General features: G+C 52.0%; 4 protein-coding genes across 16 annotated transcripts; 2 read left to right on the top strand and 2 right to left on the bottom strand.

Moving 5' to 3' along the window:
- The first annotated feature begins 6,205 nt into the window (after positions 1-6,205).
- On the top strand, positions 6,206-9,987 carry HIGD1B (HIG1 hypoxia inducible domain family member 1B). Of its 5 annotated transcripts, none has more exons than XM_044999455.1 (4): positions 6,206-6,319; positions 7,934-8,037; positions 8,572-8,706; positions 9,764-9,986. In XM_044999455.1, the coding sequence occupies exons 2-4, from the start codon at positions 7,941-7,943 to the stop codon at positions 9,826-9,828; spliced, it is 297 nt and encodes a 98-aa protein (XP_044855390.1). In that variant the 5' UTR covers positions 6,206-6,319; positions 7,934-7,940; the 3' UTR covers positions 9,829-9,986. The 5 variants fall into 5 exon arrangements, with proteins under 5 accessions (XP_044855390.1, XP_044855394.1, XP_044855392.1 ...); XM_044999459.1 differs by lacking the exon at positions 6,206-6,319 and adding an exon at positions 6,745-6,863 and having other exon boundaries at positions 9,764-9,987; XM_044999457.1 differs by lacking the exon at positions 6,206-6,319 and adding an exon at positions 7,392-7,419 and having other exon boundaries at positions 9,764-9,987.
- Positions 9,988-11,715: 1,728 nt separating this feature from the next.
- Positions 11,716-48,804, bottom strand: EFTUD2 (elongation factor Tu GTP binding domain containing 2). 2 transcript variants are annotated; one of them, XM_044999447.1, is made up of 28 exons: positions 48,652-48,804; positions 47,616-47,724; positions 45,707-45,872; positions 44,734-44,812; positions 39,489-39,564; positions 33,982-34,047; positions 33,665-33,700; positions 32,303-32,393; positions 30,591-30,673; positions 29,927-30,093; positions 28,806-28,930; positions 27,576-27,639; positions 26,847-26,937; positions 26,180-26,315; positions 25,308-25,435; positions 23,981-24,174; positions 22,903-23,014; positions 22,385-22,525; positions 21,567-21,668; positions 19,829-19,911; positions 19,012-19,098; positions 17,848-17,974; positions 17,317-17,404; positions 15,759-15,877; positions 15,039-15,133; positions 14,496-14,649; positions 12,674-12,781; positions 11,716-12,382 (listed from the first exon to the last, which is right to left on the bottom strand). In XM_044999447.1, the coding sequence occupies exons 2-28, from the start codon at positions 47,718-47,720 to the stop codon at positions 12,287-12,289; spliced, it is 2,919 nt and encodes a 972-aa protein (XP_044855382.1). In that variant the 5' UTR covers positions 47,721-47,724; positions 48,652-48,804; the 3' UTR covers positions 11,716-12,286. The 2 variants fall into 2 exon arrangements, with proteins under 2 accessions (XP_044855382.1, XP_044855380.1); XM_044999445.1 differs by having other exon boundaries at positions 48,610-48,803.
- CCDC103 (coiled-coil domain containing 103) lies at positions 48,766-59,808 on the top strand. Of its 8 annotated transcripts, none has more exons than XM_044999453.1 (5): positions 51,062-51,200; positions 51,987-52,241; positions 52,959-53,561; positions 56,844-56,976; positions 58,728-59,808. In XM_044999453.1, exons 3-5 carry the CDS (start codon positions 53,554-53,556, stop codon positions 59,226-59,228), a joined length of 642 nt encoding a protein of 213 aa, XP_044855388.1. In that variant the 5' UTR covers positions 51,062-51,200; positions 51,987-52,241; positions 52,959-53,553; the 3' UTR covers positions 59,229-59,808. The 8 variants fall into 8 exon arrangements, 7 of the variants coding, with proteins under 7 accessions (XP_044855385.1, XP_044855383.1, XP_044855384.1 ...); XM_044999452.1 differs by having other exon boundaries at positions 51,066-51,200; positions 51,762-52,241; XM_044999451.1 differs by having other exon boundaries at positions 51,077-51,200; positions 51,706-52,241.
- A 3,972-nt stretch (positions 59,809-63,780) lies between these two features.
- On the bottom strand, positions 63,781-65,448 carry FAM187A (family with sequence similarity 187 member A). Its single transcript, XM_044999799.1, has one exon. The coding sequence runs from the start codon at positions 65,138-65,140 to the stop codon at positions 63,881-63,883; it is 1,260 nt and encodes a 419-aa protein (XP_044855734.1). The 5' UTR covers positions 65,141-65,448; the 3' UTR covers positions 63,781-63,880.
- Between the last annotated feature and the right edge of the window lie 3,344 nt (positions 65,449-68,792).

The raw sequence follows: 68,792 nt of genomic DNA on the forward strand, positions 1-68,792 counted from the left end.
CTCTTGTCTCCCCAGGAGACTGCGAGGTTTATTTCATCCTAATATGTGAAATGCTTTGAGATCCGCAAGCCCACGCCAAGTTGTATTGCTGTTCTTATATCTCCCCAGTGCACCATCCTCCCCGACTCGTCTTTGAGGGATACAGCCAACCCCAGCTGTCACCGGAACCCAGCACCCGGGCACTTGTTCTGAGAGAGCAGGCCATGGCCCCCCTGACCCCCCGGCGCTGGCACCCCTGCACGGAGCATCTTGGCAGACGCTGTCCAGGCCCAGCAGATGAGACGCTCCAGTGCCTCGTCCTGACCGGCTTTTGCCCTTCTCCAGCCCATTGATGGGAGGTCTCCCAAGCGCTGTGGGAGGCGTCCGCACCGCCAGAGGCGTTTCCCCGTCTCGGGGCTCACGTAGCGTCTCAGTGCACACAGGAGCCAAGGCGGCTAATCATTCCGGGTGCCCAAACGGAGACACTTCCAAAGGGGCCAGTCGGCTTCTGAGGCCCAGGTAAGTGGCCACACTGGAGGCAGGTGCTGCAGTGGGGGGAATGGGAGGAGGAAACTCCCCTCCCATCCGTATATGGCGCCCCCTTCAGTCTGCTTCCAGACATTGCACCTTAGCCCAGCGAGCATTTCCCGGCCCAGGCCGGCACCTTGTCCAGCTGGGCTGGGGAGTGGTATAGAGGTGAGGAGGGAGCAAACTCCACCTTGTGGGCAGCAGGCAGGGATGGCGTTTGCAGCTGCTCTGGGAGCAGGGAGGGCGACGGCGTCCCAGGATAAGGGTTAATGGGACGCACCTGGCTAGCTCCCCCAGAGACACAGGCGGGGCAGAGACCGGACAGGCGCTCCGCTCGGGAAGAGGGATGAAGGGGGCTGTACAAAGCAAAGGTTACAACTGGAGGGAGGCTGGCCCAGTGGTCGGGGCTCTCGCTTGGGACTTGGGATAGCTGGGCTCAGTTCCCTGCTCTGCCACAGCCTGTGTGACCGCAGGCAAGTCAGTTAGAGCCTCGGTTTCCCATCTGAGGAGAAAGATGCCCCCGTTCTCCCAGCCTGTGGGGCTCTGCGGGGCTGGGACTATTTCTCGCTCCGTGTCCCTGCTGCGCCCAGCTCAGACGGGCCCTGAACTGGGGCAGGGCCTCTCGCTGCTCCAGGTGAACAAGGACAGGACTTCTCAATCGATCCCATTAAATGTCCCACTGCGGCCGGCGTCTCAGTGGAGGCCTGGGAAGCACCGCCGTGCCCTGCACTGGCACCCCGAAGGAATGCACCCGTTAACCCAGCTGCAAGCCGCCCCCTGATTGCACTTGCGAGGCCTGCGCAGCGCGCAAGCAAAAGCCACTCAGCGTCTGTCAGAACCATCCCGAGCCCCAGCTGAGCCTGCAAACAAAAGCTCCAGTTCCTGCTGCATTCCCAGAGCCCGGCCAGCTGTTAGACAAAGGACACGCGGGCACTCGCCAGACGGGTTTGCCATGCTCCACAGGAAACGACAGGACCCCCCAGCAAAACAATGTGTGGTCCTGGCTGCACGAAAAGCCAATTAGCTTAATGAAGTGAACCATCACAAGCACCCGCGCTGCCTCTCCCCACGCTGGCCCAGATAGTCTCCTGCCCAAGCCTCAACAGAGACGCTGCCTGGGCCACACGGTAGCGCAGCCTCCCTTGCTGGGAAGGAGCAGGGGCTCAGCTGGGAGGGGAGCAGCTCGCTTTGGAGTGACAGGCGGGTGCGGGGATTAGCTCCGAACCATCCCAGGCCGGGGTCCTGCTTAGAGAGCCCCACGCTGCCCTGGTCACGCAGCCCCCATGTCACGCTGCCAGAGCGGTGCAGCTCCAGCCGCTCTCCTGCGGCACCGGCGCCCACCGCAGCAGGGTGAGCTCAGTTCCCATTGTACACGGCCCCTTCCCTGCGAGGGGGGTCTCCAGAGCTCACCCCTCTGGCTGCGGGTCCCAGAGTGTGGACAGCTAGCGTGGCCGATCAGCCGGCCTGGGAGCGCACGTGGGCCGACCCGCCGCCTGGGCTTCCAGCCATGCATGGCCAGGGGGCACGTGGGCAGGGGCCGGCCCCCCGCCCAGGAGCTCTCCGCACGAGGGAAGCAGCTGGGTGTTGATGCCAGGAAAAGCGTGTGACGGCAGCCGCGTGTGCATGGGGGGGGGGCACAGGGGCTTTGCCAGGTGCAGGCCGCAGGGGTTGTCCTGACGGGTTCCTGCCCCCGGCCCTGCTCAGAGAGTCTGACAGAGCCAAAGCGGCTCTGGGCTCCAGCGAGAGGAAGCAGCAGGGCCGTGCCGCCCTCGCTCCTGACCCCGTGGAGCTCCCACAGCCGGCTTGGGAAAGGGCTGTTTATCTCTCTCCCTTTCGCCCCTGGAATTCACAGGGGCTGGGGCCCGGCTCCAGCCCTTTGATCTGAGGAGGGGTCAGTGTTTTCCACTCGAGCTCCCCGCAGCGAGGGAGGGAACAGGACGTTGGTGGCTGCAACCGGGACGCCAGGCTCTGACCCAGGTCCCTCTGTAAACATCCCTCATGAGAAACAACCCCGGCCCCGGCCTGGTGGGAACGGCAGCAATGGGAACGGGTGGGACTCGTCTGTCGGAACCTCCCTCCCAGCCGGCCCCACCCCAGCTCATGGAGCCGCACTTCGCACTCCCTGTGAGGCCAGAGTAACTCAACTGACTCTGCTGGCTGAAATCAGTGGGCCAGATACCACGATGACAGGTCTCGAGAAGCAGTATAGCCCAGTGGGTGGAGCACAGACCTGGGACTCAGGAGACCTGGGGTTTATTCCTGGCTCTAGCCTGCTGGGTGACCTTGAACAAGTAATTTCCCCGCTCCGTGCCTCTGTTTCCCCCAGTTAGAATGGAGCCAGGACACTGGCACTGACCAGGGCTCTCTGAGCTCTTCAGGGCAGCGCTAGGGGGAACGGCCTGATCTCGCCCACACCGGGGAATTCCTAAGGGACTGCGGAAAAGTTAGAGCAGCGCAGAACAGAGCCTCTGCCCAGTCACTCCCCGTCACTCGGGCAAGATGGCCACATGCTCCAGAAGCCAGGAGCGCGTTGCAACCCTAATGGGGCACTGGGCTCGGCACCCTGGGGAACGTGCTCACACGTTCCCCACCTTTGGCTGCAAGCAGAACTGGGTCCTTGGTGCTGCACGGAGGGGTCAGGGGCTGCCCTCCCCCACCTGCCAGCTGGTTTATCACTGGCGGGGGGTAAATCGCTGCAGTGGGACGCAGCAGCCAGAGTGCCAGTGTCCCAGGCGGGCGCTCTGCTGCCAAGCCAGTGCAGGGGCTCGCCCCAGCGCATCCCAGTTTATCCCCGTCTCACGTTTCTTGCACCCTCTCCCTCAACCGTGGGCAAGGAGATGCTGCCTGCCTCTTGCAGGGGCCTCTTGGAGCGGCACGTGGGGCGATGTATCCGGGCTAGCGGGGGCTCCACCGGGGCGGGGGGTAGGGGATTAACTCAGCACTTCCTGGGGGCAGGCAGAACTAGATTAAGAGAGAGGAAAATGGGGCAGAAGAGCAGGGAAAGCTGCCCGGCTCCAAGATCCACGGGGCCAGAATCCCCTCCCCTGGGACGCTGGACACTTGCCAGGTGTTGGGCGTGGCCCGGCAGGACGGGGACTGGCTGCTCAGCAGAGCGTCTTGGGCGGCTTAGCCCATGCTCAGGGTGTGTCACCGATGAGTGACGCCCCGGCCTGGCCTCGGGAGCGCCAGCTGGAGAACTCAGGGGTTGAGCCCGGGACGGGCCCAGCGCAATCCCTTGTGTTTCGGCCAAGACGGCGATCGTCACGTTGTGCCTGATGGATTGGGCACTGAGTGGCCAAGCTCCGGCCTTGGGCCACCTCCGAGACCCCTAAGAGCTTGTCTGCGGCTTCAGCACAGGGCTCAAAGAGCTGCTCCTAACCCACAAAGCCCCATTAGCTGGCTACAGCCTTTGCTTTGCCCAGTTTCTGAAGTGATCCAGGGACCTGGCTTCCTCCCCACTCGCCCCTCCCCCAAGCTGGGTGTCGTCTGCAGAGTTTCCTGGTGATAATTTCTGGTTTGGGTCTGTGAAATAGCGAAGGGCCAAGAGCCACTCCCTGCAGACTCCGCTGGAAACACACCTGCTCCATGATGATTCCCTGTTCACAGTTACATTTAATCAGCTTTTAATCCATGCAATGTGGGCCAGGGCCATTTTATAGTCTAGTTTTTAAATCAAAATATTGTGCAGTATCGACTCAAATGCCTTGCAGAAGTCTAATGATATTTTACCTTTGTCAACCAAACCAATGAATCAGCCGTTCCATTATTTTGCCTGGGATTGATTTCAGGCTGATAGGCTGGTAACTACCCACATTGTCCCATTTCCCTTTTTAAATATTGGCACACCATGAGCTTTCTTCCAGTTGTCTGGAACTTCCTTAGTACTTCAAAAGTGCTGGAAAAATCAACGTTAACATTCCGGAGAGCTCCTCAGCCAGCTCTTTTTAAACTCTTGGTTGCAAGTTCTCTGAACCTACTGATTTAAAAATCTCTGACTTTAGTAGCTGCTGTTTAACATCCTCCTGAGTTACTGTTGGAATGGAAAGTATTTCTTCATCATCTTATGATATACCTACAGCTGGCTTTTTCCCAAATACAGAAGAGGAATATTTATTGAACACTTCTGCTTTGTCTGCAGTTCTACCATTTCCATTTAGTAATGGACAATACCATTGCTAGGATTCCTTTTGTTCCTAATATACTTAAAGAAACCTCTTCCTATTGTCCTTAACTGTGCTGGCCATAGATGCCGCCTTGTGTCCTTTTGCTTCCCTTATCAATTTTCTATAATTCCTAGCTTCTAATTTATATTCATTGCAATCAACTGCCCCCTTTTTCCATTTGTTTTTTACATATATATCTGTTTTCATTTTGAATGAACAGCTTGAGACTTGGTTTATCAGAGATTGCATTACACTTCATGATCGTCCAAGACAACTATTCTCCACATTAATGATGCAGTTGGACAGACCAGGCATGGACCACTCTCTGCAGCAGCCTTCCATTTACCAGCGCCATAGGGTGATGAAAGGTCTGTGCCAAATCCATAAAGCCCTTGGAAAGAGAAGATGCTCTTGTGGCTAACCTGGAAGAGAAGCCCTGGAAAGCCTCTGCCATGGATTTTGCACAGAGCCCATACACCATTTGCTGCAGAATGGCTGTGTGGGAGCAGCATGCAGGCAATGCTCCATGGTGATGTTCTCTAGAGGTCTAAATCCAGCAGAAAACATGAAGACTCAGGGGCCCTGCTTCCCAGCCAGACGTCACTGACTGTCACAAAGCACCGGTGCTGAGGCCTCGTCTCCAGGCCCACTGGGACACGGCCAGTGGGCGACATCAAACAACGCCATAGGCATGTCGGTGGCACCGCCCACGAGAGGCTCTCCAAGCAATGCCTGTTCCCTTGGCCGCCCAGCCCCCGATGTCGGCAGATATCAGTGTCCTCGGTTTACACATGCGCACGCTGAGGCCCAGGAGGGGAAATGACTTGCCCAATGAGTCAGTGCCAGACCTGGGTGCAGAACCCAGGAGTCCTGACTCCCAGCCCCTGCTGTCTCTCCTGAGCAGCCAACCCGTCCTTCCTTGTGGGGAGGGGCGGAGGGAGAGGCTGGGCTCCTTCCGTACTAACTTTAGCAAAGGGGGCTGGGTAATTCCTGCCACCAGCCTGCCACTGCCCAGCACCAGCTGCCACCAGAGCATCTTCTAGTCCCATCACTCGGGCACGAGGGGCCGGGCCCGGCCGGGTGTCACTGCCTGCCCATGGGGGCGGGTGGCAGAGGCTGGGGGCCGTGTAAGGGAGGGCCCAGGGGACGGGAGCCCCATGGTTAAAGGGGGCTGGCAGCAAAGGCAGGGCAGGGAGCTCAAAGGCTTGGGAGTGGGAGGAAGGCCGAGCATGCCCTGGGGCCGGGGGGAGTCTGCTATGAGCTCGGAGTGTGGGGGTGGCTGGGAGACAGGGAAGGACGGGAGGTCGGTGGACACCCTGAGGTGCTGGTGGAGCTGGGACGTTTCCTGCCTGTGGCTCGTGGCTCGTGGAATCCTGGGCAGAGCCGGGGGCCTGGGTGCTCAGCCAGTGGGTGGGATCTTGGTTTCACAGGAGACCTTTCCCTCCGGGAGGGGAGCTGGAGTCTGGCAGACAAAGGGTTAAGGTCCCTGGAACTGATGCCAAATTACCAGCCCCCTCTCCCTCCCTGGCCGGTGACTTTGCTGTAACCCTAAAGCGAAGGGCTGGGAAATGTCCCTGGTGCGGCGGGGAGAGGAGGTCCAGCCCGGGCAGCCTGCGGACCGTCACCGAGCGCAGCAGCACCGAGCGCAGGTAAGTGCCAGCAGGCCACACCCCGGTCCCCTGGCACATGGCTCTGGGCTGGACAGCGCCCCCCGAGCCAGCAGCCGCGTCAGACGCTCGGGGCGCCCTGGCTGCCTGCGCAAGGATGGAGGTTCAGTGTCTCAGGTCACGGCGGGTGGGGCCTGCAGCTGTCTCGGCAGCTTGGCAGAGCTGTTGGCACTGGGGAAGCAGCCCAGGGATCCTCGAGGGGTTTGGAGGTACCTGTCATTGGGCCTGCCGAGCGTTAGCAGCATGAAATCTGCTCCAGCCCCGTCCCCTGCACGCCCAGGCACGGACCAGGGGATGGCGGCTCCTGCGCAGAGGGATGCAGGACCCCACCCCCCAGAGGATGTACCAGCCCTGGGTATTTTACTGCACCCCTGGGGACCCTGACGCTCGCTCCCCACCGTCAGCTCAGCCTGCCCTGCTTTAGGATCCCGAGGACAAACGTGGGCGTTCACGGTGTCACGCTCACAGTCCCGTCACTGACTAGCTACAGCTTAACCCTGGCCTGCAGCTCATGACCAGCATCCAGGTAATCTGGGAATTGTTCTGCTGGGTCAGGGTCGGATAGTGGCCTCAGGTTGATGCTGGCATGAAACAGGCCCCAGGGACAGCCTGGCCTTGGGCTGGGTGGTGCGAATGCCGCGGCCCCTGCACTGCAGACCCAGTCTCACCCGTCGGCGACGCTGGGAGCTCAGCCTGAACGCACGGCCCAGCGATGCAGCCGCAGGACGAGCCCATTGCTGGGGGCAGCAGGACACAGCACAGACCGAGTGGGTTCTATTCTGGGAACCTTCCCTCCCCCCAGCCCCCGGCAACAGGAACAAGTGGCCAGCGGTAGCCCAGCCATACACATGCCTTAGCGGGGCAGCCCCTGAATGGGCCCCAGGGAGCAGGATTCCTGGGTTCTGCCCCAGCCCTGCCACCAACTCGCTCTTTGACCATGGGTGATAGACCCCCACCCCTCTCCGGGCCCCAGTGGAGAGAGGGACGGGGGGCGTGGGGTGTTCCTGTGATAAGACACTTGCAGCTCTGGGGGGAGGCAGCGCGAGGCAGAGCCCTGGCCGGGGGCACCAGGCAGACCCCAGGTACAGCTCTGGGGGGAGGCAGCGTGAGGCAGAGCCCTGGCCGGGGACACCAGGCAGACCCCAGGTACAGCTCTGGGGGGAGGAAGCGTGAGGCAGAGCCCTGGCCGGGGGCACCAGGCAGACCCCAGGTACAGCTCTGGGGGGAGGAAGCGCGAGGCAGAGCCCTGGCCGGGGGCACCAGGCAGACCCCAGGTACAGCTCTGGGGGGAGGCAGCGCGAGGCAGAGCCCAGGCACAGCTCTGGGGGGAGGCAGCGCGAGGCAGAGCCCTGGCCGGGGGCACCAGGCAGACCCCAGGTACAGCTCTGGGGGGAGGAAGCGCGAGGCAGAGCCCTGGCCGGGGGCACCAGGCAGACCCCAGGTACAGCTCTGGGGGGAGGCAGCGCGAGGCAGAGCCCTGGCCGGGGGCACCAGGCAGACCCCAGGTACAGCTCGGTGGGGAAGGGGACGCTGGAGGAGGGGAGTCACTGACTGCTGGGGTTGGAAAGGTGGCTCATGGGGCCTGTTTGGCTGCAGGGGCAGGATGGTTCTGGACGAAAGCCAGTGGGTCCCTGAGCGCGAAGGCACCGTCTCCTCCAAGCTCCTGCAGAAGGCGGGCGCGGCCCCGTTCGTGCCTGTTGGTGAGTGGGTGTGAAGGGGTGCGGCTGGGAGGGCAGCGTTCCCCGGGACCCAGCGAGGGGATGGCCTCAGGAGCTGCTCCCTGGAGGCAGGACCGGAATCGCAGAGCTCTGGCAGGTCACATCTGAGCCGCAGGAGCTTACATAGCACCTGCCCTGCCTGGCCCTGCATCTGCCCCACGAGCTGCGTGGCCATGAGAGAGACGTGAAAAACCCTTCCCCAGCCGGGCCAGGGCAGCTCCCGGCTTCCCGCAGACGCTGGGTGCAGAGCGCTGGCTGCTGTGTGAAACGGACCCGTCCTCAGAGCCCCAGGTTAACGACCGGCCCCTGCAGGTGGAAGCGCAGCACTAACGGTGCTACGGGTGGGGGCTGCTGACGGGAGCCGGGTAGCCCGGAAGCCAGGAAGAGTAAAACAAACCAAAGCTAGCAGGGAGGGGCTTGGCCAGCAGCTCACGCCGCAGCATCAGTCTCCTCCAGGCCTGCGGCGCCCAGGAGAGCTCCCAGTGACCCAGCTGCCACCCGCTCTCCCTCCCACAGGCATCGGGGGCTTTGCCATGGTGGCCGCTTATGGCCTCTACAGACTGAAGGCCAGAGGAAAGATGAAGATGTCTGTGCACCTGATCCACACCCGCATGGCTGCCCAAGCCTGCGTGGTTGGAGCCATCATGCTGGGTAAGTGAGGGCTGGGGAATGCTGGGGCCGGGCTGCCCATGGGCAGTAGCCTAGGGAAGCTGGGAGCACAGCCGGGGGCTGCACTCTGCCAGGCGACAGAAACCCTGCCAGGGGGGTGGGTTCTGCAGCTGCTGGACGGTGCGTTGGCATTGGCCACCTCCTCCCGGGGCCGCGGCATGAGTCACGCAGAGGAAGGGGGGGGCTGGGGACACGCAATCAGAGGGGTTTATTTGAAATTGGTGCTGGATCGAAGGGACTCTTGTCACACACAGACGTGGGCCATGCTCTCAAGTACAAGGGGAGACGCTCTGTCCCCACCCAGGGCTGCTGCTGAGTATCACCTACTGCACCTGACTCACCCAGGCTGTAATGGGGCTGGGGCTGAGCGGCCTCCCCTTTCCTCCACCCTGCTGGAGAAACCTGCCTTCCTCCCCTTCCCCGCCCAGCGACAACGCAGCCCCTCTACCAGCAGGCAGGGGCCAGGCCGCTGGCCGGGGACAGCGTGTGGAAGGCTGCTGGGCCCCGGCGAGCAGCGCCTACGCTCTCTGGAGTGCGCAGTTAGCAACTTCCAGCAGGCCCAGTGCGGCAGCCGACAGGGCCGAGGCCACGGCCGCTGGGAAAAGCTCTCCTGAGGCGTAGGTCCTGCCCCCCGGCGACTCAGCTCGGCAGTTTGCCGGCCCCGAGACTTGGGCAATTTGATTTGAGGGCCAGAAGGGACCGTTCTGCCCATCCAGTCTGCCCTCGGGCACGGCCCCAGCCGGAGCGTTTCAGCAGCGAGGGCAACAGCAGGCAGCTGAACTCAAGCAGCTTTTAGAAAGGCACCTGAGCGAAGGCCAATCGCCCGCAGCCTGGGGGTAGCTGTGTCGGTGGCCAAGCGCCCTTGCCGCTCGCACTTCACAAGCTGCTGTTCCCAGTCGCCCGCTCCTCAGGAGTGGGTGAAGTGATCCCGAGATCTCCAGGACAACCGATGCTCTCGAAATACAAGTTATTTATCTGGCACATTCCTGGTGCCACTGTCCCTGTCGGGCCTGTGCTGATGTCACTGTCTCTCTTGCAGGTGCAACCTACACGATGTACCAAGACTACCTGCTGAAACCGGCTGCAGGCAGAGCCCAGAAATAGACACGAGGAAGCTGCAGCGCTGGAGATGGAGCATCGACCACAGTAACTTCCCTTTGCAGAACCTGGCCCTGCAGTCCGGCACTCCTGGGGCTGCTGTTGTGCATGTAACAAGTCCTGCTTTTCTGGTTTATAAAGTTACAGTTAAAGGGAGGCTCGGCCCAGTTCTTGGAACGTACTTGGATCTGGCGCAGGGAGCTGCAGGCAGCACTTTCTGGTCAGTAAGGCAGGGAGTGCAGCGCAGCGCAGGGCTCTGGGGGGCAGGACGCCTGGGTTCTAGTCCCAGCTCAGGGAGGGAGGGCTCAGACCCCTGCACGAGGGATGAATGGTGCTAAGGCGAAGAGAGGAAGGGTGTCCACGTGGCAAAGGCCTGGGCTCCACGCCCTGCTCTGCACCTGGGGCGCCTGGCACTAGTGTCTGAGCCATGGTTCCCCCAGCTCTGAAAGGGGGTAACCCCCACCCCTCCTCCTCTCCCTTGCCCGGCTTGTAGCCTGGGGTGGTGCAGTGACAACGAAGCCTGTTGCAGGGCTGGGAGAAGCGAGCGGCAGGGTCCTAGGCCAGAGCCACACCGAGGGCCGAGATCTCCACGGAGAGAGAACAGGGCTCAGGCCCCCGCAGGCTTGTTCCCAACGTGCACTGAAGCCAGGCCGAGCTGGTCTCCCTGGAGCCGAGCCCTCTCGTCCAGCCCTGGGTAGCTATGACAGAGACCTGCTCTGTTACGCAGCCCTGCTCCCCGCCCCTAGCACAGGGCCAAGGGCCGTGCTCACCGCCTGGCACAGCGCACAGGTGCCTGCCCATAGGCCAGGCGCTCGTTCCTGCTGCCGGAGGCCTGACGTCCCGAGAACTTTCCACCTCGCCTCAGCTCAGGCCAGCAGGACCCACATGAGCGAGTAAGGCAGGTGCTCAGCTCCTGCTGGCTCCAGAAAGACCTGGGAGCTGCAGCCAGGGATGAGGATGGGCCCTGGAAGGGCCGTGGCTGGTCATGGGTCCACCAGGGACTGACCCAGGGGAAGCGCAGTCCCATGGAGCTGGAAAGGGCCCAGGGACCAGCGCAGTGACCGCTCCACGAGACCAAACCCAGCAAGCTGGAGGGTGAACAGAGACGGCCGCAGGGTCTGCGGAGAAGAGGTACAGCCCAAGCAGGGGCAGTGCCCACTTCCCAACACTGACCTAGAGGGGGCAGCACTAAGGGGAGGGCAAAAGGTCAGTGTCCACCTGGGGCCATTCAGTGACTGGCCTCTTCAGAGACTGACAGGAGAGGGGACAATTCCTGTGCCACCGCCAGCTGGCCGGGTCCCCTCCTGCGAGCAGTGCAGGCTGGCTGGCAGCAGGAGCCGCGCCTGAGATCTGTGACCGAAGGGGACAGTACGATTTGCAGAGCTGCGCTCGAAGGCAGAGAGGAGAGCACAGGCACTGCACGGTACGCAGGAGCCAACAGCCACAGGGCTGCTGAGAGAGGCGCCGGCAGCACCAACCCAGCGTGCCAGCGCCCCCAGCCTGTGAGCCAGCGTGCCAGTGCCCCCAGCCCGTGAGCCACAGGGCTGGTGAGAGAGGCGCAGGCAGCACCGTGCCAGCGGCCCCAGCCCATGAGCCACAGGCTGCAGCGATGGGAGCGGTGACCCTGCCACGCAGTAAGCTGGGGTGATTCACTCTACTGCATCCTGCTTGTTGGAGAGAATCCACATGGGAGCTGCACTGGAAACTGCTGCACCCAGCACCCGCCTCCCCCCTGAGACAGATGGGCCAGAGGATGGGAGCAGCTCACAGCACAGAAGCAACCGTCAGAGGGTCTTTGTTTGTGTGCTGGCTACCTGGTTCCAGGGTCACCATGTGGGCTCTGAGCCAAGCCTCTCCCCCCTCTGGGCAATGAGACCCCCCAGAAGAGACGCGCCAGGGAGAGGGGTTTTATTCAGTCATTACAAAGCTCAAAAATAAACTCCTACAAAATAGAAATAAAAATCCAGACTGGCAGCAGGTCCAGACTCCCGCCACCCGTTCCCTGCAAGGTCACTGACAACCCCCCAGACACAGGTCACCCCCCTTCCTCGGCACCCCAGGAGAGGCTCTGCCCCGCCCGGGAAGCCTGCGCACGTCACTGGCTGCAGTTTGTCCCCAGTAACCCTGGGGGAACACGGGTGGGAATTAACCCCTTTGGGCCTGGAACTGCCTCGTGCGGCTGTAAAATTCACTTGTACACAGAACCGAAGTGACAGGCTGCAGGGGACCAAGAGTGATATCAGCCATGTCCATATTCTGTCGCTCTTGAGTGCAGACTCCTGACCAAACACCCAGAGCCTGTAAGCTCGCGGGTAAGGGTCCTTCTGAGGCCTTAGCAGACGTGCACGGCACATGCGGTACCAGGGCGGCTGGACTGCGAGGGAGGAGATGTTTGCAGGACAAGGGAAGGAGCTGGGCCGGCAGACACTGGAGCAGTCTCTGGTTAGCCTCTGCGGCAGCACGGTCACATGGGGTAGTTCAGAACAACATCCTGCTTGGCCAGCTCCAGCAACATAGGGTCGTCGAAGAACTTGCTGATGCTCACGTCCTCGCTCAAGCCCTGCGGACGGAGAAGCAGCAGCGTGAGCTGGAGAGGTAAGAACCAGCAGAGCTCCCAGAGACCCGAGCAGCCCACCCTGGCGCGTTCAAAGCCCTGCTGAAAGACCCGCAGGGAAACAGCGCAGCCAGAGCACGAGCCCATTCCAGCACCAGTGCAAGGGGATGGCTCCGTGCGTCAGGCAGCATACGGAGTCCAAAGCCCGGCTGTGGTGCGAGGGGCACGTTGGGCCCTGTGAACTGTGAAGATGGGGGAGAAGAGTCGCAGAGTGGGCGAGGCTGCTGCTGGCCTTACCTTTCTGCGCCTGGTCTTGATCATGAACTCTCTGGCCAGGTGAGGTGCCGGCTGGGGCTCCAAGGGCCGGATGACGATACTCTTGTCCAAGGGGTCTCCAGGCACAATCTGAAACACGGGCCGGAAAGTCAGCATGGGAGAGAAGAGCCACTGAAGGATTCTGGGAGCAACCCTCAGCTAGAGCAAACTGGGCGAAACCCTAGTCAATCTGAGTCCTGGCGACTGCGGTCACTGCCGCTGACAGCCAGTCTGCCCGTTCTCCGTGTGGGGCTAGGCAACTTAGTCTTCCACAGCATCACCACCTGTGCCTATGGCACAAGGGCACCCTGGCACAGACCTGTTTACACTGTGGACAACTGGGTATCGCAGCAACACAGCTGCAGGCCTGCTCAGTTATTGCCACCAACAGCCCCTGATGGGTTAATCCTGGCTATGTCCAACCTCTGTCGGTTTGAGCATGTTCCCATGGTGCCAGCCAGTGGAGAAGAGGTGTTTGCAGAACGCGCTAAGGGCTCATCTACACAGGCAACACTAAGAATTGGAGCTATACCTATCTCCTAGAACTGGAAGGGACCTCGAAAGGTCATGGAGTCCAGCCCCCTGCCTTCACTAGCAGGACCAAGTACTGATTTTTGCCCCAGATCCCTAAGTGGCCCCTTCAAGGACTGAACTCACAACCCTGGGTTTAGCAGGCCATTGCTCAAACCACTGAGCTATCCCTCCCCTCAACACTAAAGCGCTGCCAGTGCTCTAAAAAACCCCACCTCCACGAGGGGCGCGGCTCCCAGCGCTGGGGCACTGTCTACACTGGCACGTTACAGCGCTGAAACTTGCAGCTCTCAGCGGGGTGTTTTTTCACCCCCGGAGCGAGAAAGCTGCAGCGCTGTTAATTGCCAGTGTAGAAAAGCCCTAAGCTGCGTATTGGTTCAAAGGGTCACCATCAGCTTTAGGAAGGTACACACGGGCCAATTTGCTGCCAGTGCAAACCAGGAAGGGTTTCGTTTTCTGAAACACAAGGTGTGGAACCCGTCTCTCAAGCGTGGAGGCCAGATCCTGAGCCTAGGTCCCAGGACCTTCTGGAACGCGCATGCCAACCATCAAAGGAATTTACTCCTCGCCGCCGCGATACGGCCGCCTGCTGGCAGCTCCCACGTGCATGGAGGTGCTGGCTCAGGGCTCATTCTAATGGGAACTTCCAGGTTAAGGAATTCGTTTAATGTCTGAGGTGCCCGTTAGCAGGGAGCTAATGCCTGCTCCTGCCGAGGGAGGACTTGCTTGACTAGCCTCTTGCAGCCCCAGTGTTTTAGGCATCTCTACCGTGCCAGTGCGGTCTGAGGCCCACAGCTCAGCCGGCACTTTCACAGAGCAGAGAGGCACTGAAACAAGTTCTTTAATAGTTAACGGCTGAGGCGGAGCCTGTGGGCTCCAGGGCCCTGCACTGCAGAAACCTAGATCCCAGGTCCTAGCCCTGGTTTCTTGCTCCCTGAGCTGAAGGGCTGGGAGTGCCATTGAGGCAGCTTCCTCTGTCACTAATGAAGGACTCATTAAGCAGCGGTGAAAGGGATCCCATCCAGACCACCTCATCCAGGGGGAAGCTGCAGCATGGATCCTCCTGGCCTGAGGCCTGGGACCGGTCATCTGGCTAGCAGCAGTAAAGTTACAGCTAACATACAAACAGGAGGGGAGCAGAGGCTCCTCCCAACCCCCGAGGGCCTGCAATCATCCATTCCCTTTGCTCGTTGTACCCAGCGCGGCTGGTGGGGCACAGGCCTTGAACACAAAACGCCCCCCCCATGTGGCTGCAGACGGTGGAGACACTCACCTGCCAATGGTGGAAGACGGAGAGAGAGAAAGCCTGTCCCTGCGTGTGAGTCCTCAAGTCAGTCTCAAACCCGAACGAGTCAATGGCTGGGATAAAGGCTTTGATGGTGTACAGCGGGGAGCCTGGGATTGGAGCATCCTGAGTCACGTGACCTCTGGCGGAGAGTCACAAAGAATTAACCCTCCCACATCTGCCTTTGAGGCATCATCTGTTAAAACATCCCCTTGACATCACCTCTGTTCAGCCCTCCATTGTCAGCACTGCAGGAGAGAACCACACACACAAAGGACCCAATCTGATCTCGAACGCCCCCTATGGCTGCAGTGGGGGCTCCCCGAGACACCCTCCCCCCACATTGGGGGGGCAGTCTAGATCCGCCAGAGGAGGTTTCATGCAATGCCACTGGAAAACGAATCCCGTGACTGCACATTCTGCAGCTCTGATTTCCTCACGTGGCCTGCAATCCCAAGGGAGAGTCGCCACCTCGCGCACACACACACATACGAGGGCATCCCGCAGAGCCACGGTCTCCCTGCAGCTTACCTCCGCCGGGCCAGCACAGTGTACACTGCAGACACACAATCAGCAGGGGCCTGGACCTCCACAAAGTAGTACGGCTCCATCAGCCGAGGAGTGGCCTGGGAAAAGGAAGGGGCAATCAGACGCCAGGCACACCCCGAGCCCAGGCCCCAGGTGTTCCCACAGGGCAGGAGGCAGCACACGCGTGTGAACAGGACACGGTCAGCACTGTGGGCACACAAGGGAAGGACCAAGACTTACTGGCGGAGTGACCCTGACCCCGCTGGCCAGGCTCCTGACCCGCTGAACACCTTGCAGCAGATAAACAGAACCGTGTGCAGCTGCTGCAGGCGTCGGGTCTGTTCTATGACCATCCCAGAGCAAACCTCCAGAGGGAGGATCCCTCATCTTGGCTCAAAGCATCCAGGCTGCTGCCTCCCGGTCTCACACAGTAATGGCCCTGGAGATGGAGCAGATTCTCGCAGGTTCCCAAGCAGCCTGGGTTTAGTCTGTAGCACAGGAATGACACTGCTATCGCTGTGCCTGCATCCTTCTCTGGGGGACTGGGAAGATTAACTGATGACTGAGTTGACTTAGGCTGTAAATGTCTCAGGGCAGGAATTCACCACGCACCTCCGCGGTACTTACCACCCACCCACCCAAACCCCCCAGTTCCACGCTGCCCCTGAAGGAGACAGAAGCCGTGTTAGGCCCCGGCCTCACCATGCACAGCCCAGTCCTTACCATGAGGAAGGCGGAGTACACAACTCTCCTCGCTGTTGGGATAATCTGCCCTCCTCCCCGGTGCAGCGGCTCCTGAGCGATCACGGCATCCAGGATCTTAAACTTCACATTGCGGATCACTGAGCGAGGGAAGGAAGAGAGCAGGGAGTGACTGATGCCGTGGCTGGAGGAAGTCCCGTTAGGAACGGAAGGTTAACCCTTCCGCAAAGACCAGCCCACACCGCACATAGTCAGGGATCAACACACCCAGCGCAGACACACAGCTTGGGTGCACGGGAACAGGAGAAAGGCCAGAAGGGACCACAGTGATCATCTAGTCTGACCTCCTGTGTAACACAGGCCACAGAACGTCTCTGAATTAATTCCTGCTTGAACTAGAGCGCATGTTTTAGGAGAACACCCAATCTTGATTTAAAAGTATCCAGTGATGAGGAATCATTATTTCTCGTGTAAATTTGTCTAGCTTCAACATCTAGCCATTGGATCTTGTTACACCTTTATCTGTTGGACTGATAATGGACTCTTCAAAGTTTTGTTCCAATGTAGGTACTTATAGATAAGGCTGCGAGTTTGTCATGGAGGTCACGGATTCTGTGACCTCTACAGGCCCGCCCCCTGCAGCTGCAGGAGTTTGGGTGGGGGGCTCAGGACTGGGGCACAGGAGGGGGTGAGGGCTTTGGACGACACTTACCTTGGGGGGAGGGGTAGGGGGTCCCTGGAAGCAGCGTCATCCCTCGCCTCCGAGGAGGAGGCAGGACAGGGGGCTCTGCGCGCTGTCTACACCTGCAGGCACTGTCCTCGCAGCTCCCATTGGCCGTGGTTCCCGGCCAACGAGAGCTGCAGAGCTGGCACTCGGGGAGGAGGCAACGTGCAGAGCTGCATGGTTGTGCCTCCGCCTAGGAATGTTGCTGCTTCCGAAAAGGCGCGTAGCCAGCCTGCAGCCCCGCCCCCATCCCTCCAGCACCAGCGTTGGTCCCGGGCTGTGTGCCACCCCACCCTCTCCCCAAGATCTAGTCGGGGCATATGGTACGAGTCATGGACAGGTCACGGGCCATTAATTTTTGTTTACTGCCAGTGACCTGTCCACGACTTTTTCTAAAAATACCCATGACTAAAATGTAGCCTTACTTATAGGCTGTGATCAGTCATTCCTTAACCTTCTCCTTGGCCAGCTCTTTTAAAACTCTTGGAGGCCAAGTTCTCTGGATCTGCCGATTTAAAAATGTCTAGCTCTAGTGCTGCTGTTTAACATCCTCCTTAGTTACTGTTGGAATGGAACGTATTTCAGCAGCATATGACGTCTGATTTTTCCCCAAACACAAAACAGGAATATTTAGTGAATACTTCTGCCTTTTCTGCATTGTCAGACATCTAGTCCAACTTCCTGTACAACAGGCCGGAGAGTTCACTCAGCGAGTCCTGTTTGGACTGGTGGTTAAACTAGAGCAGACCTTGTGTCCTGGGGCACATCACAGACAGATACTTTGGCTACCAAAGGGGAGGAGAATTCATTCTTCTTGTCTTATTATTTGCATCTGCCCCAAGATCTCTTACTTACACTCATCACAGAGGGGCCCTTCCCTCGTGCCCCACTGGAACCCCTGTACGATGCTGTCCTTCACAGAGCCCAGCAGAGCTTTATCCACCTACACAGAGACACATCACAAATCAGCGATGCCGCATCCAGCTGCACCAAGGGACCATTCTCAAGAGTGAATTCTTAGAGGAGCAGCACTGCTTTGCATTTCTGTATCCTTCCTTTGACAGAGGGGTACAATAAGGCAGAGAGCTCAGAGCCAGCACGTCAGAATTTGGCACCTCCACCAAAGTGGCTTCACTTATGTGGGTGCGAAGCAACTCTGGATCACAGGGCACTTAAGCCACACGTGGCTGGGCCCAAAGTCAAGGCAAGTCAGTGACAAAGCCCTGACTGCTTCCAACCAGTAAGCCAGCTCCAGACCCCTCCTGCCAGGGCCTGGGGAAAACATGTCGCCTCTGAACACCGGGGTGGACAAAGTTGCCCCAGGTCATTGCAGTGCGACTGCGCTCCTCACATCGAACTTCCCTCCCCAGGGCTGCCGTTCCTCACCTCCGAGGGCAGCGTGTCATCTACCAGAATGTTTGGGCCAGTAGCGTCTGGCCCAAAGGCCCAGATGGAGCGGGCAGCCAGCAAATCCCAGTCATACTTGGTCTGGAAGAACTCGCCCAGCTTCTTCCTGGTGGGAAGGGAACAGATGGAAAATGTTAGACAGCCCAGTTCCTGGCTCACCGGGGAGACACGTGCAGACACAAAGCAGCCTCCCAGCTCCTCCTGCAATTCGGGCGGCTCTACGCTACACAGTTAGGTCGACATAAGGCAGCTGCAGCCTTGCTCCCGCCGACGTAAGTGCTCTGCTACACCCACATCATAACTCCACCTCCACCAGGGGCAAAAGGCTTATGTTGGTGTAGGATACATGGTACCAGCTGGGAAATTGACAAGAAGGACCCCACTGCCCTGGGAAGATGGGAGGCTGGACCCTGCACCTGGCTGGAAGCCAGGGTGAGAAGTCAGGGCAGCCCCCGGCCCGCTCCCTGCATGGAGCCTGGCAGCCTTGTCAATTTCACAGCTGGGGGAGCCCTGACATTGACAAGACTGCCCCGATCCCGGCAGGGGGCCGGGCCGAGAAGCTGGGGTAGCTGGACCTCACTGTCCAGTGGCGAGAAGCTCCAGGCAGCTTCTCCCAGCTCCTGAAGAATGGGGGTAGAGAAGCCTCAGACGGTTTCCCCCTGCTCCCAGCAGGGAACGGGTAGGGGAGAAGCCCCGGGTGGCTTCCCCAGCTCCCTGAGGGGAACGGAGAGTGGGTAGCCCACCAGAAGTCTGTGGGGCAGCCAGGCTCCTGGCAGGGAGCTGCTAGTGGAGCTAAGAGATCGGGCTCTCAGCTCCTCAGACTGCCCCTTTTAGGTTGGTGGAAATGCTCCTGGCGAGGCCGCGCACCACTGACCCACGGAGGAGAGTGTGGCACGCGCCACCGCAGTAATTACTGTGCCGGCTATAAGTTGACCTAATATAGCTCGACTTAGGTGTGTGGTGTAGACACAGGCTTAGCCTCAGGGTAACCCACGGACTGGCAGGAGACACCCTCCCTATTAGGTTCCTCTTCCTCTGCACTGATGTTGTGCGACTTCCAGAGCTGTGCATTTCCCTCCAGTTCTTCCCCAGCGACCGCCCTCTCACACACACAAAGCCTCTGCTCTCTCCAATTAGCCAGACCTGTTCCAGGTGATCTGGACCACCTCATTCTCAATGTCCTCCGCGAGCCCCTTCTCCAGCGGCTCAGCAATCATTGTGATCTTGTTCCTGTGCAGAGAGAGACGACGCCAATCAGCTAGTAGCAGAGATGGGAGCTTTCCCAGAGGCCAGTCTGCACAGTTAGCAGCAACAGACTGAAGTGAAAGGGGATGAGGAACTCAGAGAAAGTTACAATGGAAAAATATGTTCCCCTCTTGTTCTGTGGGAAACCACTGTGTTCTTACAACAGCTGCTTGCACCTGGAACGTGGCTAGGGAGACAGAGCCAGCCACACACACGCGTCAGTTTACTGCCTGTTTATATTTCCAGGACTGACTCGCTCACAACCAGGGGACTCCGAGTCCTGCCGTGGGAATGGCAGAACCTGGAGCTCAGCAACCAGAAGGTTTGCAGAGGACGATGTGCAGTGGAATCTGATCAGAATGAGCCCCGGACACTGGGAAGCAGTTCCTTTTAACCAGCACGTGTCAAAACAGAAACTCCTAGCAGGTCCCTTCCTGAGGCCAGTGTAGGAGTGTGCCCTCCTGTACACTACAGAGTGCTGGAAACAGGGCTTGCCAGACCAGATCACATGCAAGGTCCATCTAGCCCAGTACCCTACCTCCAACAGCTGCCAGTGCCAGGTGCTGCAGAGGAAAGTGCTAATGTGGGATAATGTGTCCCTTCCCCCCCACTCCTAAGCACACCAGAGACTGGCTTCAGTCCAGGGGAAGGGGACCCCACTGTCTCCCATGGGGACACCATTTCAGAGTTGGACTATCAGGTCACTAAGCCATACTTCTTATTGGGTGTCTCAGCAAAACACTTCAGGGAGGAAGTTTCCACAACAGTCTCACAGAACGTCACAACCGGATCAGCAACCTTTAAAAACAACAACAGCAGCAGTTTGTGTCTTTTCTTTGAACTTTTCAACTTCACAAACACACTTTACACAGGGACTGTCTGAAACCTTTTAAACCTCCCATTGTTACCAGCAATGCCTGAGATCACTATAATCAAAAGCAACGAGAGAAAAACCAGGTGCCTCTTTTGTTCAGTGTTTCCTTGCACAACTGGTAGCACTGGGTGTCGAGTCAGTGTCCCCCCTCCTCTCAGCTAGTTAGGCTGCTCGGGACAGGTGTGGGTCATTGTGGGTCCTTCACCGCAGCAAGGGAGAGAAAACCATTTACAAACCAAGGAAGTGTGACTGTGAGGCCACAAGGGGCTCTGGGCAGGGGCAGCTCTGAAAACAGTTCTCAGGGTTTGAAACTGACTGAATTTCTTTAAGGCACCTGGCTCCAGGAGAGCGGCTCCCTAGGTTAGACTCTGAGCCCCATGCACTCTGCAGCATCACGGGGCCAAATTCTTCAGCAAACACCCCTAATGGGAATGTATTGCAGCTCCACGAAATAGTCTTCGTTCCCACTCCTCCCCTCCCCAAACACCCGCCCCCAGCTGGGCCTCAGGGCTGAAAGTGCTCAGTGACCTACTATGCAGCGGGGATTGTTTCCAGCAAATGGCTATTTCTGACAATGGATTTTTTCTCTGTGTTCCTCAGGCAGCCCAGCTCTGTGGGCCTCAGTTGTCATGGTGTCATCTGGGCAGCCTGGCTCGGCATGGCTGTTACCCCACATACGTCAGAGGAAAGGGGAGCTTGTGCGGCTCATGTCAGTTCTCAGGCCTTGGCTCCTGGCTGCTCTACAGGCAGCGTAGCTGCCCAGCCTACACTTCTGGCTCTGCCTGCAAGCTGCTCAGCAGCTCCCACCCCATGGAACAGAAGCTCGAGAGCTGCAGCAGGTCTCGGCAGGAAACAAAATGCCAGGTGCCTGCATCCGGCAAAATGGTAACTTCTGCAGTAAAACTGCTGGATTCTACGGCATCTTGGGAAAAAACCAACAGCCAAGCTCAGGAGCTGTGGAGATGACAGGATCTAAGCTGTGCACCCCGCTCTGAGCCAGTCACTGAGGCTCTCTGCAGACTCAGACCTGCACTGGTTACACTCTGTTCAGGTTTTCAAAGTTATCTTTGCAGCCATGGGGGCTAGAAGCTCAATTTTAAAAACATGGAGCTGAGATTCTGAGGCACGATTCTGTGCCAAGGGCCCTGGCTGTCCTGGAAGGACGCATTTGCTTTCTTTGCTATTAAGAAATAAAGGGCAACTTCTCCCCATCTCCTTGCAACCGCTGGCAAGGGAATAACAATTCTTCGCCCTTCTCTAGTGCCTGTCATCTAGGGATCTCAGACATCCCAAACCCCACTCCCCTGTGAGGTATGCATGTGTCACAGAGGGATAAAGTGAAGCCTACAACAGAAGGTAAGTGGCAGTTCTGAGGTCAGACAGCAAGTCAATGGCAGAGGCAGGAATAGCACCGCAAAGTCTCAGCGGTCTCTCTACACCTCAGGAGCTAGAGTCATGAGACCCTGTGGAGCAATGGGCCTGGGGGCAGCAGCTGATTGCCACACTCCCCAGGGGGAGGAAATCCCGTTTTATGTACCCTCAGTAATGACGACAGGAAAGGCTCGTTTCGCTTCCTCACCTTGATATCAATCTCTGAATACATCTTCCGTAAGTCATGCATCACACAGTCCAGGTACAGCTCCCCCGTCCCCAGGATCACGTGCTCCCCAGATTCTTCCACCTGAAACACCAGAACAGATGTCCCAAGCTACAGCACAGCATTCCTTCTGACCTCGCCCCTTCTAGCCTTGTCCACAAGGCCAAGGGAAACGTATTATAGTCAGAGAACCTAGAGGGAAAATTCCTGGCTCCCGAGTCTAATCAACCAGGCAAGTGGGGCCAGCTCCTGGCTTGCTGAGGAGGAAGAGCAGCCCCAGTCATAGAATCATAGAAGATCAGGGTTGGAAGGTATCTCAGGAGGTATCTAGTCCAACCCCCTGCTCAAAGCAGGACCAATCCCCAGACAGATTTTTATCCCAGTTCCCTAAATGACCCTCTCAAGGATTGAACTCACAACCCTGGGTTTAGCAGACCAATGTTCAAACCACAGAGCTATCCCTCCCCCCGATTCCCAGCAAGGGACACTGCAGGACGTGCTGCTGAACCATTTGGCTGTGAGGAAGCACCCAATTACTCCGCTCCCAGCCTCTTCTTGCTGGAGATGCAGGCTCTGTGGGACACCTGTACCTTTGCCAGGCCTAGCCTGGAGAATCACCCCTTGGAGAATCAAGCTCAGCTCGTCCATGCAGACTAACAGCAAGTGGGCTTCAGGGGAGAGAATGGCGAAGCCAAAACAGGGCTGGTTTTGAACATGTAAAGTGTTAACTGAAGATCGCACAAGGGGGCCCGGAGAGCAGGGCAGGGGGCACCGGGATCAGCCTCGCCTCAGCCACACACCTTGGTGGTGAGCGACGGGTAGCTCTTGTTGACTTTCCGCAGGCCATCCAGCATTTTAGGGAGCTCCGAAGGGTTGACCGGCTCCACGGCTATTTTGATGACAGACGTGGTGTTGAACTTCAATGGACGGAAGATCTGAGCCTGAAACCAAATCCGAGCCATCAGCAAGATTCTGGTGACAAGGGAAATCTCCGCTTTGTAGGACGACCACCCCTTGGAGCCTGGCGTCAGCCACAGGACATGCCCGTCATTGCTGGGACAGCACTATGGAGCAAGGGCAGGCTAGGAGGAGCCCGGCTGCATTCCCTGCATTCATAGTGGGCTTTGTTGTATTGACAGACCCAGCCAGGCACCCTGAAGACTGACAATCCACAATGGGGCTGCCTTGCTCATGGGAGAAAGTAACATTCTGGTTGGAGGAAATCGCTGCCCCCCAACCTGACCATCCCAGACAGCCAGCACGTTTGTCGCCCCTTGACGCTCCCCTACGCCGAACGATGCCGAGCCCCACACGGTACCTCCTCATTGCCTCTAGGTTCTGTGATGGTTGCAGTCTTCACAATGGGCTGGTCCACCCCCTCTATTAGGATCCAGTTTCCGGCAGGGACCCGGTTCACCTCTATGTGGTATCTGAAATACAGAGCGGGAGAGCACAGCCATTAGTTACCGCTGTCCACACCCCTCACAATGCTGTCCCTGTTCATCCGCCCTCATCAGATCGCAACCTCTCGCCCCCTGGTTCTCAGACAAACATATCTGCACCTTCTGCCATGCTGCCTGCTCCCTGTGAGCGGGAGACTGGCTGCATTCCTCTCCTGCAAACCTCTCTCCTGCCGCAACTCCAGGCACACAGACGATGCTGATAATGGCCCCAACAAGGTTCTAGATGGGGTTATGTCTATGGCCAGACTAACTCATCACTGGGCCCTAGCCTAGGCAAACATACACTTCTCCGGGCCCGGAGGGGAGGGGAAGGACTGGAGAGTGAGTGTGCCCCACACTCACCTTGCAGCAGCAGCTCCTGTCCTGCAGGGGGCTGGGCCTGGCTCCCTGCTTCAGGTGTCACAACCTGGTGTATGGGGGCCGCCGCACCACTCGGGTTTGGCCAGCCCTTCAAACGTGAGCGATGCTGCGACCAACGCTGGGCCCAGCCCCACAGGACCCCACCACGGACAGGATTAGCATTGTGGTGCTGGGGTGGAAGGTGCGTATTTGTGATGATGGATCACAAAAAAGAGTTGCAATGCAGTTGGCGGGTCACTTGGTAAAAAGTTTGGGACCCACTGATCTATCGGACAATGGTAAAAGAGAATACAATCGCATCTATAGCTGTGCTGATCATATCCCTCTCCGCACCCTCTGAATGTCACTTATCCTCTCCCACGGTAAGAGCTTTGGGGCTTAATGGGCATTTTGGATCAATTTCGTAAACTCAACATAGCCCCAATCCAGTCCGTCAATCTGGGATTTTTCACCGCACTAAATGCACCCCTCCCTGCCTCCAAAGCCCCGAGCTTTTCTCCCGCACGCTGCACCATCAAGAACAGCAGCAATGAGTGGGGACTCCTCTCCCAGATTGCCCTGATACCCTGGTACCTTGCCACCGAGATCCAGAGCCGTCCCACAGTGCAGATCTGGGAATCCTCTTCATCCTCCAATGTGTAGTTTTCTCCCAGGACCTTCACGGGCTGACCTGCATGGATGGTCCCACTCAGCACCCTGCCAAAGGCGTGGAACTGAACCCCGTCGTCTGTGCTGTACATTTTCGTGGTGTGACACATTAGTGGACCCTTCCCCCAGAAAAAAAGAAATCAAAGTAAGTCACTCCCAAGACATGCACTCACAAAGCAGTGATTAGACCCATGTGAGATTATCAGGAACTCTGTCTGAAAAGCCACAAGGAACAGTTTTTGGGTCCTCAATTTTCTTCCTCTGCCTGGAATTCCCTCCCCATTGGCCAGACCCCTTGAAAGAGCATGGTTACGTGCATTACTCCGGTGCATACTGAGGCAGATTGGTGCTTTCCTCATGTAGATACCACCATGGAAGCCTGTAGCTGTGCGACCTCACAATATAATCCCTGACACTGCAAACTGAGAAGTTTGGGCCAGGCCTCTTCCTGGATGGACCACTTTAGAAAGGGGGGTTGGAGAGGAGAACCCCATTGCTGACCTGCCAAGTCACTCCTTGGCGTAAGACCCAGTGCTAGAATTTCTGTGCTGCTGGAGGTCCCATATTTCAGATGAGACACAAAACCCAGGTCATGCTGGGGTTTCATGACAGTTTGCACTGGTAAAACTCTGCTTGGGTAATTAATTTTCACTAGTTACACAGCCCTTAACTGGGGTAAGGCACTCTGTCTGTCTCAGCAGTTTAAAGGCAATGATCTCCTATTTACAGGTCAATTCTTCCCTTCCCTTCCTAAGCTGCTGTTTAGCATTGGTGGGGCTGTTAAACAGCTGCCGAGTGCCACCCCAGAGGAAGCTACATTTGAAGAAGTGATCCCTTTAGTACAAAAGACAATATAAAGGCAGATACTCTGCTCAGGCGAGCTCAAACCAATTTTTCAGGTCAGATTTTCATGCAGAGAATCCGCCTTCATCTAAAATGGCAAAATAATTGTCCCCAAAAGGCCCCAAACATCCAGCCATCACAGTGCAGTTCCCAAGTGCTGGAAAGTTCTGTCCAAATCTCTGCCTTTTCCTGCACATTCTCCAATAACCCTCTCTCTCTACGGCTGCCTTGGCAGGCTGCTGAATTTCTCAGAGCGGAGAGATTTGCTTCAGTAGCAGATGAGAGATTGTGAAATGCTGCTGGACACCTCTCTAGGAGGCGGCTGCCTTGCCAACCCCAGGAAAGGAGGACTTCTCTGCTACCCCCTGCTGCTTTCGGAGATGTAATGGTAAGTGAAAGGGGTCCTTACATCAGGGTCACACTCGCTCATGGCCTCCCCCAGGTCTGAGTCGACGCCGCCGGTGTAGGTGTGCTCGATTTTGGTCTTGGCGCCCACCTTTGGGGAGGGAATGTGCTGCACACACATGTCCACAAAGCCTAGGAGAGCAGAGCGTCATGAGAATGCTGCTAAGTGGAGGTATCCAGAGTTTAGCACTGAGGGGGCTTGAGTAAACCACGACATCTTTAACCCAGGACTAGTCAGTCTACAGTCCTGGGTGACACAACTCACTTGGGAGCGGACAGCTTATACAGGAACCGCCATCAGGACACACTGCGCTGCTGGCGAAGGATCAGCGAACCTCCACAGGAAGCCAGCCTACTGGTTTTTCACTGGGGCATTCAGGGGCAGCCTTTCAGGAGAACACGCTAAAGGCAGAGTTGAGGGCATGTGTGCGCCAATGAATTACTTCCAGGGACTTCCTGGCACATTGTACCCAGTGCAAATCAATGTCACGTACAACGTATGGCCTGGAAACTATACCAGAGCTTCTGGGCAACTAAGTCCCACTTTCTTCAAAGCGGAAAGTCGGTCAACTGGGTTTAGGTGCAAAGGCCAAGACCTTTAAAAACTAGAAACCTACAGTTCATCTCTAAATCCAAACGTAGGCACCGAAATCAGCAGCCTGACTAGTGGAGCAGCGGACACCACCGGCACCAGCTGAGAAGCAAGGGGAACCTGCAACGTGGGGACCTCGCCACTGAAAATGGAGCCCTAATGCTCTGCCAACAGCAGGTTAAACTGACACCTGGGGGCATCCAGCTACCCGCCCAGCGTGCTGGCGAGAGCACTGCACAGCTACGGGAGCCCAGCAGCTGGGGCAAGGGAGAAACAGGACTTACCTGTGAACTCCCCAAAGAACTTCTTGCAGACGAGCCTTAGCAGGGGTCGAATGTTTAGCTTCAGCTCCTCTTTGGTCAGATGGATGCCCAGCTCATCCAGAGTGTTGGGGAGGGTGGTGTCCACATCACCAACCACCTGTGAGAGGGCACCCACCACCGCCACCGTTACTGAGAGGTTCACTGCCGCTGACTCCCGGGTGCAGACAATGGTACATCCGAGCCATTCAAACGGCGATGGGAAAGGACATCGGTGTGACAGGACTGGGGGGCTGCAGCCACCGTCTGGCCTTTTACCCTGGGATAGCTGGGCTCAGATCAGTTTAGTTCCCGCCGTGAAACTGGTTGGGTAGCTTAAAGTTGGTACTTGGTGGCCACTGGGACACATCCCCAAACCAGCACACCTGGTGCAGGTCCTGCTGAGGAGAGCACCACGAGCGGAGGGCGTATTTGGAACGAGGAGCAGAACGGGTGCAGGAAGAGATGGGGCTGCCCCCTCAGACACAAACATTTGTGATTGTGGAATTTTCCTAACAGGACAGCAGACAGATTTCATATATAGCACCATCTAGTGGTCAGTCTTTAAACACTCAGCGACAGACAGAGACTACAGGCTTCAATTACTTGGTACTGCACTCACGTCACAGGAAAGGGGAAAGCAAGAATGTACCTGAGCCAGGATCTTGTACAGGGGTTCGAGGACAAACTCCACAAAGCTCCGCTGGGAACTGCTGGTCGGGGCCTTTTTAGTGAACTTTCGTCTGTGCAGGAAAGCCAAGAGGAAAGATGTGAATGGAAAATGCTCTGCCACCCAAAAGCACTATGACCTCTGTGATATGTACACTAGCCCCTGTGGGCCTGGATATTCGTATTTCCCCTTTCCCCCTTCCTTTCCTGGTCCTTATGCAGAGTGTAAGATCTGCAGGGCAGGGAATCTGACCTGACCTGTCCCGGGGAGCTCAGTGCACGCCTATGGAGCTATAAACATTATTCAAAAAGACAGACCCCAATGAACCCTCATGGGCATTTAGTAGGAACTGGTAGTCCCTAGGAACTGAACCTGCAACGCCTCCAGGGTACCCACAACCACTCAGAAAACTGGAAGTCTAGCCACATGACATCCCGCATCCCCCTCCAAAGTCCCTCTGCATAATCCCGGTGAGCTAGAGCAGGCATGTCTGTGCCCCAGGGTAAGCCCAGCAGTGACAGCTAGCGATGCCTGCGGAGGAACATGAGCGCGGTGCCACCAACTGGCAGGACACACAGCAATGTCGATTCACACCTAGTAGAGGAGAGGCTCAACTCGGCCTGTTGTTCTACAGGATGGAGGGGAGAGCAAGAGATGCTGCTTGGACAGTAAGAAAGCTGGTGAACAAAGATCTTTAAAAACACTACGTACGTCTTGGGGTTGAAGTAGATGTCACCCCAAAGCCGCTTTGCAAACTCCTGGTAATTGATGTCTCCTACAAGGGAATAAAGAAATAACCTCAGCTATCACACGATGAAATACCTCTCTCCACTCATGGGGTCATGTTTTCTTTGTAAATGATCAAGGGAGTTCAGAGCTGCGGAATATCCCTCCTCATATGCTCCGGGAATAGGCGGGACTGTAGCTCTAGATTTCACGCCATGCTGAGTTTACAAGTGATAAGACATCAGCACCCACTCACACCACTTCTACTAAGAGCACAGTCCATTAGATTGCCTTACCAACCGCTGCCCGCACGCTAAATTAGCCCGAGAGTCGGGAAAACCTCAGGCCGGGCACCGAAGGATGCCACAATGAAAGAGGATCTTGTTTATTCCTTCTTATGGCACATGAGAGTGTCAGCCCCCTGATCTCTGAACAAAGGCTGCTTTTCATGCGCCCCTCCCCCCAAAGTTGGGCCAGCTGCCTGGCAGCACCTCCTAGATCCCAACTTCACCACAACTGCATAGCCCCGTGGAACATTCCAACCCGGGGACTCGCCGAGTTCTAGCCGGCCAGGCTAAGCACATGGCTGTTCTTTTACTGCCTGCTCTTTCAAACCAGAGAGACTGCCTCAGGCTGGCAACGAGGGAGCAGAGATGCAAACCACAGCCAGGATAGTTACATAAAAGAGATCCAGGGGGCAGCTAGAGGGCAAGACCCCCCAGGGCCAAGCTTCAGCCTCCATACAGCTGAGTCTCAACTCCGGAGAACAGGGCTTTCCTCCGGCTATGCTGAAAGATTCTTAACCCTTTCAGCTCTGAACCATGTTACCCCATGCAGAGTGCAACACATATGCAACCATTTATCTAGAAGAACGACAGTGGTTTCCCCCATTATAGATGTACGTACCATATAGTGGCTTCCACCCATTCCAATATTTACAAGATAAAGAATTACAGGAGAAAATATTTATCCAGCAATGTTCCTCATTGGGATTCCTGTTTCCCCAACAACCTGAAAGTGGCTGGTGAGAAATACCCCAAATTGGGCTCTGCAATAACTCTCAGCTCCCTAAATGTTTCTGAGCACCTGTGCTAGGAGACAAGTGCATACATGAGCCCGCAGAGACCTGAGCTGCTGTAAGTACTTGAAAGGGCTCCACAGAAATGAATAGGGCTTGAGATGTTGATGTGTGCATGGATTTTGGCTGAGTCTTACCAAACGTGTCTGCGTAAATCTTTGCAAAGGAGCCAAGCGTGAAGCAGATGCTGTACTGGGAACTGGAGAAGCAGACGTTCCCCAGAAGAGGGGAGAGGATCAGGTTCTCATCGGTGGAATACATGCTGAAACAGAGAGAGCTTTTATGTACAGCTTAACTCTATAGCGTGATGGAGCAGAGACTGGAGCTATAAACAGAGGAAGACACTGTCAATGAACGTAAACCGAAGCCCAGAAATGAGATCTAATCCACTGGAGGAATTCTGCACTGCCCACAGGGGCCTACAAGAAGGCTCCAGCACTAAGGAGCTGTGTTTCAGGGTTGGTGTGCACAAGCACAAGCACACGCACACATTTTGCAGTTTAACTATTGTTTTCTCTTTTTAAAATACATCAAACAAATGGAGAAGGAAAAAAACGTTTGGACAATTGAGGGGAAGAGACCAACAGAGGACAAACAAAGCAGGATGGAATAAAATGAAAACGTGGATTTGCAACATGCCGCTATCCCAACTGCCAGTGCTGCTCTGTAGGGTGCCCGCTAAAGCAGCGGGCAGTAACACATGGTGTGTATGGAGAGCAGTGAAATACGGCCTCCCTCCCCTCTGCCCACGGCACTAGGGGCACAGCCGTACGCAGGGCCGCTTGAGAGACAGCCCTACTTCACAGGGGATTTAGCAGAGTGGGATGCCCAAGTCCCATTACCTTTTAATGGAAACTGGACACTCAAATCCCATGGTCAGCTTTGAAAAAAATCTCAGCCCGGTCTCTAAAAAATTATCGAGGGCTTCATACCATTTTGAGAACATCTACCATGGGACAGGCTGGCCCTGTCAAAACGCCAGGGATGGAGAAAGGCCAGCCCCTCCCACCCCCAAATTACATGCACACACTGTAGAACAATCCCCTCCACCAAATGTGTGTTAAGTGAACAAATCCATTCCAAGTTACGTGTCTAGTGCATGCACTCGCTATGGGTGGAAACGGTTCCACGGCATGCGACTGTAATGACTTGTACTTTTGATTTTAGCATGAGTGATGCTCAAACACAGACTCCACGATGGACTAAGTGGGCCACGGATACCATGCTGCAGTGACTCCCCCCCCCGACAGATCTGTACCTGATCAAGCCGTTGACCTCATCTACTATGTGTCGGAGTTTGTAATAGGCATCGGTGGGGGGAAGCTTCAGCTCCAGGATCAGCCGATCTATCTTATTAATGCACACGGTCACTGCCAGCCTCTCCTGCACTGCGTGTTTGATCAGCCTCTCCGTGTTCAGCATAACCTGCGGAAAACAAGGAGCATTACCAGACGAGCTAAAGCCCCCGATCACATGCTATATGGGGCGTGACAGACAAAGCAGTGACCCTTATCCACTAGGCCAGCAGCCTGTAGAAAAGTCTAAGCTCGGCCACCAGTGACCTGCTAATAATTTGAATTTCAGAAGGATGTGTTTAACCCCACAGCATTCCTTTAAGCCACCCCTTCCAACACCTCTGATATAAATAATCATCTTTATTTCAGATGGGGGAGGAAGCGGAGGTACAAAGTAGTTAAGCGAGTAGTCCAAAGTCACAGTACATCAGTGTCAGACCTGGCAATAGAACCCAGGAGCCATGTCTCTCTGCTTCAATAGCTAGAAAATGCTACCCTTTCTAAATCAGCCTCCAAAGAGCCCCAGCACTAATGCAAGTGAACTCTGCACAGATCGCTTCAGCTACATCAAGGGGGCCAAGAGACTCTGAAATACATCCACAGGAGGTAAAAGAGGCTAACACTTACCCCTTCGGCCGCATCAATGAAAAGCACAACTCCGTCCGAAATACGAAGGCCGGCAGTAACTTCATCAGAAAAGTTCACATGGCCTTCAAAACAAAAATCAATCAAAGCTCAGTGATCCCAGTTCAGAGATCACTCACTGGAGTGGGGAAAGCTGCCCCCAGCTGTGGTGACCTGTCACGGGTGACAAGCTTGCACTCCAGAGGGCAGGAGTGAGAAGAATGGCATTCCTTTGCCTTGCAGAAAGCACCTCAGTTAATCTAGCAAGGGCACTGTTGCCAGCATTGTGTATAAGGACTTTTCACAGTGTCCAATGCTGATTTTTGAGACTACAGCATGCTACTAATGTTGTTTTTAATAGTCGTCTGTTTGCAATTGTAGCGCTATCCACAAAGCTTTGTGGAAATGCCTGAGGAAAGGTGGTAATTAAAGTAGTAATTTCAGAGAGGTGAATGAACTAGGTTAAGGAGCAGAGCTGGGTAGTAACCAACATAATCCCTGCAAAACCCTCCTCCCTCTTCTGGTGTCTTCCGTGCTTGTCTCTCCTTGGCTTATAATAATAATAATAATAATTGGAGATATACCAATCTCCTAGAACTGGAAGGGACCTTGAAAGGTCATTGAGTCCAGCCCCCTGCCTTCACTAGCAGGACCAAGTACTGATTTTTGCCCCAGATCCCTAAGTGGCCCCCTCAAGGATTGAACTCACAACCCTGGGTTTAGCAGGCCAATGCTCAAACCACTGAGCTATCCCTCCCCCCTTAGCTGCTGGGGGCAGCTTAGACTGAAAGCTCTTTGGACACGGCGCTGTCAGTCTTCAATCCCTGGCTGTTTTGTAACTCCAGACATTAGTACGGCAGGCACCAAGTTCTTCTGGAAACCTAAGCGTAAATCTCACAATTGCACTTTGGAAAAAATCTGGCTCAAATGTGGGTGCCGAGACCTTGAAAATCTGGCCACACAGCTACTTCCCATATATTTAAGTCACCGCTGCTGATTCAGCTCATACACAAACAAGTTTCATAGGTTCTAAGGCCAATAAAAGACCATTCTGATCATCCTGTCTGACCTCGAACAAGAGAGAGAGCAACGTTCTCAGTCCTATTAGCCCTGAAGGAACTAGTCCAGCTAAGAGAGCATGAGCTGAAGCCTAGGCTGCCTTAAGCATCAGAAACAAAAAACTACCAGCTAAATTCCAGCTGCAAAATCTCTCTATAGCTGGTAGTGTTTTCAGAAGCAGAGAGCAGCCAGCTGGAAGGTCAGATTTGAAGCTGTGTTAGGGCTGAAATGGAATCACTAAGCTTAAACATGAAACCCCAGGATGTCATCTTTGAAGGGAAACTTTTCAGTGTGTCACTGCACTTTATAAAGTCTAAACTGAATAACTGGTCTGTGAAATTTAAATAGACAGACACTGGATTTGAGAAAACGTAAATTGGTTTGGCGCAAAACCCCATTATGCCCTAGCTCCAAAGCCCCCCCCTCCCCCGACTCTCCTTTGGTAGACACTGGTTTATATTTTTCATATTCCATTCATGTCTATGCACCTTCCTTCAGAAGACCTATAGGTTTTATGAAATGGGGCCCATTTGTGGAAGCCTTTACTGAAACGTCCATTTCTTACTCACACCAGTAGCGCCACTGGCTTTACTGAGACTAACTCACAAGCAGGATTGAGCCCACAAATTGGCAGTGTCTGGGTCAGCTCAACACACCTGGCGTGTCCATGATGTTGAAGAGGAAGGATTTCCCCTTGGTGTCTGGTAGAACCACAGTCACTGGGGTGCTCTTGATGCCAACACCCCTCTGAAAGAAACGAAATGAGGATTAGCAGATAAATTACAGCGCCACATGACTGGAGAAAGCAGCAGTCAGCCATGGAAAGAGAATTCATCAGACAAGACACAGAAAATCGCCCACCCATCCCAATGTCCCATCTCCTATCATACTGGATTGGGCTGTTGATCCAGACACCCAGTAAACTTGCTCTAGCAGTAGCCAACACCCAGTTCACCCGAGGAAGGAGAAATCTCCTGAATACTGCACTCAGCTAACGGTGCAATGCTGTACATGGGAGAATAAATTCCTTCTGCCTCCCTTCTCGCTGCTGCCCCCAGGTCATGCCCTGACACAGGAGCTCTGCCCATCGGCAGTGTCAAGAAACAGTGAGGGGATGGAAATACCAAGTTACCAGAACAGACCCAGACATGACCCTGCACCAACATGTAATCAGTGTGACCCAGTTTGGTTTTTGTTTTTTTTTTAAACATAACCAAAGACCCCAGTCTAAAGGTGCAAATCCCAGAAAGCCCAGGGTTTATGAAAAATGGAAACTATTTATTCCAATCTCGGCGAATAACCCCTGCCCCGCGCCTTCCCTTCACAGACTGAACCCACTCGTGCCACTGGGACAGCCTCCAAAATTAAAGAGAGTTTACATTTATAACCATCATCATCATCATGGCAAATCCCCCAGGGACCCAGCCTCCTTGCAGATCGAACGCCACCCGCATTCTCTGTCTGTCTGACCTTACTGTGCCACTGAAGGTTTTGGTTCCCATGCGATTGCCAAATGCGCAGTGGCCTTTCTTGGTACACACACTTCAGCATTCGCTGGTCTTCCATCCAAATAATACATCCATCACCAATTTGACATTTACCTCCAACACACAGGATATCAAATGGCCCTTTCAGAACACTACATTGGTCATGTTAGCCTCAGCATCAGAGAAACTCTTGGCTGTTTCAGCTACAAGGACAATTGACCAGATTGCCATAGGTGGTCAGCTTCAGTAGATTTTTTTATTTAATTAAACGTGACTAGTAAGGTTTTATATAGGGAGGCGAGAGTAATGGAAGGAAGACAAGGTTTGGTCTGCTTCTCATTGCCTTAAGCGATAAGATCCCTGGTTTATAGATCAACTGGTGCAGTGAATCAAAATTAACTTTCCTCCCAGCACACAGGGCACAAGAGGTCACACTTGGAAGCGTTACGACTGAAGAATTTATTATTTCGTGTCTTTCTGCAGCTTGAGCGCAGTTTGCCGGAGTTAGTGCCCATCTCAAGGTGCACTTACCTCTTGCTCCGTGAACAGTATGTCGGTGTAGCAAAGCTGCAGAAACAGAGACAGTTCTCAGGGTCAGATCATGAAACAAGACGTTTTTATATCAAACATTTTAAAGTCTGAAATAGGAAGCGATGGCTGTTTATATATAAACAACACAGTAAATACATGGCAGAGCTAGGAACAGAACCCAGACGCCTGGCTTCCAGTTCTCAGCTCTAACCTTTCTGTGCATTCTCCCTCATGCACAGAATCTCTTCATTTGAATGTGAGCACCCTCTGCCCTCCTGTCATCCCGAAGGATCAGAACATACGGAGATGCCACTTACATCCTGGTCGTAGCGCTTCCTGATCTCTGGGTGCGTCTGCTCTATCAGGCAATCCACAAAACAAGTCTGAAAGTATCAAAAGGCAAGAAAAAGCAAGGTGATCTTATGGGTGATAAACAGATAGAGACGGCCACAAAACCTTTTCTGTTTTAGCCAGAGAGGTGGGAGGGAGCAGAGCTGGCGGCTAACTGTATGTTGTTTGAAGTGGAGTCTGTGATAGCAATCTCTCAAGGGACTAAAACTATCAGATTGGCGAGTAGCGATAAAGTAACTGACAGATCATTACTACTACTACAGTTTTACTATGGGCCCACTCAGGATGGGGGCCCCACTGTTTGGGCACCAGTACAAACATAAATAGATATAATCTGAGCCCTGAAGGGCTTCCAATCTAAAACACACAAGAGATGAAGGGACACGAACAACCCTTAACAAGGGGGCGGGGCTAATCAGGAAGACCAGGGCTTTAAAAAGACCGCTCCTAAGCGACCAGAGGAGCTAGTGAACAGCAGCAGCTAACAGGGGAGTTTTGTGAGGGGGTTTACAGGGGGAGTGTGATGGGGCGATGGGAGGGGGGGGCGCTACATAGCACTTAACATTTCTTAAACATCTTGAAACTTAAGCTACAAAACATCCCCTAATAAAACCAAAACAACAACAAAGGAACCAGCTGCAGGAGTAAAAAGGGAATGCAGGCAGAAGTCCAGCAACAGAATGGGGGCTACCCAGTTTATTGCACCCAATGCAGCATGTGTGACTACCTGCCCTATGAGCTGGTGGCGTACGTATGTATTTGGTGCAAGGAGCTCCTGGCCCTCAGAGACCGTGTACGGACTTTGGAGGCCAGGGTGGCTGAGCTGGAGGAGCTAAGGGAGACAGAGAGGTACATAGATGACAGCCTCTGTGTTGTTGAGGAGGATGAAAGCCTCAGGGATGGAGAACGTCCAACTGGAGCAGAAAGAAACAATCCCATAGTTGGGACCCTCCTTCCAGATGGTGCTGGGGTTGCCTCTCGCACTGAGGTTACCTCTCCGGGGGAGGGAACTCCAGTCACTAGGAAAAGGCAGGTGTTAGTAATGGGCGATTCGATCATTAGAAACTTAGATAGCTGGGCTTGCGATAACTGGGAGAACCGTATGGTGACTTGCCTGCCTAGTGCGAAGGTTGCAGATCTCTCGAGACATCTAGATAGACTTATGTGTAGTGCTGGGGAGGAGCCGGTGGTCGTGGTACATGTAGGTACCAATGACATACGGAAGGATAGGAGAGAGGTCCTGGAGGCCAAATTTAGGCCGCTAGGTAAGAGATTGAAGGCCAGGAACTCCATGGTAGCATTCTCTGAAATGCTTATAGTTCCACGCGCAGGACCAGACAGACAAGCAGAACTGCAGGGTCTCAATGCGTGGATGAGAAGATGGTGTAGGGAGGAGGGGTTTAGGTTTATTGGGAACTGGGGAAACTTTTGGGAAAGGGGGAGTCTATACAGAAAGGATGGGCTCCACCTAAACCAAAATGGAACCAGATTGCTGGAGCTTAAAATTAAAAAGGTCGTAAAGCAGTTTTTAAACTAAGGGCTGGGGGAAAGCTGACAGGTGCAGAGGAGCACGTGGTTCGGACGTCCCTTAGAGGAGGATCTATAAATGGAGATTCCCTATGTCCTAATAAGGAGGAGAGGATGGAAGATGATAAAATACAGGTAGGATCTGAAAAGAAACAGTCAAATGAAAACCAGTCCCATTCAATTACATCATGTGATAGCAGGCAGCTAAAAAGTGACAAGTCTTTAAAGTGCTTACATGCCAATGCTAGAAGTCTAAATAGTAAGATGGATGAACTAGAGCGCCTTGTGTTAAATGAGGATATCGATATAACAGACATCACAGAAACTTGGTGGAATGAGGATAACCAATGGGACACAGTAATACCAGGGTACAAAATATATTGGAAGGACAGAACAGGTCATGCTGGTGGGGGAATAGCACTATATGTGAAAGAAAGCGTGGAATCAAATGAAGTAAAAATCTTAAATGAACCAAACTGTACCACAAAATCTCTGTGGATTGGGGGATTTCAACTATCCCCATATTGACTGGGTACATATCACCTCAGGAAGGGATGCTGAGATAAAGTTTCTTGACACCTTAAATGACTGCTTCTTGGAGCAGCTAGTCCTGGAATGCGCCATAGGAGAGCCAATTCTTGATTTAGGCCTAAGTGGAGCACAGGATCAGGTCCAAGAGGTGAATATAGCTGGACCACTTGGTAATAGTGACCATAATATAATTACATTTAACATCTCTGTGGCGGGGAAACACCACAGCAGCCCAACACTGTAGTATTTAATTTCAGAAAGGGGAACTACACAAAAATGAGGAGGTTAGTGAAACAGAAATTAAAAGGTACAGCACCAAAAGTAAAATCCCTGCAAGCTGCATGGAAACTTTTAAAAGACACCATAATAAAGGCTCAACTTAAATGTATCCCCCAAATTGAAAAACATAGTAGGAGAACCAAAAAAGAGCCACCGTGGCTAAACAACAAAGTAAAAGAAGCAGTGAGAGGCAAAAAGGCATCCTTTAAAAAGTGGAAGTTAAATCCTAGGGAGGAAAATAGAAAGGAGCATAAACTCTAGCAAATAAAGTGTAAAAATATAATTAGGAAGGCCAAAACATTTTTGAAGAACAGCCAAAGACTCCGAAAAGTAACAGCAAAAACATTTTTTTTTAAGTACATTACAAGCAGGAAGCCTGCTACACAACCACTGGGGACATTGGAGGATCAAGATGATAAAGGAGCACTCAAGGATGACAAGGCCATTGCAGAGAAACTAAATGAATTCTTTGCATCGGTCTTCATGGTTGAGGATGTGAGGGGGATTCCCAAACCTGAGCCATTCTTTTTAGGTAACAAATTGTAGGAACGTTACACTTCTTAAACACTAAGGGGGTAGGAAAGCCGCCCCCGGATTTAAAGCGGCTGAAGTGGTTCCCACACCCCCACACTTCCGGTCAGGAGACACACTGATTAAGCGCCGATTAGGAGTGTATCTCTGGAGTACACAGTGTATAAAGCACCTATCAGGAGAGGGGGCGAGACGTTGGCTTGAGTTTGTACATGCGTATAATAGAATGATTTATGTAACCAACTATAATAAATAGACGTGGACAGCCCCGTTGGGGGCGCTCCACGGGAACAGACTGACTGACTTGGCTTCGTCATTGCTACAACAAATCTGAGGAACTGTCACAGATTGAGGTGTCAGAGGTTGTTTTGGAACAAATTGATAAACCGAACAGTACTAAGTCACCAGAACCAGATGGTATTCACCCAAGGGTTCTGAAGGAACTCAAATGTGAAACTGCAGGACAACTAACTGTCATCTATAACCTATTATTTAAATCAGCTTCTGTACCAAATGACTAGAGATAGCTAATATGACACCAATTTTTAAAAAGGGCTCCAGAGGAGACCGTGGGAATTACAGGCCAGTAAACCTGACTTCTGTACCAGGCAAACCAGTTGAAACTATAGTAAAGAACAAAATTGTCAGACACGTATATGAACATAATTTCTTGGGGAATAATCAACATGGTTTTTGTATAGGGAAATCATACCTCAACAATCTACTAGAATTCTTTGAGGGGGTCAACAAGCATGTGAACAAGAGGGATCCAGTGGATACGAAAGGCTCTTAAGCAAAGTAAGCTGTCATGGGATAAGAGGGAAGGTCCTCTCATGGACTGGTGACTGGTTAAAGGATAGGAAACAAAGGGTAGGAATAAATGGTCAGTTTTCAGAATGGAGAGATGTAAATAGTGGTGTCCCCCAGGGATCTGTACTGGGCCCAGTCCTATTCAACATATTCATAAATGATCTGAAAAAAGGGTAAACAGTGAGGTGGCAAAATTTGCAGATGATTCAAAACTACTCAAGATAGTTAAGTCCCAGGCAGACTGCCAAGAGCTATAAAAGGCTCTCTCAAAACTGGGTGACTGGGCAACAAAATGGTAGATAAAATTCCATGTTGATAAATGCAAAGTAATGTACATTGGAAAACATAATCCCAACTATACATAGAAAATGATGGGGGCAAAATTGGATGTTACCACTCAAGAAAGATCTTCGAGTCATTATGGATAGTTCTCTGAAAACATCCACTCAATGCGCAGCGGCAGTCAAAAAAGGAAACAGAATGTTGGGAATCATTAAGAAAGGGATAGATAATAAGACAGAAAATATCATATTGCCTCTATATAAATCCATGGTATGCCCACATCTTGAATACTGGGTGTAGATGTGGTTGACGCATCTCAAAAAAGATATATTGAACTTGGAAAAGGGCAACAAAAATTATTAGGGGTATGAAACAGCTAATGTATGAGGAGAGATGAATAAAACTGGAACTTTTCAGACGACTAAGGGGAAATATGATAGAGGTCTATAAAATCATGACTGGTGTGGAGAAAGCAAATAAGGAAGTGTTATTTACTCCTTCTCATAACACAAGAACTAGGGGCCACCAAATGAAATTAATCGGCAGCAGCTTTAAAACAAACAAAAGGACGTATTTTTTCCACACAATGAACAGTCAACTTGTGGAACTCCTTGCCAGAGGATGTTGTGAAGGCCAAGACCATACTAGGGTTCAAAAAAGAACTAGATAAATTCATGGAGGATAGGTCCATTAATGGCTATTAGCCAGGACAGGCAGGGATGATGTCCGTAGCCTCTGTTTGCCAGAAGGTAGGAATGAGTGACAGGGGATGGATCACTTGATGATTCCCTGTTCTGTTCATTCCTTCTGGGACAGCTGACATTGGCCACTGTCGGAAAACAGAATACTGGGCTAGATGGACCTTTGTTATGACCCAGTATGGCTGTTTAACAGGGAAAGAACATACAAGTAGATGAACACTGTGAAGAATGGACACAGCATGACTAGTTACATGTGGGTTTTTTTCCTTTTCTTTATTCATTGGGAGTACAGGGGAAAATGGGGGAGTTAGTAAGAGCAAAGGAGGGAAGCAAAGAGGGACTGATACACTCTGTCAGCTCCCTAGCCCTGAGGAGCAGGCCTGGTTTTCCAGGCATCACAGCAGAGGGGAGCCTTGACAAAGCCACGGTAAGGGTATTGCTCCCCTCTCCCCCAATCGGTTAGATTTACCTACATATTGTACTGATATACACTATCAAACACCCCCGAGCTGATGCGTACACACCACTTCTTAAAGCAGAGTTACATAACCACACATGCATTAGCTAGAGAACACAGAACGGAATGAATAAACTGGCTTACTACTTTAACCACTGAGAGACTATCAACAATTAGCTTGGCCTCTTAATCAAAAAACAGTCACTACTGTGAGCCAGTGAGCTCTCACACAGGCACTATTAGCAAGGCATGTCCCTGCACAAGTGCGCTGTTATCCTTCAACAGCACCAGCTAATTAATTAACACAGAAGACACCCTCTGTCCTCAGTTAGGCACAGCCCTGTATTCATTGTACCTTGCCATGGTGGAGATGCCCACACAGGGTCACATTCCGAATCAGTTCAGAGTTGTCCATTAGATCTGCCAGGAAACTAGAGGAAGGGAAGAAACAAATGACAGTTAGCGGCTTCTATTCTGCCCACAGTACGATCCCCCAGTAAGACCTGGCACTTCAATTGCACCTTTCATCCCAGGGTCTTGAAGTGCTTTAGAACATTAATTCTCCTAGCTCCCTGCCAGGTAGGTAAATTCACAGACCGGGAAGCTGACCTACAGAGATTAAGTACTGGACCAACAGTATTGATCCATTGCTAGATGAAATGGTAGAACTGTCAAAAACAGTGCTGAAAAGGTGGCAGTGTTCAATAAATATTTTGATCTGTACTTTGGGAACAACAGATGATGTATTTATATCATATGATGATGATAATACACTTTCCATTCCAACAGGATGCTAAACAACAGCTACTAAAGCTAGAAATTTTTAAATCAGGAGGTCCAGAGAACTTGGATCCAAGAGTTTTAAAACAGCTGACCAAGAAGCTTGCTGGACCGTTAATGTTGATTTTCAGTAACTATTGGAACACTGGGGAAGTTCTAAAAGACTGAAAGAAAGCTAATGTTGTGCCAACATTTAAAAAGGAGATGACCCAGTTAATTTTAGAGACCCGTCACCTTGACAAGATAATGGAATGGCTGATATAGGGCTCAAGAAGAATTAAAGGAGATTAATATAATTAATGCGAAGTAACATGGATTTATGAAAAATAAATACTGTCAAATTAATTTCTAGTCCCTTCAAACCATTATCAAGTTCAGCATAAAAGGTAATAAATGTTGATCCCTTCGGTAACACATCTGACTTAGTACTGCATGATGTTTTGTTTAAGTAACTAGATTGATACGAGATCAACATGGCAATTATTACATGGACTAAAAACTGACTAAGAGACAAGTCTCCAAATGTAACTAAGTGGGGAATCATGACTGAGCATGTGCTCTTCTAAAGGCATTCCGCAGTTCTTTGCCCTATGCTATTTAATGACCTGTATGAAAACAAAATATGCACTAACAAAATTTGCAGGTGACACCAAGATTGGAGAAGTGGTAAAAGAAGAGACTAGGTCATCGATACAAAGCGATATAGATCACTTGATAAGCTGGAGGCAAGCAAAAAATATGCATTTTTATATGGCTAAATGTAAAGTTATACATCTAGGAACACAGAATGGACGCCGTATTTTTAGGATGGGGGACTCTCTCCTGGGAAGCAGCAATTCTGGAAAGAACATGAGGGTCAATGGTGGATAATCTATGGAACATGAGCTCATAGTGTGACGCTGCGGCCAAAAGAGCTAATGTGATCCTGGGATGTATAAACCGGGGGAATCTTGAGGAGGAGTAGAGAGATTATATTACCTTTGTATCTGGCACTGGTGCAATTACTGCTGGAATACTGTGTCCAGTTCTGGACAATTCAAAAAGGATGTTGATAAATTGGAGAGGGTTCAGAGAGGAGCCATGACAATGATTAAAGGACTGGACAAAATACTGTACAGTGATAGACTTGAGGAGCTAACTCTATTTAGTTTATCCAACAGATGGTTAAGGGATAACTTGATCATAGTCTATAAGGACCTATGTGGGGAACAGAAATGTAAGATGGACTCTTCAATCGAGCAGACAGATATAACAAGATCCAATGGCTGGACGCTGAAGCTAAACAAATTCAGACCAGAAACACGGCACCATTTTTTAACAGCGAGGGTCATTAACCACTGTAAGAACTTTAACATAAGAACATAAAAATGGACAATGGCCCTTCTAGCCCAATATGTTGGTCTTCTGACAGCGGCCAGTACTAGGTGCTTCAGAGGGAGTGACAGAACAGGGCAATTTACTGAGTGATCCATTCCTTGTCATCCAGTCCCAGATTCCAGCAGTCAGAGGTTTAGGGACACCCAGAGCAAGAGGTTGTGCTCCTGCCCATTTTGGCTAACAGCCACTGATGGACCTATCCTCCAGGAACTTATCTAATCTCTTTTGAACCCAGTTATACTTTCGGCCTCACAAAATCCCCTGGCAACAAGTTCCCCAGGTTGACTATGTGTTGTGTGAAGAAGTACGTCCTTATGTTTGTTTTAAACCTGCTGCCGACTGATTTCATAGGGCAATCCCTAGTTTGAGTGTCATGTGAAGAGATAAATAATACTTCCCTGTTTACTTTCTCCACACCAATCATGATTTTATAGACCTCTGTCATATTCCCCCCAGTCTCTTTTCCAAGCTGAACAGTCTCAGCCTTTTAATCTCTCCTCATACGGAAGCTGTTCCACACCCCTAATCATTTTTGTTGCCTTTCTCTGTACTTTTTTTTTTTTTTTTTAAGATGGAAGGACCAGAACTGCATGCAGTATTCGAGGTCTGGGGTGCCATGCATTTATATAGTGGTATGATGTTATTTTCTGTCTTCTTAATGGTTCGTAACATTCTGCAAGCTGGTCTGAGTACTGCAGCATACTGAGCAGATGTTTTCAGAGAACTATCCACAATGACTCCAAGATCTCTTTCTTGAGTAGTAACAGCTAATTTAGACCTCATCATTTTGTATGTATAGTTTGGATTATGTTTTCTAATGGGCATTACTTTGCATTTATCAACATTGAATTTCATCTGCCATTTTCCTGCCCAGTCACCCAATTTTATGAGACCTCTTTATAACTCTTTGCAATCTGCTTTGGACTTAACTCTCTGATGTAGTTTAGTATCATCTGCACACTTTGCCACCTCACTGTTTACCCATTTTTCCAGAGCAGCGATGTCCCAGGAGCAGCTAAGATTTAGTCAGGGGCACTTATAGTAAAAAAAGTTATGGACAGGTCAGGGGCAGTGAATTTTTGTTTAGTGACCTGTCCACAACTTTTACTAAAAACACCCATGATTCAATCTTAGCCTTATTTATGAGTATGTTGAACAGTACAGGTCCCAGTACAGATCCTTGGAGAACCTTCCTATTCACCTCCTCTATTGACACCTCAATCTGGTTCAAGTTCCTCAGATCTATAACCTAAAAAGAACTCAGGAGTTTGAATCTCTCCTCAGATCCTCTGCAGTGAAGATGGACGCAAAGAATTCATTTAGCTTCTGCAATTGCTATGTCTTCCTTGAGTGCTCCCTTAGCTCCTCAATCGTCCAGTGGCTCCACTGATTGTTTGGTAAGCTTCCTGCTTCAGATTGTTAAGTTTAACTATCAAAAGACGCAAACTCTTCAAATTCTTCTTTTGGCCTGCCTAATTATACATTTACACTTGGCTTGCCAGAGTTTATCTTCCTTTCCATTTTCCGCACTAGGATTTGACTTCCAATTTTTAAAGGATGCCTTTTGTCTCTGCCTTTTTTATTCTGTTTAGCCATGGTGGCTTTTTTTGATCTTCTGTTTTTTCCCCTCTTTTTTATTTGGGGCATAGATATAGTTGCAGCTTCTATTATGGTGTTTTAAAAAAGTTTCCAAGTAATGTGCAGGCATTTCACTCTTGTGCCCATTCCTTTTCATTTCTGTTTAACTAGCCTCCTCGTGTTTGTGGAGTTCCCTTTTTTGAAGTTAAATGCTACTGTGGTGGGTTTCTTTGGTATTTTCTCCCTTATAAGGATGTTAAATTTCATTACTTTATGGTCACTATTACTGAGTGGTTCAGCTATATTCACCTCTTGGACCAGATCCTGTGCTGCACTTAGGACTAAATCAAAATTGCCTCTCCCCTTGAAGGCTCCGGGACTAACTCCTCCAAGCAGCAGTCATTAATGGGGTCTAGAAATTTTATCTCTGCATCCCGTCCTGAGATGACATGTACTCAGTCAATATGGGGATAGTTGAAAGTACAGAGGAGTCGCATCTTATGCGGGAGTTAGGTTCTGAAGTCAGCACGTAAGGCGAAAATCACATATAGTCAAACACTCAATATGTGGAATGGCAGGCGGAATCGCCGCACTACAGGTACAGTATTTAAATTGTTATTTTTTTGTTTTGCCGAGCGCGTATAGTTAAAATCACGTAAGTTAAATGCACCTACGATGCGACTCCAGTGTATTGCATTTTCTATTTTTGTAGTCTCTCTAATCTCCCTGAGCATTTCACTGTTACCATCATCATCCTGGTCACGTGGTCAGTAGTATATTCCTACAGCTATATTCTTATTATTCAAGCACGGAATTTCTATCCATTGAGATTCTATGGTACAGTTTGATCCATTTAAGATTTTTACTATGTTTGACCATATGCTTTCTTTCACATATAGTGCCAGTCCCCCCAACCAGTGCGACCTATTTTGTTATTCCAGTATATTTTGTACCCTGGTATTACCATGTCCCATTGGTTATCATTCCACCAAGCTTCTGTGATGCCTACTAAAGCAATATCCTCATTTAATACCAGGCACTCAAGTTCACCCATCTTCTTGCATTTGTACACAAGCTCTTATAAAATTTGTCAATATTTAGTCATATGTCTTTATGTGATGTAACTGAATGGGACTCTTTCCTTTGACTGTTTCTCTTCAGTTATTTATCAGGAGCTTTGATGGATTCTCCATCACTGGACATTTTTTAATTGAGACTGGATGTTTTTCTACAAGATCTGCTTAATGCCTCACACTGCATTAAATAGGATGTCAGTGAGCATAATGGTCCTTTCTGGCCTTACAATCTACAAAGTGCCTTATACAGTCAGTAGGACAGCTGTAACTAGCACACAGGATTCCGGACTCTCTCTCTATTTTTTCTGAGTGACTCAAGAAAATAGGTACGTTTTAAGTGAATTCAAGGTGTGGGTTTCTGACTGACAAACTCCACATTACCTGGGGGGGGGGGGGGAGGGGTGATGATGAAAACTAGGGTTCTGAAGTTAGTGAAGTAAGGACACTATGTGTGTTGTGCAGTCCAGTGAGTGGAATGCATTTTTAAGCTTCAATTCCTTTTGTACCTTTTCCCTTCTCCCCTCTAGCTAGAAAAAGCGGAACCAGCTGCTCTTGCAGTTCTGCCAATAGTGTCCCTATGCCAATGAAAGGCCAAACTGCTGCTGTTTTGGAAAGCCGGAAGACAAGATGTTTTCACCTCCACTCTAGAGCAGCTTTTTCCTCCGAGTGGTACATACCAATCCCTCTTACCTCCCCTCAAGCTGTGAACATGGGAAAGCGAAGGATACACTGTACAAATTACTTGAACCAAACACGAACTTTTGAAAGAAAAAACCACACAATACTCACTCCATCTCATACACAGTGACAGGCAACGTCTGCTCCATCAGGGAGAATTTCTTGGTTTTCACAGGTTTAATAATAGGCTCTGAAAACAAAGAAAAATGAAAAGCTATTCCTTAGTACCCCTCAGCCCCAACAGTCTCTAATTTTAGAGGTTCACTGTAATAAAGAGTAGACAAAACTTTAAGCTGGCAATGTGATTTTCAAGTTGATGGCATCCCTTTGACTCTTGTATGTGCAGAAGCTCAGAAACTAAACTGAAATAAGTTTTAATTTGCCTTCTTTAAAGTAACTCACGAACAAAATTATTCTCTCTTAACTATCTCAATAGAACTTCTGTTAAAATGACAGAAACAAAATGCTAACCAGAATGAATTCTGAAGAGAAGAAACTAATGATACTGCCAGCAGCAAGACTTTATTTTCCTTCTCCCTTACAAGTTTGTTTTAGGTATCAGAGGGGTAACCGTGTTAGTCTGGTTCTGTAGAAGCAGCAAAGAATCCTGTGGCACCTTATAGACTAACAGACGTTTTGCAGCATGAGCTTTCGTGGGTGAATACCCACTTCTTCGGATGCAAGCAGTGGAAATTTCCAGGGGTAGGTGTATATATAAGCAAGCAAGAAGCAAGCTAGAGATAACGAGGTTAGATCAGTCAGGGAGGATGAGGCCCTGTTCCAGCAGCTGAGGTGTGAAAACCAAGGGAGGAGAAACTGGTTCTGTAATTGGCAAGCCATTCACAGTCTTTGTTTAGTCCTGAGCTGATGGTGTTAAATTTGCAGATGAACTGGAGCTCAGCAGTTTCTCTTTGAAGTCTGGTCCTAAAGTTTTTTTGCTGTAGGATGGCCACCTTAAAATCTGCTATTGTGTGGCCAGGGAGGTTGAAGTGTTCTCCTACAGGTTTTTGTATATTGTTTTGTATTTTGTTTTAAGAAACCCTCCCTGATCACACCCACAATTTACTAATCTATCATTACTCACCAGTGAGAGGCTGGGTATCTTCCTCCTGCACTATGGTCTCTACCTCAGGTCCGTAAACCTCTTCAGCAGTCGGATAGTATTTCTTATCCTCATGCAGTACCACCTCCATTCCAGGATGATCTTCATCATGATCTCCTATATCATCGTCATCATCATCATCATCAAGCTGAAACCAAGAACAATACTTTGCTATTCTTTAGAGCACTATACAAACATTAAACTCCGTTGTATTATCATCCCTATTTTACAGTTAGGAAACTGGAGGCAGTGAGCAGGTAGGTGATTTGCTGATGGACACACTTCAAGTAGTTGACACAGCTGGAAAAGAATCTGGCCATCATACCTACCACTAGAATCTAGATCATATGCACGGCAGTGCAGGTCCCAGTCTTGCTGTATCAGGCACTGATCAAAGTCAGGTCCAGAAAAAGGTTCTGAGGGGCTCTCCCACTTTTCGGTTTGGAGGCCATTTTTCCACCTTGAATCCATTCCAGATAGCCACAATGAACAATAGGTCATCTTTAAAACAGATACCAATGCCACACACAAGTGATGCTTGCACAGCAAGCAATCGATACCAATACCCTTTATCAATGTGCACAACATACCCAAGGCTGGCAGTACAAGTAGTGAGACAGACTAGACTCCCTTCTGCATCAAAGCGTGGCTACCAAACCCTGTGCATTAAACCTAAAAACCCCACGTGTGAGAGTTATGATTTCACTAGTACCGTAATGATTATTTTGCATATGCATATAAATACTTGCACCATTAGGAGCTCTACTACTTGAAAGGAACAACCCAGTGATTAGTTCCAATTTCTTAGATCACTAAAGATCTACCAAAGAAAGTGAAAGAGCAATTTTCAACACCATTCCTAAACATATCAGTGGCTATTTCTGTTTTCATAAATATAAATACTACTCATATTCCTCTATTTCAAAAATGTTCTTACACTAAGGGCTAGTCTACACTTACGAGCCAGGTCGACGCGGTGAGTTCGACTTCTCGGAGTTCGAACTATCTAATCGGAGTATCTAATCTGGACGCGATAGTTCGAACTCCGGAAGCGCCGCGGTCGACTCCGGTACTCCACCACTGCAAAAGGCGGTGGCGGAGTCGACCTTGGAGCCGCGGACTTCGATTCCGCAGCGTCTGGACGGGTGAGTAGTTCGAACTAGGGTACTTTGAATTCAGCTACGCTATTCACGTAGCTGAATTTGCGTACCCTAGTTCGACCCCGCTTCTTAGTGTGGACCAGCCCTAAGATCATCATCATAACCTCTGAACATCTTCCAGTCATGTATTAAACACAATTAACATGTGTTGGTGTTAACATCTCTTAATGGGAGACACCAGAAAGTACGAGTAAAATAATGAGGGACTCGGTGTAAGGATCTTGCTTAAAACACAGGATATGGAGCTCCTATTTGAAAGCGTACAATAGCTGGGAAACTCACTTAAAATAGATAAAGTTTCTTATTTTTTTCACGCATTCAAGTGGAAGCTGAATTTCCTTGTCTTTTTCTGGCTATCAAGAGGGAAGCTTCTTATTAGATTTTTAATTTTTATTATGTTTTTAGAAATCTACTAAATCAGAATATTTAATAGTACATCAAAGTTTTCCTTGAAAACATTAAGTAAGTGTGCTGTGGTATGGGGTGTTTTTGTTCTGTTTTTTGAGAGAGAGAGATCATTTTCTGGGGATAGGAGACACTGAGACAGAAGGAATAGTTACTCTTCAGCTTGCACCAGAGATCTGTTGATAACTATAGTCAGGATTAAAATTCAAGAGAAACAGGTAAGAGTAGGAGGAGGAAAGCTTAAGACATGAATAACCTTCACTTCAGTATTATGTTATTTTAGTGAAAATACAAATTAAGATTTTTTTGCGCAAGTCTCACTGCACCTCATCAAGATCCTTGGCCTCTCTGCCCAGTTCATCATCATCATCATCAGAGTCGAGCTCTGGCCCGATGTAATTCCCAAACTCATCATACAGGTCTGTGTCCATGATGCTAAGTACCAAGAGAGACAAAGCCATGTGTAACTAGAATAATCGGGGCAATTGTTTTCCTGCACCATGGATGAAGCTGCATCCCTCCCCCATCCCTCCACCCTGTCATTTAAGTTTATTCATTGAACACATTTGATAACTGATTCCCTCCGCCAGCACCCAGTGCTCCTCATGTCCCTTTCCAGGCCCTCCCTTCACCAGCACCCACCCCACATCAACCCCTCTAGAGCCCCTGGTTAATCAGCAACCAGATCCCATCCTACACTGCACCCCTGCCACTCCCAGCACATAACCCCACATCATCCTCCCTAGAGTCCCCTCTGCCAGCACCTAGCATTGCTGGCACACATCCTCCCCATAGCCCCCATCACAGCACCTAGTGTGCCCCCAGATAACCCCTCTCTGCCAAGTCCCCCACATTACCCCTTCCATCAGACCCCAGCGCCCCAAAATCCTTCCGAGCCCCAATCACCAGCACCACCCACATTACCAGCCCCCAGCACATCCCCCCTCTAGAGCCCCTTCTGCCAGTCCCCCACATCACCTCGCCCAGAGGCCCCTGCTTCCCCCCACATCCCCCCAGCCAGTCCCCTGCATCCTCCCACATCCCCAACTTCCCCCAACGTCCCCCCACACCCCTCCAGCCAGTCCCCTGCATCCTCCCACATCCCCAACTTCCCCCAACGTCCCCCCACACCCCTCCAGCCAGTGCCCTGCATCCCCCAGTCCCGAGTGTCCCCCCCCAGCCAGTGCCCTGCACCCCCCTTCACATCACCTCGCCCAGAGCCCCCAGCGTCCCCCCCACACCAGCGTCCCATCAGCAGCACGCAGCCCCCCGCCCAAGAAGCCCCATGGCCCCAGCTCAGGCCAGGCCCGCGCGCCTCACCCAACGCTCGCGCTCCGCGCCTTCCGTCCCGGCAGCCGCTACCTGCGACAGTGCGACAGCAGCGCGAAAGGACCCGGGGGTGGCGGGGCGACTGCCTAATGGGCCGCCTCAAACCCCGTTGCGGCCAGCGCCGCGGCCGGGGCGGGGAGTTCGGAGATGTGAGCCCGGCTGGGTCCGCGGCCCCTGGGGCTGGGCCGTCTCGGCTGTGTAGCCGGTTCTGATCAGGCGTTTGGCAAAGACAGCCCTAGCCGGGGGCCTCGGCTCCGCGGCGCGGCCGTTGTTATGGAGACCGCAGGTGAGGCTGGGCGCGTGGCTGGCGGTTGGGGTCCGGGGGCGCAGCAGGGTCCCCGGGGGCTCGCTGGGCTCAGCCCCGTGGCGGCCTGGCCCGGGCCCTGACTCCCTCCCCCCGCAGGACTAGCCCAGGGGACCCGCCGCCCGTGGCGAAGCCGGGACGAGCCCCGCTGCGGCCACGGGGCGCTCGGGAAATCCCGTGGCTGGTGGCACCGTTGGGATCGTAGTGCCGGGTTAGTGGCTAGCGCAGGTGGGCGAACGGGCAATAGAAATTGTCTGGCGGGCCATGAATGCTCGGGGAATTGGGGCGGGAGGGGGTGCGGGCTCCGGGGTGGGGCTGGGGAAGGGGAGCTCAGGCTGCAGGAGGGGGGCTCTGGGCTGAGGCAGGGGGTGGGGGCTCTGGGGTGGGGCTGAGGATGAGGAGTTTGGGGTGCAGGAGGGGGCTCTGGGCTGAGGAAGGGGGTGGGGGCTCTGGGGTGGGGCTGGGGATAGGAGCTCAGGCTGCAGGAGGGGGGCTCTGGGCTGAGGCAGGGGGTGGGGGCTCTGGGGTGGGGCTGAGGATGAGGAGTTTGGGGTGCAGGAGGGGGCTCTGGGCTGAGGAAGGGGGTGGGGGCTCTGGGGTGGGGCTGAGGATGAGGAGCTTGGTTTGTAGGAGGGGGCTCTGGGCTGTGACTGAGGTTCAGAGAGCAGGAGGGGGATCAGGGCTGGGGTTGGGGCGTGGGGAGAGGCTCATGGGGTGCAGGCCCCAGCTGGCACTTACCTCAAGTGGCTCCCGGAAGCAGCGCCATGTCCCTTCTTGGACTCCTAAGTGGCGGCGCAGGCAGGTGGCTCTGTGTGCTGCCCTATCCGCAAGCGCCGCCCCTGCAGCTCCCGTTGGAGTGCCAGAGGGGGCCATTGGAGCGTATAGGAGCTAGAGGGGGTCATGCCGTGGCTTCCAGGAGCTGCGTGGAGTGGCCCCTGACCCTGCTCCCTGGCTGTAGCACCGGAGTGGGGAAAGCCCCAGATCCTGTTCCCCAGCGGGAGCTCGTGGCCGGCTTAAAACAGCTGGTGGGCTGGATCCAACCTGTGGGCTGCAGTTTGCCCACCCCTGGTCTAGAGCTCCCACCCCCCTGCTGGGACTACCCCAGCTATAGTTATTGTGTGGGAAGCCTACACAAAGGTGGTGTCCTAAGGCACTAGGATGTTAATGTTCCCTTTAGAAGATGTGCTAACTGTTTAGTTTAAGTAATCTGTTTGATCTGTGAGCTGTGACACTGAGTACCTCCACCCACCCGCCCCCGAGGAAGAGCTCTGTGTCCCTCTAGCTTCTGTTGGTGAAAGAGACAAGCTTTTGAGCTACCCAGAGCTTTTCTTCAGCTTTAAAAATAAAACACAGGGTGCCACATCCTTATGCACTTTGCAAAGTACCTTGCTCCAGGAGTATTGCCAATGAAATAAATGGGAAGATTTGCAGGGTAACATGCTACTCAGCACGAGGAAGCGTGCCTGACTGGCACATAGTGTTTTTATTTTCAGTGTCTGTATCTGACCCTGAATATTGTTAAGAGTATGTGTGAACTGTAAATTGTTTATACTCTGGCAACATGACACGTGACTTTTTTTTTTAACCCTTAGGATTCATTAACTGTAACATAGTCTGTAATTTTAGCAAAGTTTATATCCTGGCAGCCTTAAGTTAAGTTAATGAGGGGGTCTGATGATAAAGTGATATACAATGACACCTGTTTTCAGTGACTAACTGGGAGTCCAGAATAAAAACATTTGTGTAATGAAATTGAACTGGAAAATGTGGGCATACTTCAGGGGTGCTGGAACAATTTGTATAGTGGGGGTGCTGAGACCCATTGATCCAAACTGTAAACCCTGTATATAATGGAAACCACTTCAAGTCAGGGGGTGCTGCAGCACCTCCCACACACCCCCTTAGTTCCAGCACCTATGGCATAGTTTGAAGTGATTATTTAAGACAGGAGTTTGCCTGGCTAAGGTGGGATCATTAACTCATGACACCCTGTATTATTAGTTACTTATAGTGAGTCTAGCAAGAGCTCTAGTGATGAAATGGATGGGTGGGAGAGTGAGGAGTATTTTCTTGTATGATGCTCATGCACCTAAAGTCACTCTCATGGTTATATGTGTTGCTCTTAGGTTTTTGAAATGGAGGAAACTGGAGCAATAGATTTTTGTGCTTTAGAGAGAGAACTGCAGGCTGCAGTTGCGGCTGATGAAAAGTATCAAAGAGAAAACGATGCCAAGTTCCGAGCCATTCATCAGAAGGTGGCATCCTATGAAGAATTCAGGTTTGCGGGATTTTGTCTTCTGTGGCGAGTCACAGAACTGGGAATATAACAATCAAATGTTTCTTTCATCAGGATGAAAGTTTCATATTAGTCATTCAGAGAAATGTAGGACTGGACGGTACCTTGATAGGTCATCTAGTACAGTAGTCCCCTGTGCTGAGGCAGGAGTTAATATTATCTAGATGATCTCTGACAGGTGTTTGTCTAACCTGTTCTTAAAAACCTCCAATGACAGAGATTCCACAACCTCCCTACGGAATTTGTTCCAGTGCCTAACTACCTGTACACATAGGCAGTTTTTCCTAATGTCTACTCTTCTCCCTTCCTGCAATATAAGACCATTACTTTTTGTCCTGTCCACAGTGGTTGAGAATGATTTATCCTCTTTAAACCAATCTCCTCTTTAAAACAATCTTTTACATATTTGAAGACTGTTATCATGTCCCCCATCAGTCTTCTCTTTTCCAGACTAAACACACCCAATTTTTTCTATCTTTCCCTGTAGGCCATGTTTTCATGACTTTTAATCGTTTTTGTTCCTCTCCTCTGGACTTTCTCCAGTTTCTCAACATCTTTCCTAAAGTGCAGTGCCCAGAACTGGACACAATACTCCAGTTGAAAACATCGATATCTATGAGCAGATCGCTCAGGGCTTGGTGGAGAAGGGCTAAAAGAGGGACCCTCAGCAGTGCCACATGAAAGCCAAGGAGGTGTGGCAGGCTACCAGAAAGCAAGGGAGGCTAATAGTCACTCTGGTGCAGAGCCACAGACATGCCATTCTTACAGAGAGCTGCATGGCATTCTCGGCGGAAACCCCCACCCCCAAGAGCTGTATGGATACTTTGGAGGAGTCAGAGTTACTGGCCCCCGGAGTGAACAGTGAGGAGGAGGTGATGGAGGAGGAGGAGGAGGAGTATGGGGGACAGATGATTGGGGGAGCCAGTCATGCAGCGAGCCAGGACCTCTTTTTGACTCCAGAGCAGTCGAGCCAGTCCCTCCAGACCAGCACAGGCGAGCCTGAGGCAGGGGAAGGAACCTCTGGTAAGTATGCAGTTTGCTTTGATATTACAGGGACACATCTGTTCATTTTATGCTTTTTTAATCATGTTGGAAGAGGTAGTGAAATAACCAATAGAGGCAGAGTTGCTGTCTGCTTCTCATTCCCCTCTACAGTTAGGCAGAGGGGGCCCTGCAGAACAGTTTGTTTATGTGCACCGGGATGTCCCGTGAATCTTTCATGGAGATCTCGAGGAAACCCTCCTTGAGGTAGTTTGCAATCCTCTGCCAGAGGTGTCTGAGGAGGGCTGCCCTATTTCTTCTGCCACGGTAGGACACTTTGCCACACCACTCAGTAGTTACTTCACCAGCCACCATTGCGGCATACAGACTCGCAGTATGCTGACCTGGTCTGCAGCCAGATGCGTACAGGACCTGTTCCCTTTCAGCCTCCATTACCCTCAGGAGTGAGAGATCAGCTAAAATAACCACCACCTGTGGAAAATGGTGCCAGTATTCAGTTCAGTTGCCATATCCGCATATATTCATGCTTGTGAGCTATCCCCCCTCCTTATTGTCCCAAATTGCCCCTGTACTCACCGTGGATGGGACTGCTGCTGTGCTCTATGAATCCCAAGGAGAAGTGAGAATGTAGTGCTTGTAACTTGTGTGGATCAAGGGGAGTGAATTCAGTATACCAAGTTTCCATTTATCTTGGGAATACACTCACAATAGCACCTCTGTGCATTGTATTTTTTGCAGCTGGAAATGTGGCCTTGAGGGTGTTTTCGTCCACACCAGTGGAGCGACTCAGCTGGATAAGGAGGAGAAGGAAGAGGACGTGGGATGACATGTTCTAAGAGATCCTGAAAGCCTCTGGTATTTTGGATACCGAGCACAGGGCTTGGAGAATCGCCCTTGCAGACACAATGGACAGGGATAGAGTGGAGAGGAGAAAAGCACAGGAAAAGGAGTGAGATGTGCAGCAAGAGATGCTAGCGCTTCTCAAGCGGCACATTGACATGCTGGAGACTCCTGTTGACCTTCAGATTCAACAATCCCATGCTCACCTCCTTCTGCAGCCCATCAAGAACTGCATTCCGGGACCTCCCTAATCACCCCCCTGCATTCCACATGGCCTCTGGGGCTGCTACACAACCCCACCACTCCACCCAAGGGGAGAATATAGGCAATCACAGCTGCACATACACTGACCTGTGAGAGACACAGTTGGTGTATGTGTTTGTGAAATGGAAATGACTGTTCTTTCCCCTTCAAAAGTTCTTTTCCCTGTATTTTGAAAGTTTCATTCACTTATAAATAGGTCTGTTTGCATGAGTTCGAAATAAGTCTATTTATGGAAACGTAAGTCATCCTTATTAGTTCACCACATATGCTGGCTGGGGCTGACATCATTCATAGATAATAGCAATAGGTGCATTTGCAATGTTGTATTACTACACACACAGCACTTATTACAAGATTCATATCGGTGTAAACAAACAATGCCAGGCAGAGTACACTACAGCAACACCCATCACTGTGGTTCACTATTATAATGGTCTTTCAAAGCCTCCCTGGGCTGTATAGCTCCCTGTGAAGCTCTTTTAATAGCCCTGGTATCTGGCTGTTCAAAATCAGCAGACAGCCATTCCACCTCCATCCTCCACCCCAGCAGAAACTTCCCCCCTTTGCTTCACAGATATTATGAAATAGTAGAAGCCGCAAAGAATCCTGTGGCACCTTATAGACTAACAGACGTTATGCAGCATGAGCTTTCGTGGGTGAATACCCACTTCTTCGGATGCAAGTATTCACCCACGAAAGCTCATGTTGCATAACGTCTGTTAGTCTATAAGGTGCCACGGGATTCTTTGCTGCTTCTACAGAACCAGACTAACAGGGCTACCCCTCTGATACTATGAAATAGTAGGCAGCTATAACCATTGGGATATTATTTTTCACTGAGGTCTAATCTTGTGAGTAGACCGCGCCAGCAGCTTTTCAACCAGCCAAAGGCATATTCCCTAACTGCGGTGGAGTAATAGATGGAACGTATATCCCAATTTTGGCCCCAGCCCATCTTGTGACAGATTACATGAACCAGAAGGGCTACTTCTCCATGGTCTTGCAGGTGCTGGCTCACTGGGGCTGTTTCACTGACATCAATGTGGGGTGGTTAGGAAAGGTGCATGATGCGCGCATCTTTAGGAACACTGGACTGTATAGAAAGCTGCATGCTGGGACTTTCCAGACCAGAAGATGCAACTGGGGGATGTGGAAATGCCCATGGGGATCTTGGGACACCCCGCCTGCCCCTTGCTCCCATGGCTCATGAAGCCTTACACTGGGAACCTAGACAGCAGCAAGGAGTGCTTCAACAATAAGTTCAGCAGGTGCCGAATGATCGTTGAATGTGCCTTTGGCTGATTAAAAGGTTGCTGGTGCTGCTTTTTTGTCAGGTTGGACCTCAGTGAGGAAGATATTCCGATAGTTGTTGCAGCCTGTTTTGTTCTACATAACGTTTGCAAAGCGAGGAGGGGAAAGTTTCCACAGGGGTGGAGCACTGAAGTAGATTGGCTGGCTGCTGATTTGAGCAGCCAGATACTAGGGTAATAAGAGGGGCACAGCAGGCGGAGTATTCAAATTAGGGAGGCTTTGAAGGAGCATTTTGACTATTATTCCCAGTAATGTGTCTTTAAGTGATGAATTCAGCCAGGCAATGTTTACTTGCTGCCTTGAATGACCCCTGTAGTGCTTGCTTTCTGAGCGTTAATTGCACTAGATATCAAAGTTCCTACGGCTGGAGCGACACTGTGACTGCACAGCCTCCTCTACCCACAGACCCAACAGCTCTGGTTTATTCCATGCGGGAGCGCGTCTACTATGGAAAGGCGGCATGGTCAGCTGGGAAGATGCTGTGTGAACTGTCCAAGCCGAGCAAATAGGAAGAGGAATATTAAAAATGCCCAGGTCTTTAAACGTGAGAGAGGTGCATACCTGTGTACCTTCAGGGCAGCGAGGTTCAAACTGCTGACCAGAGTAGTCATGGTGAGCGTTGTTAGACAGCTCCTGGAGGCCAATTAGGACAACACAAGAAAGCACAGGATCTACACTGACGCTGTGTCACTCTAACTATGTTGCAAAAAGCCCAATGCCTCTTGTCGAGATGGTTTTATTATGTCAGCGTAGCAGGGGAGTTGTATCGGCAGGAGGAACATTGCAGTGTGTACACCTCCACTGTTTTGTTGACAAAAGCTGACTTTTGTTGACAAAACTGTGGAGTGTAGACAAGGCCCTATACACGCAATAAGGGCTCAAGCTTGGTGCTTTCTCTAAATCCATGTCTGCACTACAAAATGAAGTGGACCTAACATGTCAGCATACAGCTACCACAGTAATTACATAGCTTGTGCCTGTCTACACTTTGCTTGTATTGGCAGTGTGCATCCTCACCAGGAGCTCTTGTATCGATTGTATGGTCAGTGTGGGACAGCGTTTCACAGCCAGTAACAGTCGACATACTGCATTGACCTAACTACATCGACCTTGACTCTGCGCCACTCGTCGAGGTGGAGTTATTAAGTCGGTGGACCTGGGCAGTTACATCAGTGGGAATGAAATTTAAGTGTAGACACTTCCATATGTGGAAGTAGAAAGAACTGACAGGGATTTGTAGGGGATCTTAATGCATGACAGTCTGTTAGCCAGAGTCAGACTAGCTGTTAGCCAGAGTTAGGCCAGCTGTAACCCTAATGACGCGAGATTTGTAGAAGCGAGGATTTGTAGAGGCGAGTAGGAAAGAACTGTGTGACAAGTTGCGACCTTGCATTGATAGCAAAATATGTAGACTGGCGACTTCTAGAAGTGAGAAAAATAAGATAGACCATCCTACTATGTATAAACAAAATGCAGCTGTTGCTTATTATTGTCTGTAACAAAGGTATAAATGCTGCTGTAATTGTTTACCTGTTGAGAGACCTGTCTAGGAAGGGGAGACCCCATGTCCCAGTGCACTCTCTCCCTGCTGTAGCTGCTAAACAGAATAAGGTATCTGACTCTGCTGCACCCAAACAAAAAGTGAGAACTAAGGTTTTTCTCCGACACATAGTTAGGTTGATGTAAGCTGCCTTGCATTGACCTAATTCTAGTGTAGACCAGACCTTAGAGATGGTCCAGTGAGGATACAAAGATCCGTATGGATGAGTAATAGCTTCCTTTCCAAAGGCTTAAGTACCACTTGGAAACCTCATTTCACAGACCAGTCTGCAGGTCTCTGACACACACACACACACACACTTTCTCTCTCTCTTTCTCTCATTAGGAGCTATCAGTTAGGGACAGAGGTCCAGACTCTCTGTCACAGTGCCTTTCGCCCTTTTTCATTCTGGGATGAGATCAGACTTGAAGTGGAATCAGGTCTTTTGCATGTTAGTCAGTGTAGTAGTGAGCGGTAACTGGGAACATGTGATCTGGCCATGAGATTTTGTGATCTTGATTGGAACCCAGATCTTTTACATAGAACTTTGCACCACAAACTCAGTGACTGTGCCAGCCTAACAGAGAGGAATCAAACTGGAAATGGTACTAATTTCAAGAGAGCATTTGCTCTTGCTGGGTTTACCACTCCCTTTATATTTCCTGCAGGGATATTGTGCTGGCATCACACCTGAAACCTCTAGAGAAAAAGGACAAAATGGGAAAAAAGAAAAACCTTCTGTGGAATTCCTATGCTACCCAAGCTAACGGCAAGCCGGACAGAGAGATGGAGCTAGCCCAGGTGAGGAGGAAAACTCCATCAGTAAGGGTTTGTCTACACAAAGGGCTTGTCGACACTTAAGTTAATTCGGACTAAGGGCGGGGGTGAATTTTAAGGCACAATAGTTTTAGCACAGTGCGTCTCAAACTTTTTTACTGGCGACCTCTTTCACATAAGAAATCTCTGAGTGTGACCCCCCCCCAATAAATTAAACACCCTTTTTAATATATTTAACACCATTATAAATGCTGGAGGCAAGCACGGTTTGGGGTGGAGGTTGACAGCTTGCGACCCCCCCATGTAATGACCTCACAACCCCGAGAGGTCCTGACCCCCAGTTTGAAAACCCCTGCTTTAGCACAACGTGTAGACAAGCAGTGAAAGAAATCTCCAGAATCCTCACAATAGATCAGACCAAATGTCCATCTAGTCCTACATCTTGTCTCTGACAATGGCCAGGACCAGCTGCATTAGAGGAAAGTGCAAAGCACCCCCTAGGGAACACTCTATATAATAATATTCCAGGATTCACTCTGGGTGTCACTCTGACATGTAGAATGTCTTCTGAGTCTGTGTGAAATGATGGAAACAGCCACAAGCACGGGTCAAAGCTCTTTTTGTTTAGAACAGGGGCGGCAACCTCTGGCCCGCGGCTCGCCAGCGGGCCAGGCCAGTTTGTTTACCTGCCACGTCAGCAGGTTCGGCCGATCATGGCTCCCACTGGCTTCACCGTCCTAGGCCAGTGGGAGTGGCGGGAAGCCACGGCCAGCACATCCCTCACCTGCGCCGCTTCCTGCAGCCCCCATTGGCCTGGGACGGCAAACCGCGGCCAGTGGGAGCTGCGATCAGCCAAAATGCTGATGCGCCAGGTAAACAAACTGGCCCAGCCTGCCAGGGTGCTTATCCTGGCGAGCCATGTGCCAGAAGTTGCCAACCCCTGGTTTAGAATATCAGCTTGCCCAGTCATCACTGGGATTGCAGGTCTGTTACTGTCCAGTTTTTTAGTTCTTTGCCATTCTGATATGAATTACACTCATGTGAGAGCAAGGCATGCATCTGTCTATGCCATGCCAAGAGTTCTAGCTATTGTGATATCAGAGCTAACTCAACCAATCAGTACCCTTATGCTACATGTAATTTGCATACAATAGTTTCATTGGTTGTAATGAGTCAGTGATATAAGGGAGACTGCACAGATGGTGAATTACTTGGACCAGTTGCCACAGTTCTTCAAAGGTTGAAGTGCCACGCACACAACTTTACATAAACTCCCCCAGCATCCACACAACAACCCCAAACACACAGCACCACACTCACCACAGGAAACAACCCCTCATTTGTATCACACATCTCCCAGCACTCCCCCAGACAGTAGTTCAACACAAATCTCCCTGCACCACAAATACAAATCAACACAAATTCCCAGCACATCTACTCCAGACACAACACCACAACCAGCACACACAATAACCCCGAACACGCACAGCCTCTCATCACAGCCCATACCTCTCATTCACCTGCTGCACAAATCAAAAAAAATATCTACCAGCACAACACACACCCTCACCCACTCTCACTCATATTTACCATAAAACCATAAACTAGAGTGGCAAAGCCATTTTGACTTTACGAATTAAACACTGATAGCACAGCCTTTCAGTTACTAGTTATGGAATGACCTGTCCAGAGGGGACTTCTGCTCCCAACACCCACCAGCTGGTGGGATTCTGCACCTGTTTTATGTAACTGTTATTGATCATCTTTTCATCCAGGGATGGGATGGACTCCCTGAAACGTCTGCAGACTTTTACAGATATTGGCGCAGATGCTTGAAAAGTGGACAGGAAAAATACCAGTTCCTGTTTCAGCTCGGCGGCAAGGGCCTGGGCAGAATCTTTCAAGCTGATGTTGGCTTTGGTCTCCTGGGTGAATTTCTTGTGGTGCTGGCCGAGCATGCCTGTAGGGAAGACACAGGAGCTGTCCTTCAGATATTACAGAGCCTTTCTGGGACCAAGCGCTTTGGACTAAACGTGGCTCTCCTGAGCCAGGTGGAGAAGGATAGCTGCAGGGACTTGTTTGGGAAACTGCAGAGCATGGGCAGGAATTGTGGTGCTGATGGCCTTCCTGAGGGCACAGCTGAAGCAGGTACAGCTGCTTTGCAGGAAGAAGAGAACGAGGCTGAGAGAGAAACCCATCTGAGGGGGGCTGGCCAGCGAAAGGAGGCAGACGACAGACTAATTAAAGAGCTGGTGAAATGTTACCTTGTTAGCTGAAGGAGCACAGGCTCTCCCTACAGCTCACACTCCACCAGGGTTACTAGGAGCTGAGGGCCAGGAGGGACCCTTCCTGTACTGCTCTGTCATCAAAGATGGAGGGACAGTGAGAGCCCCTTTTCTACAGAAAGTTGGTGATTGAGTTTTACTTTGTACCTGCTTCACCTGCCTCAGAAGAATGGCCTGGTACAAATACATATTAGTCGCCAAAAGGATTATACTGGGGGACACAGTCACACAGGAGACAACACTTGCTGTGAATCAGTAGTACAGTTTTGAATATAGTGTTTGGGGATGGGAAAAATCACTTTAGTATTAGTGGGAGAAGATTAATTCCCCTCTTCTCTTTTCTCTGGCTACCTGTTCTTGGTCAACACGGGATTTTAGAAACATAAGCAGCTGTATTATAATAGTTGAACCCATTCCTCATTGGGCTGTTACCTGTTTATGTGTACAGCCATGTCTGGGACTGATCTGACCCCCTCCTTAAACAGAATCTGGGATAAATACATGGAATGTACATTGCTAATTGCCGCAGTCATACTCCTGGGGGCATGCTGTGCCAAAAAATTAAAAATTCTGCACCAAAAATTAAAAATTCTGCAAATTTTTATTTGTCAAATAAACGTGGAGGATCCAGTGTAGCGTTGGGGAGCACAGGCGATTGGCTGCACAGAGGTGGGAGGTCACTCTGTAGCTCCCCCTGGGACATGGACTCAGCGTTGAGGCTGCACCCAACCCTGACACAGCACAAGGACTGGGCCTGCCCCAGAAACACCCCAGGACCCTGCCTCTCTGTGCCAGGTGCACCAGGCATGGGCCGGCAGGCTCAGCCCAGCAGGATCCGAGTGTGGAAGGGCTCAGTGTGGGGGGATCCAGATGTGCATTGAGAGGGTTCTGTATGGGGCAGTCTGGGTGCAGGCAGCTTAGTGGGGTATCTAGCTGCGGGGTGGATCTGAAGGCACAGGGGTTTGTTGGGGGTTCTGGGTGCAATGGTAATGGGACTCTGCAGGGGGGTCCAGGTGAAGGTGGTTGGGGCTCAGCAGGGGGGGTGGTGTCTGGGTGTGTGTGTGGGGAATAAAGCTTAGCAGGGGGGTCTGGTTGGGGGAGTGGGGCTTGGGGGAGTGGGGATCCAGGTGTAGGTGACTCATTGGGGTGGTTCAGGGGGCTTGGGGCTCGGCAGGTGGGGTTCTGGGGGTGTGTGACGGTGTGGGACTACCTCTGAGCCCGTTTTCCCTGGCAGCTTGGGACTTGGGTGCGTGTGGGGTCGGGGCTCAACCCTCCCTGGGGCTGAGGGGAGCCACACCGGCCCGCCACACGTACTCAGGTCAGGCCCCTTGCTTCGGGGCAGCGGCGATAATACCGAATCAGTTCGGGCTCAGGCTTTCAGCTGCAGGGCTGAGCAACAAAGAGTCAGTGGAGCTCAGGCCCTCTGATGCAGGGGCTGAGCAACAACACAAAGTTCAGTACATAGGCCCAGGCCCTTACGCCTGAGCGTTGAGGTGAGGGGGAGACTGCCACCCATGAGAGGGGTGGCAGGGGGGACACAGGCCCACCCACTCCACTGCGTCCCAGCCCGGGGCCCTAGCAGCGGCGTGGATCCGCTGCTGAGTCAGTGGGGATCCTGGCCGCAACACACTGACATAGGCTCAGGTATGTCTGCAGCCTGACTGGGGTCGGCTACCCCCGGGCCACTTCCAAACTCCCCCTCATTGGATACCTGTCTTCCATCGGCATCGTCCGGTGGGTCCCAGGCCATGGGTTCCTCAGGATACCGGGCGTCGGGAAGTTCAGGCCACTCCTCCGGAGGTCGGACGTGGGGAAGCTCAGGCGGCTCCTCTGGGTGATGGGCTTGGGGCAGGCCGGGTCAGTGCTCCTCCGGGTATCGAGCATGGGGCAGATCAGGCCAGTGCTCCTCCGGGTATCAAGCTCGGGCACCAGCGTCTGCCCTCTCTGGCAGGCTGTTCCCAACTGAATGCTGAGGCCGGGCTTTTATACTTCCTGCCCCGCCCCTTGACTTCCGGAGGGCGGGGACAGGCGGTGGTGGCTCTGCCCACTGCGGCGCCTGTTCTGGCTTGTTCCCGCCAGGCGCGGCAGGGAGGGAGGCCTCCTCGCTACAGCCAGACACACTAGCCTGCTGCAAACATAGACCCAGATCTGAACCACATCCCCCACAAGCTGCAGGCTTAACTGAAAACAGCTTAAGGAATGGTCCTGTCTCCAGCACCCAGATACCCAGCTCCCAATGGGGTCCAAACCCCAAATAAATCCATTTTACTCTGTATAAAGCTTATACAGGGTAAACTCCTCAATTGTTTGCCCTCTATAACACTGATAGATATGCACAGCTGTTTGCTCCCCCAGGTATTAATTACTTGCTCTGGGTTAATTAATAAGCAAAAAGTGATTTTATTAAATATAAAAAGTAGGATTGAAGTGGTTCCAAGTAATAACAGACAGAACAAAGTAAATTACCAAGCAAAATAAAACAGCGCCGTAACAAGGGCGAGGCGAGTGAGGCACCTGCCTCGGGCGTGCAAAGCGGAGGGGCGCAGCTCTACCGCGATCGGCAGCGCTTCGGCGGCAGCTCTAACATCACAGGGGCTGAGGTTCGGTGTAGGGATGGGGGGAGTCTGGGTATGAGAGGGTCTGGATGCACAGGGGTGGGGTGGATGGGGGAGCAGATCCCCATACAGTGATCCCTCCCCCTGCAGCTGAGGAGCGATGGGTGCAGGAAGCGGGAGGTTGCAGGAAGGGGAGTTTGCAGAACTTCCTAAAGCTGGGGTAGAAATCGGGGGGTGGGTCTGATCTGGCCCTGGATGCTGAGCAGGGGAAGAGGAAGTCCCGTTCTAACCAGACCAGCTGGAGCTAGGAGCTGAGCCCTGTGCAGGGTTGGAGCCACCACCAGGTCTTCCCGAGTCTCACTCTATATGCTAACGGCACATTGGACTGCATTAGTAGGAGCATTGCCAGCAGATTGAGGGAAGTGATTATTTCCCTCTATTGGGCACATCAGGAGTATTGCGTCCAGTTTTGGGCCCCCCCACTAAGAAGGATGTGGACAAATTGGAGAGAGTCCAGCGGAGGGTAGCACAAATGATTAGAGGGCTGGAGAACATGACTTATGAGGAGATGCTGAGGGAACAGTGTGGGAGGTTTAGGTTGGATATTAGAAAAAACTTTTTCACTAGGAGGGTGGTGAAGCACTGGAATGGGTTACCTAGGGAGGTGGTGGAATCTCCTTCCTTAGAGGTTTTTAAGGCTCAGCTTGACAAAGCCCTGGCTGGGATGATTTAGTTGGGGATTGGTCCTGCTTGGAGCAGGGGTTTGACTAGATACCTCCTGAGGTCCCTTCCAACCCTGATAGTCTATGATTCTGTGAATCGGGGCAGTGTTCCAAAGAGCTCAGCTCAGCTCCCCTTTAGTTGCCAAGATAAATGGTTGGACTTTCATAAGAGCCCAGCACACTGTGGCGCATGTTGGCTGCTGAGCCCTTGAAAAGCTGGCCCCTTGTGCCTCAGTTTCCCACCTGTACAATGGGGATAATAGTATGGTGCTTAACCACCTTTGTGCAGGGCTTTGAGACCCTTGGCTAGAAAAAATAAAGCCTTGTTGACATTACCACTGACAGGGCTGGATTTACCTTTTGTGGGCCCAACACTAAACATATTTGTGGGGCCCCGTGGGGGCAATGGAGTGTGGTGCAGGGAGGTTGGTCCCCAGAGCAAGGGGCTGGCCGGTGGCAATGGGGCATGGCATGGCGGGGACGGCCCCGCTCTGCTCAGCCCCACACTTTCCCCTCTCCTCCCAACTGTCTGAGACTGGCCAGGCTTCTGCCCTAATCCTAGGCAGCTCAGCTTCGAGGAGACAGGTGGGGCCCCACAGGTGGTGGGAAGCAGAGATTGCCCGGAGCTGGAGGTGTGCTGGGGTCTGGCCAGGGGGCAGAGAGGAGCTGGTGGGTGGGGCCAGCCGGCCGAGAGGAGCAAATGGGTGGGGGAGTCAGCGGGCTGGTGGATCTCAGGGTCTTGGGGTGCAGTGCAAGTGGAGCAGGCCAGGGCCCCTTCTGAGCATGGGCCCGGCTCTGTAAACCCGGTACTGGCCTTTGGTATCATGTATGTCGCTCAGTGTGAATAAGTCATCCCCCCAAGCCACGTAAGTGACAACAACCTAAGCACCAGTGTGGACAGTGCTTCATAGCTACCGCTTTCGGCGGAGTTACACTGATGGGAGAGCTCTCTCCCATCGGCATAGAGCATCTTCACCAGACGTGCCACAGCAGTGCAGCTGTGCTGATGTAGCGCCTCTAGTGTAGACTAGCCTAAGGAAGTGCAAAATATTAGTATTATTTACTGAGTGACTTGCCCAAAGCCACACAGCAGGTCAGTGGCACAGCCAGGAACAGACCTCAGAAGTCCTGGTTCCCAGACTCTGTCCCTAACAAGCTGAGTGCAGTTCTCGTTATGGTTCAGTTCTCTCTTTCTCCACAATGAAAGGAAATTAATGAGCATGCACTGGTAGCATTTTGCTTGCATTTATTGCTAATGTGCATTAGGAAAATTCCCAATAGCCCAAGCGAAAATGTTCCAAGACATAATCTCAAACAAACAAGAGAAATAATTTCCCTGGCCTGCAGCCAGCGCTCGTCAGTCAGGCTACTCCATGGGAGTGCATCTGAACACATAGCAGCAGCAGCGGCTGACGTGGATGCCGACGAACACCATGGTGATGAGTACATAGCTTGTGAGGATGGCCTTGATGGCATATCTCGTCTCGGGGTCATCGAGCGTTCGCCTGCGGTGACCTCGGAACCCCACGGAGAGCCGGAAGCCAGCAACCATTTGCCCCTCACGCCAGCAGTAGTAAGTGCCCCTGTCGTCCAGCTGGGTAAATCGAATGTGCAGGTGGTTGCCATGGTCAATGAAGACCCGCATGCTTTTTTTGACCCCAGTGAGGAAGCTGGTGCGGTACAATCGAGTGGAATCTTTGTCCCATGCCACTGCATGCTCTGGCCTGGCCCCGGGGCAGGCAATAATCAGCCCGCTGCCAATTTGTTGCTTGTGGAACTGAATGGGGACTTTGGGCAGCCAGGGTTTCTGGCCAATCTTTGCAATGAGATTGGAGATGGACAGCACTCCTTCCTCAGGGCCCTTTGTCTTTACACAGGGCGTCAGGCAGCTTCGGATGACAACCTCAGGCTTCCTGCGCCGGATGGTGCCCTGGAAGCGCCCGGGGACAGATCTTGAGCCACAGGACACCACGTCTGTCGGGACTGCGTGGTACCTGGGGTAGAGGTAGGCGCTCTTCACATAGCAGAGGCCAATTCTCCGTTGCTCACCTCTCACCCCACAGCGGTCACACTTGGTCCAGTCCCAGAAGGTGGTGAACACGCTGAAATGCTTTTCTGTGTGATCCTTCTGTGGGTGCTGGCTCCTGTCCTCAAAGGCCACGGTGACGGCCTTGGAGGGCTGCACGTCCACATCATAGCCATAGAAGAAGTCACCTTTCTTGGTGCCACAGAGATAGTGGCCTGAATCCTTCACCTGGGCCTGGAAGACGATGAGACTGAACATCCTAATGCTGAAGCGCTTCAGCATGTCGCTGCCCACACGGATGTGGCCAGAGTCCAAGAACATGGTTCCATCGAAGTCTGTTAAGACCTTAGTCTGCCGGCTGCCCATGCTCTTCTGGAAGTACCACACGACTGAGGTGACTTCCTCTGGCTTGCACTTACAAGGGAGCTCAAAACTCATGTCAGCCAAGTAGGCAGCATTGTCGAACATCAGGAAGGCTGGGCAGGGTGTTTTCTTGAATACATCTTCCTTCTCCATGATTGCAAAGGCATGGAGAACATCTGCCATCCCAAGGAGAATGGCAATTCCAACCAGCCTCATCTCCATTAGCCGGTCTACCATCAAACCATCCAAAGATCCTTACTGATCCTCTGGTCACTAAGGTTAACAGCCAGAGAACAGTGCTATATAAGCATGGGTTTTGTAGTCGAGTTCGGCAGTAGACTCTCCCCTCTGGAACTGCTTTGGTCGATGGGAGAGCAGTTGGGATTATCACAGGCTAAGGCTTGCTGGGGAAGCTATTGTAAACTGTTTTAAAGAACTTCGTGTTTGTCCTGCACTGAAGGTTCAAGGCTATCGACGGGGTGCTCAGAGACTAACTCTAGAACCTTTTCTTTTTTCCTCATGTCGGTTCTAGAATGTGAACACAGCCCTGAGAATGGGGATCTCAGGCTACGTCTACACTACCCGCCCGGGTCGGCGGGTAGCGTTCGACTTCTCGGAGTTCGATATATCGCGTCTCATCTAGACGTGATATATCGAACTCCGAATGCGCTCCCGTCAACTCCGGAACTCCACCACCGCGAACGGCGGTGGCGGAGTCGACGGGGGAGCCGCGGACTTCGATCCCGCGGCGTCTGGACGGGTGAGTAGTTCGAACTAAGGTAGTTCGAGTTCAGCTACGCGAATAGCGCAGCTGAACTTGCGTACCTTAGTTCGACCCCCCCGCCCAGTGTAGACCAGGCCTCAGACAATAAACAAGCCCTTGCAACTCAAGGCATGTTACAGATGTGTACACAAAAGCAGCACTGAAACGCAGCCACCTCTAAGTGCAAGGCAACAGCCAGGTAAGTCACCTGTACACAGCCCAACTGTGCGGTGTGGCAGGGCACCTCCTGTGCCTCACGGGCCTCCACGTTACTCCCTTGGGCAGTGGGAGGCCTGGAGCAAACCAATCTGACGCTGGAGGGTTTTTCTCTTCACTCCTGTTTTATTTTCCCTTCTTATATGGTGGGCCTCAGGGTAGGCCCAAGAAGTTCCCTTCAGCAAAACAACAGAACCCCCCAATGCAAACAGAAATGCTTTCCCCACCTCTTCTTCTTCTTCAAAGAGGGGACACTGCCTTCCAGCCAGAGAAAGCTTTTCCTTCCTCCTTCCCCCTGCCCTTGCCCCAGCTGCAGCCTGTCTCTCATCTCTCTCCTCCCCTCCCCTCTCTCACCAGAAACGGGGGTTTTAAAGGTCACTGGCAGCCCTTAACTGGGCTCAGGTGTCTCTAGTTAACTTGAGGTCACCCTTTTTCAGCTGGTAGGGAACAGGGCTTTCATCATTTTAGGGCTGATAGATCTGCTCTCCACCACTCTATCTTGCCCAGAATATCAGGGCAAACATTGGTTGTGAACACTGATGTGGAGCAGACAAGACCTCCATTGTTTAAGGTTTTGGTTGACAAGCTGCATGGGATCCCGTGTATCCCTCTGGGATAGATGAATGGGGAGGGCTCAGCACTGCCTGCATTTGACCCCATGGTTTCAGGGGGTCTTGGGATTTCAAACCAAACACATAGGCCATTAAGCCCTCCCCGCCTTCACCTTTCCAAAAGCTAGTTTGGGGCCCTGCATTTCATAGAATCACAGATTAGGGTTGGAAGGGACCTCAGGAGGTATCTAGTCCAACCCCCTGCTCAAAGCAGGACCAACCCCAACTAAATCATTCCAGCCAGGGCTTTGTCAAGCCTGACCTTAAAAACTTCTAAAGATGGAGATTCCACCCCCTCCCTAGGTAACCCATTCCAGAGCTTCACCACCCTCCTAGTGAAATAGTGTTTCCTGATATCCAACCTAGACCTCCCTCACTGCAACTTGAGACCATTGCTCCTTGTTCTGTCATCTGCCACCACTGAGAATGGCCAAGCTCCATCCTCTTTGGAACCTCCCTTCAGGTAGTTGAAGGCTGCTATCAAATCCCGCTTCATTCTTCTCTTCTGAAGACTAAACAATCCCATTGCAAGTGTTGAGCCCTTGGAAATTCTGGCTCTTGTCTGATGGCTCCAGCAACAAGTCAGTTCAGCCCCTCTCCCCAGAGCACCTGTTTTCAGGCTCATGAAGGCTTCCTGCTGCTCAGCTCCCCTGTCCTCATCCCCTCGCTTGTGCTTGGAAAAGTTACACTCGGTTCTCTCTCATGTACACACCCAGGATCACAGGGTGCCCTGTGGGAAAAATCTCCAGCCCAAACCCCCAGGCCTCAAGGTGGGGCACAGGTAGGGTGACCAGATGTCCCAATATTTGGGGCTTTGTCTTATATAGACACCTATTATCCCCCACCCCCTGTCCCGATTTTTCACACTTGCTGTCTGGTCACCTAGGCACAGGTAGGTTCCTTATCTCTCTCCAACCTCAGTGGGCTCCCTTCTTTGGGGCCTGCAAAGCATTCTGGGACATGCCTCGGTGATGCCAATGCCATCCAAAGGAGGCAGCTGCGGAGTCCCCAGGAGAGCACCCAGTCTGTGCAGCTGGGAGCAGGAGCCTCCTGCAGCATGGCCAACCCCACAGGTTCAAAAGTCATGGTCAGACTCCAGACTCAGGAGATTGGCCCAAAATCATGTGATTTAAAAGACCATGATATTGTGGTTTTGGGCTGTCTTTGACTGTAGATGCCCTGCCCCGTGGCAGGGTGTGGGTGAGGATCGCACTGATTTTACAGCACTGATATTACAGTGATTTTGGACCCTGCTGCAGCAGCAACCACCCCCCATATCTACCCACCCCGGTCAAGCAACAAATCTGCCCCACATCAATTCTGCCCTGCACCCTCGCAACTCTGTTCCTCCAGGGGCTCTTCACCTCCCTCTCCCAGGCTTGGGGGGTTTCAGTGGGGCCCCCTCTGCCCCTTCCAGGCTGGGGACATGTGACTCCAGGGGCTCTTCAGCTCACTTCCCAGGTGTATCCTGCTGAGGGAAGGGCATGGGGCAGAGGCCCCATCCTGTCCCCATTGCTCAAGGCTGAGCTGCTGACTCTCTGCTCCCTTTCCCTCCCTTCCTGTGAGAACTGGCTCCTGAGGGGAGGGGGTAGAGTGCTGCCTGCTTCCGGCAGCACCCACGATTGGCTGTTCTTCCCCAGCAGGCGGGGCAGTGGGGAAGGCAGCCAATCAGAGGGGGTTTCCCCCAGGCAGGGCTGGCATTGGCAGATGCATGGAGGGTCTCGCCCAGCAAACCCATGTGGTGGTGAAAAAGTTGCGAGGGCCGGTGACGCTGCTCCTGGGAGACGGCCAGTGCCTGGGCGAGGGGCCTGTGCTTTGGCCACCTGCCCCAGCTCAGGGTTGTTAGCTGTCAGAGCACAGCACAAGGGTCTCTGCTGCCGCCCTCCAGGCTGCGTCTAGACGAGGGCTGAAAGGGTGGATTAGCACACGGAGACCAGCTGTGGGACTGTAACGCGAGTTAACTGGTGGAGTTAAAGCCGAAGTTTTAACCGAACCAGCCTAGCCCCTAGTAAGGTCAGGGTGCCTTGTCCACATGAGCAGCAGCTGCCACCTTCCAGCAGCAGCCCTTTAAATCCTGAGGCCCTAGGCCAGATGGAGGCGCTGTCCATCTCGCTAGGCCAGATGGAGGCGCTGTCCATCTCGCCCCCCGCCCTTGTAAGGGTTAAGGCAGGTGTTAGTGTGGTGATGCTGGCTGGTCAGCACACCAGGGATTGAGCCAGGGACTTCCACAGCTAAATGTGTGAGCTGCTAAAGCTGCCTAAATACTGTGCCAAGCTCAGTCTGTGCACCAGGCCCTGTA

This window comes from Mauremys mutica, chromosome 25, assembly GCF_020497125.1.
Source record: "Mauremys mutica isolate MM-2020 ecotype Southern chromosome 25, ASM2049712v1, whole genome shotgun sequence".
NCBI lineage: Eukaryota > Metazoa > Chordata > Testudines > Geoemydidae > Mauremys > Mauremys mutica.

Bases quoted from the DNA above. Each gene is read 5' to 3' on its own strand.
- HIGD1B (XM_044999455.1), top strand. From the start codon at position 7,941: ATGGTTCTGGACGAAAGCCAGTGGGTCCCTGAGCGCGAAGGCACCGTC. The intron at 8,038-8,571 runs GTGAGTGGGTGT...TCCCTCCCACAG, and splicing joins GGCCCCGTTCGTGCCTGTTG to GCATCGGGGGCTTTGCCATG. The intron at 8,707-9,763 runs GTAAGTGAGGGC...TCTCTCTTGCAG, and splicing joins GGTTGGAGCCATCATGCTGG to GTGCAACCTACACGATGTAC.
- EFTUD2 (XM_044999447.1), bottom strand. From the start codon at position 47,720: ATGGACACAGACCTGTATGATGAGTTTGGGAATTACATCGGGCCAGAG. The intron at 44,813-45,706 runs GTGAGTAATGAT...CTTTGTTTTCAG, and splicing joins AGATACCCAGCCTCTCACTG to AGCCTATTATTAAACCTGTG. The intron at 21,669-22,384 runs GTGTGTGGCTGA...CTGGTGTTTCAG, and splicing joins ACCCGTCGCTCACCACCAAG to GTGGAAGAATCTGGGGAGCA.
- CCDC103 (XM_044999450.1), top strand. From the start codon at position 51,058: ATGGAGGAAACTGGAGCAATAGATTTTTGTGCTTTAGAGAGAGAACTG. The intron at 51,201-56,843 runs GTTTGCGGGATT...TATTTCCTGCAG, and splicing joins GCATCCTATGAAGAATTCAG to GGATATTGTGCTGGCATCAC. The intron at 56,977-58,727 runs GTGAGGAGGAAA...CTTTTCATCCAG, and splicing joins GAGAGATGGAGCTAGCCCAG to GGATGGGATGGACTCCCTGA.
- FAM187A (XM_044999799.1), bottom strand. From the start codon at position 65,140: ATGGTAGACCGGCTAATGGAGATGAGGCTGGTTGGAATTGCCATTCTC.